The 70,795-nt window shown below is 31.8% G+C and overlaps 6 protein-coding genes and 1 long non-coding RNA gene across 13 annotated transcripts; 5 read left to right on the top strand and 2 right to left on the bottom strand.

Moving 5' to 3' along the window:
* The first annotated feature begins 74 nt into the window (after nucleotides 1–74).
* LOC105122278 (Peptidyl-tRNA hydrolase II (PTH2) family protein) lies at nucleotides 75–3,724 on the top strand. 5 transcript variants are annotated; one of them, XM_011021302.1, is made up of 9 exons: nucleotides 75–185; nucleotides 584–775; nucleotides 1,507–1,567; nucleotides 1,690–1,768; nucleotides 2,087–2,164; nucleotides 2,283–2,355; nucleotides 2,735–2,774; nucleotides 3,210–3,302; nucleotides 3,500–3,699. In XM_011021302.1, the coding sequence occupies exons 1-8, from the start codon at nucleotides 144–146 to the stop codon at nucleotides 3,257–3,259; spliced, it is 615 nt and encodes a 204-aa protein (XP_011019604.1). In that variant the 5' UTR covers nucleotides 75–143; the 3' UTR covers nucleotides 3,260–3,302; nucleotides 3,500–3,699. The 5 variants fall into 5 exon arrangements, with proteins under 5 accessions (XP_011019604.1, XP_011019602.1, XP_011019601.1 ...); XM_011021300.1 differs by lacking the exon at nucleotides 3,210–3,302 and having other exon boundaries at nucleotides 1,690–1,726; nucleotides 3,358–3,724; XM_011021299.1 differs by lacking the exon at nucleotides 3,210–3,302 and having other exon boundaries at nucleotides 3,358–3,724.
* A 2,378-nt stretch (nucleotides 3,725–6,102) lies between these two features.
* LOC105122277 (uncharacterized) lies at nucleotides 6,103–8,850 on the top strand. Of its 2 annotated transcripts, none has more exons than XM_011021296.1 (3): nucleotides 6,103–6,427; nucleotides 6,649–6,829; nucleotides 8,530–8,850. In XM_011021296.1, exons 1-2 carry the CDS (start codon nucleotides 6,297–6,299, stop codon nucleotides 6,797–6,799), a joined length of 282 nt encoding a protein of 93 aa, XP_011019598.1. In that variant the 5' UTR covers nucleotides 6,103–6,296; the 3' UTR covers nucleotides 6,800–6,829; nucleotides 8,530–8,850. The 2 variants fall into 2 exon arrangements, with proteins under 2 accessions (XP_011019598.1, XP_011019600.1); XM_011021298.1 differs by having other exon boundaries at nucleotides 6,106–6,427; nucleotides 6,649–6,767.
* Nucleotides 8,851–13,859: 5,009 nt separating this feature from the next.
* Nucleotides 13,860–15,506, bottom strand: LOC105122276 (GATA transcription factor 12). Its single transcript, XM_011021295.1, has 2 exons — nucleotides 14,872–15,506; nucleotides 13,860–14,731 (listed from the first exon to the last, which is right to left on the bottom strand). Exons 1-2 carry the CDS (start codon nucleotides 15,232–15,234, stop codon nucleotides 13,973–13,975), a joined length of 1,122 nt encoding a protein of 373 aa, XP_011019597.1. The 5' UTR covers nucleotides 15,235–15,506; the 3' UTR covers nucleotides 13,860–13,972.
* Nucleotides 15,507–23,846: 8,340 nt separating this feature from the next.
* LOC105122275 (Thioredoxin superfamily protein) lies at nucleotides 23,847–27,642 on the top strand. Its single transcript, XM_011021294.1, has 10 exons — nucleotides 23,847–24,203; nucleotides 24,321–24,365; nucleotides 24,481–24,537; nucleotides 25,110–25,179; nucleotides 25,526–25,567; nucleotides 25,702–25,775; nucleotides 26,407–26,477; nucleotides 26,630–26,715; nucleotides 26,813–26,922; nucleotides 27,342–27,642. The coding sequence occupies exons 1-10, from the start codon at nucleotides 24,075–24,077 to the stop codon at nucleotides 27,399–27,401; spliced, it is 744 nt and encodes a 247-aa protein (XP_011019596.1). The 5' UTR covers nucleotides 23,847–24,074; the 3' UTR covers nucleotides 27,402–27,642.
* A 256-nt stretch (nucleotides 27,643–27,898) lies between these two features.
* On the top strand, nucleotides 27,899–29,489 carry LOC105122274 (uncharacterized). Its single transcript, XR_841669.1, has 2 exons — nucleotides 27,899–28,935; nucleotides 29,055–29,489. It is a non-coding gene; the product is annotated as an uncharacterized LOC105122274 (long non-coding RNA).
* Nucleotides 29,490–43,097: 13,608 nt separating this feature from the next.
* HB-8 (homeobox-leucine zipper protein ATHB-8) lies at nucleotides 43,098–50,265 on the top strand. The gene is made up of 19 exons (XM_011021293.1): nucleotides 43,098–43,520; nucleotides 43,660–43,885; nucleotides 44,106–44,265; nucleotides 44,576–44,679; nucleotides 44,796–44,886; nucleotides 45,498–45,593; nucleotides 45,679–45,792; nucleotides 45,878–45,961; nucleotides 46,065–46,220; nucleotides 46,302–46,376; nucleotides 46,613–46,719; nucleotides 46,801–46,993; nucleotides 47,202–47,387; nucleotides 47,519–47,596; nucleotides 47,816–47,950; nucleotides 48,083–48,408; nucleotides 48,532–48,631; nucleotides 49,026–49,175; nucleotides 49,875–50,265. The coding sequence occupies exons 2-19, from the start codon at nucleotides 43,665–43,667 to the stop codon at nucleotides 50,019–50,021; spliced, it is 2,523 nt and encodes an 840-aa protein (XP_011019595.1). The 5' UTR covers nucleotides 43,098–43,520; nucleotides 43,660–43,664; the 3' UTR covers nucleotides 50,022–50,265.
* Nucleotides 50,266–64,234: 13,969 nt separating this feature from the next.
* On the bottom strand, nucleotides 64,235–68,745 carry LOC105122271 (Leucine-rich receptor-like protein kinase family protein). 2 transcript variants are annotated; one of them, XM_011021292.1, is made up of 4 exons: nucleotides 68,591–68,745; nucleotides 68,292–68,365; nucleotides 65,506–68,115; nucleotides 64,235–64,840 (listed from the first exon to the last, which is right to left on the bottom strand). In XM_011021292.1, exons 3-4 carry the CDS (start codon nucleotides 68,057–68,059, stop codon nucleotides 64,479–64,481), a joined length of 2,916 nt encoding a protein of 971 aa, XP_011019594.1. In that variant the 5' UTR covers nucleotides 68,060–68,115; nucleotides 68,292–68,365; nucleotides 68,591–68,745; the 3' UTR covers nucleotides 64,235–64,478. The 2 variants fall into 2 exon arrangements, with proteins under 2 accessions (XP_011019594.1, XP_011019593.1); XM_011021291.1 differs by having other exon boundaries at nucleotides 68,318–68,365.
* Nucleotides 68,746–70,795: the final 2,050 nt, after the last annotated feature.

Here is a 70,795-nt window from a genome sequence, read left to right as displayed (position 1 = left end):
TCTGGGCCCTTCAGGAGTGAACAGGTTTAAAACGACGTTGTTTAGTCTTATATAAAGTTTATTTTAGGTCTGTTTTATCTTCTTCACCTGGTTTTTTTACCTCTGCACAGCTCTCAATCTCTAGCTAGGAGAGTAGGCTAACCATGTGGGGTGTGTCGAAAAACCCATCTCAGCTTTCAAACAAGGTACTTGAAAACCTTTACCCTTCATAGTTTCCTTCCTTCATGTCTCCTCTTTTCAAATTCATGCTGGTTTAGTTTCAAATGCTTGAAAAGCTCATGTCTTTACGTTCTAAAGTTGTTTTCTTTGTAAGCTGAATTGTTCTCTTAGCTTTATCATCTGTAATTAATTATTTTTTTATAGAGCTAATACTCGTTTCTCTCAAATGGGTACCTTCTGCTTTCTTGAAAAAATCAAAATTTGGCTAAGTGATGGTACTACGCTCACTTAAGTGGAAGCTATTTTTATTTTTATTTTTATTTTTATTTTTTTGAGCAATAAACTAAATTCAATGGTGTATGATAGGATTTTTTTTTTTTAATCTTGGTTTGATTAATTGAATTTGCTAAATGTATATAATCAGAAGCAGGAAAAAGGAGGCTTAGCAGAGAGTTTTAGGCCAGAAAACTTCATTCCGGGCCTTATCATTGGTTTCATTTTTGGCTTGTTTTTGGATTTGTCAAACCCTTCAAAAAATCAAAAAAAGAAGAAGAATTTTTTGCCTGGAAAGTCCCAGCAGCAATGTCTGGAAGATGGTGACAAGGAGCTTAAAATGGTTTGTGTTAAAGTATCTATTGCTTTCTTTCAAGTATCTATTGGTTTCTCCACTGTATCTGTTAGCTTATCTAAATAATTAATGGATGAAATTCTACTGCAACAGATGGTGTTTTGGTTTAAAGTCAATGCCAAGGAAGGCATTTAGGTGGCTCTAGTTTGATTTCTTCAACATATTTAGGAAAATGTAGCTAATGTTGGCTGAATCTGATCGCCATTGCTATATGAATGTGGTTTTGAAAGCACTGGCGGCAACAATCACCATCAATGGTTGCATGCCTATTGACCTGGAAGTTGTGGAGTCAAAAGCCATTCAATTTGGTCAATCAAGCTCTTTGCAAATCGTTTTAATGTTTGTTTTTTTTTTTTGTTCCTGCCAATTAATTTGGTCACTTTAAAGCCATGGTCAAGAATTTGGGATATAAAAATTGATAGTGTTAAAAACAGACTACTTTATGTAGATAGCCTGAACCTGTTTCGAAATAGATTTAGATTGTTGTGAACCATAGCTTCAAGTCTCCAAATGTCAAGTGATAACCCAGATGCTTGTCTTTTTTGCCTACCATAATGGTGTCCACCGTCTAGTAGCTTACATTAATTTTTATCTATACCTGCATTTAGTGGGAGGATGCAATTGATCATATAACTAGTTCTGGTTTATGTATTCAGTTTTTTTTATTTGTTCTGGATGTCAAATAGTTATTTGATGAACTGTGGAATTGCTAATGGCAGGTTTTTGTAGTCAGACAAGACCTGAAGATGGGTGCTGGAAAAATTGCATCTCAGTGTGCACGTAAGACGCTTCAATTAAGATTCAGTTTATGAAGTTTTGACCTATGGCTTTAGAATTTCCTTTGCTCTTTCCTGCAAATTGCTTTATCATTTATCTGATTGAACTGGTTTGTGTACTTGCAGATGCAGCCACTGGCATGTATTCAGAGCTGATTTATAGGTATGCAGGTTGTGATAATGAGGATCTGTTTAACTCTAATACGTTGAGAGGTTTTTCATTTGTTCTTCCATGTGTATTCTATTATGCTGTTCTAGAGCACGTGAGCACTTCTTCACCAGAAGTAAAAAGATGAAGGCTTGAATGAACCATTTAAAGGACTTGAAGAGCTTCAATTAAAATAGATAATTAATTAGGCGTCATGCCCTTTCAATCCCAAAGGTCAACAAAAATATCTTTTACGAGTATATTATCATGAAATAACTGGTTTGTGATCGACTCTGGTTAATAGATGCCCTGCCATGTATTTTTATTAACTATCTGTTATTATTTGAAGTCACACTGTTTTTGTATGCTTTGCAGCCACCGGATTCTCTTGAGACAATGGGAGCAATCTGGACAGCCCAAAATAGTTGTTACATGCAAGAATCAACAAGAAATGTAAGTAGGCGAATTTATTTGAATAATGCAATTGTTTCAGAGTTGCCAAATGTTCATTTATTATGCTAAAAATCTCCTCGCTGTCTAACTCATGAAGCACCATTTCACTCCTCATCAGGAACAAGATAAGGGAAGCAGCTGAGAACATTGGCCTTCCAACTTTTGTTGTTGCTGATGCTGGACGAACACAGGTAAACTTATGCATGACATAATTTGTGATTAAGATTCATCTTAAAGTAGCCTGGATACAATTAATAATAGTGAAGAAGCAGCAAATAGAACTTACAATTAAGATTCATTTAGGTAAATTATAGCCTTTACTTATCAAGCTTTGAAGAAATTATACTTGAATTGACACAATTCAAGAACTTGATCTTGCAGCCACATGATTGTTTGATGTAATTTGAGAACAAAGAGCTTGGTTTCTAGTGGTAAACTTGGAAATATGTTTCAACTTCAGTGCATAGTGCTTGTCTCTCTAATATTTTGCAAACAAATTTAAGTCTGCAATTCGATTTTGATGAAGTTAACTTGCGTAATTTAACTTCCAAGATCCTTTGTTTTGCACAGGTTTCAGCTGGGTCGAAGACTGTTCTTGCTGTTGGACCTGGTATGATTTTCTTTTTGCTGCTAAACTTGTTTAGCTGTTACCTTTCTGTCACTTGGTATCGTCGATTTAGTACCTGCATTCTCAACTAATTAAGAGATTCAGATTCCATAATGTCTTATGTAAGATTTTAAAACAAATTTCTTTCCTTTCACTTGTTATCATAGATCGACTGCCTATATGCTCAAATAAATTGACAAAAAGGATTTCCAAAATGTCTTACAGAAGATTAGATTGTAAAACAAGACCTGTGATCAAGAACTCCCAATCTGAGTTGTTGCTCAATCATTTGACTTTTTTCTTCTTGGTTCTATGAACATCTACCAAAATATAGAAAGAATAGACATTCAAGTCACAAAATAGCTGACCCTACTTGTTTTGGGCAAAGCTGGTTCCACCCAACAAAATGACAGTAATTATGTTTTTATTCCTGAGCAGGGCCAAAAGAATCAGTTGATTCAGTTACAGGAAAACTGCGGCTCCTCTAATGTCATGGAAATAAAAGATTGCCTCTCTGGTCAAATCTCTGAGGTGACCTGACCCATTGTCTTTGCAACTAATTCTTTCTCATTTCATATTCTCGAAGGAGAGAATTTTTCCTCGTTGATTGCCTGTGGAAATGTTCAAGGTGGAATAGACCATGCTGCAAGCAGTTGCCTATTGAGATGTCTTTTTACAGCCTTTTTCAACGGGAGGAAAAATGCTTATACTTGAACATATTGTTCCAGAAGCAGGTGGTTTCTAGATCGACCGATTGTTTGCTGGGAGAAATTGAGGAATGGAAAGCTGATCTGTTATCTTTTTGTTTCCTTTGTATGTATATAAATGGTAGGTGTAAGCTTCATGGCCGACACTGTACTCCTAATCATTACAACTGATAACATTTGTCTTGGGCTACATAATAGAAGTAGTCTTTCCCCATTACCTAATAACCATATAATCCATAGTTACCAGGACTTAAACTTGCTTCATTGAAAGGAACTATCTATGCATATTATGCATGAATAGGAGCCAAAAGGGAAACAAATTAATATTAGCCAATTAAATTTCTACCTCCGGGACTTAAACAAATGAATATTAACCAGCAATGGTTCTGCCACCAGCAACTCTAAGATGCAATGCCGTTGAAGCTGACTTGATGTTTGTAAACAAAGTAGGTAAGGTGGCCGCAGTCCATTATTAGTGTTTATTTATTTTTGCAGTTAAAACTCTTTTTTTAAGTTGCTTTTCATTTGAAAATACATTAAATTGATATTTTTTAGGTGTGTTTTTATGATTTTAACATATTGATATTAAAAATAAAAATAAATCTAAAAGAATCACAACTTTAATCATTAACCATTTAATCTATTTATTGAATTATAGTTAATTAATTAAAGTTGTGATTTTTTTAGATTTATTTTTATTTTTAATATCAATATGTTAAAACCATATCAATATGTTAAACAAATGAATATTAACCATTGCTGGTGGCAATGGTTCTGCCACCAGCAACTCTAGGATGCAATGCCGTTGAAGCTGACTTGATGTTTGTAAACAAAGTGGTAAAGTGACTGCAGTCCATTATTAGTGTATATTTATTTTTGCAGTTAAAACTCTTTTTTTTAATTGCTTTTCATTAAAAAATACATTAAATTGATAATTTATAGGTTTTTTTTATATTTTAATATATTGATATTAAAAATAAAAATAAATCTAAAAATATCACAACTTTAATTATTAACCATTTAATCTATTTATTGAATTATATATATATATATATGATGTTTTTACACTATGCATATGACTCCATTTCAAAATCCGAAAATGCAGCACCATCCAAGAGGTTGGCAATGATTAACAGGGGAAAAAAACGGCACAATAACATGCTTTCTTCTAGCCTTTTTTTTTAAAAAAATATATAATGATAGCATGTTTAATTGTTTATTTTAAAACATGGATTAAATTTATCTTATTTTTATTTCATTTTGGAGTCCATGTTCCATTCTTTACCTGCACCAATTACTTAATAACTAAAATACGTGGGGGTGAATATTGTACAAGTGGTATTATTTAACCTCTCATGAAATATTGTGAATAACGCTATTTATTTTAATCTTTAAAATTTTATTTTGAACAATTTAATCTTGATTAAAGGCAAACTACTTTAAATTTTATAGGCAATGGTAAAATTAGAATAACAAAGATCAAAATTAAAAATGTGCCAAACATAGAAGGTATGCTAGAAGTTTTAAAAAAGATACACTTTGATCTTATAGCTTTAAAATAACATAAATTATATGATTTTAGTGCTTTAATTTTTTAAAATTTAATTTTAATATAAAAGTTCTTTTTTGTTATTTTTAATCTTTAGTCGAGAAAGGAGAGAGATGTCATTGGATTCCAGCAATAAAAAGAGATGTTATTGGATTGAAAAAAAATCGGTAACACCGATTTAAGCCACCAAAATAGCCGATATGCTCAATGATTTCATTTGATTAAAAAAGTTCATGTTATGGTTTTTTTATCTTTAAAATTTATGAAAAAACATATCTAAGCTCAATTTGGTTTTTGGTTCCAGGTTAATTTCAGTTTTTGGGATGGTTTTTTTATTTTTTTAGTTTGTTGATAGATTTATCATTGTTTTTAAGATGTTTTGGGTCAAATATAGGTTGAAAAACATATTTTTAAGTAAAAAAACATGAGCTCTAATTTTTTGACTACAACAATAGCCAAGATCCATGCAAATTAGATTAGACTAAGCGTTGTTTGATTTAAAAAAGAAAATTACCATTCTTCCTAATTGTAATTAAAAAAGAGCTCATTCACACGGGCCTTAATGAAATGAGCTAAACGGGTTAACTTGACTTGTTAGGTTTAAAAACCCCAAACTTTTTTTTTCTTCTCTTTTTTTCTTTTAAATTTTGTTTTTTTTATTTTTTTAAATAATGGTTTTTTTATATGGTTTTTCTCTCTAAATTTTTAACTTATGTTTCTATTTCTATTATTGTTTACTTAAATAAAAAAATATTTTAATAAAAAATTTAGCAAAACCAAGTAAATAAATATCTCAACTTATAAGATTAAATATCTTAATTTATATTTATCTCTTAATTTTTTTATTTGTTTAGTTATCATTTATATATCAAATATCTGGCAATAATCTAGTGTTTTTTGCTCCATTGGAAAGGAGATTGTTTTTGTTTTCTATTTTTTTTTTAATTTTGAGAATAAAAAGCAATTTCAAATTACTCTAAAATCACAATATTTTTTTATCAATTTGGATATAAATGATTTGTGGCAAAAGAAAAATGAGTGAAAGGGACCTGTTCATAAAAAAAAAAATCATTATTTTCCTTAAAAAAATCACAATATTTTTCTGTGAATGCTAAATATGTGAAACGACACGGTTCTCGCTCCTCAGACACAAACAAACTGATAAGAAAACTAAAACCCCACTTTGAACCCCAAAACTGAAATCCCCATTGAATTTCCAAAAACCCTAAACCCCACTCACAACATTTCATTTCTCTTGTCTTCAAAAAAATGGCGTCTCGCTGCAGGTCTCTCTCAAAACCAACTTTCTCTCTTCTCAAATCCACCACCAACAAACCCACCCTTCAACCCAAATCCACACCTTCTCTTCTCCCTGCACGCCCTTCTCTCACATTTTCGAGGTAAGCAATCCCTTTAAAAACACCTTTTCAATTTTGTTCAAGAAGTTCAAATCTTGACTATTATGCCTTGCAATTTAGTTCTTTTTCTCAAATGGATTTTCTTTAAATCAGAAAGATTTTAAACTGACTGTTGGGGATTGCAATTTAGGTTATTTTCTGAAATGGGCTCTCTTTAAATTTGAAAATTTCTTAAATTGTGACTGCTGGGTTCTGAATTTCAGGCCAGTTCCTCAATTGGGTGCTATTCAATCTCTGCTTCCATTTCACTCGGCTGTCTCTTCAGCTAGGCTCACGTCATGCCTCAGCATTGATTCAAGGAGCTCACGGTCGTTGTCTCAGGGTATGCTTTGCAGTGCGAACCCTGGAGTTTGATATTCTCCGAATGTTTTAGTTTTAGTTTCTGTAAGCAACTTTTTTACTCTACAATTAGTTCATGTCTCTATTTTGAATAGGGTTGCCTGGTTTTGTTTGTTTGTTTGTTTTATCTTATTTTCATTTCTTTTAAAATGTTATTTGGCTTCTGGATTTTGCTATTAACCATACCATTCCAAAGCGAAAAACTCAATAAATGCTGTTTCTCTAGTGTGTCAACTGGTAACTCTGTACAATTGGTTGTTTGTAGCTCATCAACCGAGTACATTTTGTGGAGGTTTTTTTTTTTTTTTGAATTGAGGTTTCCAATTTGATGCAGTAAATGTTGCCTCTTGCTGATCTCATGAACATTTGAAGATCAATTTTTTTTTTTCATAGCAAAGAAATTTCCCAACATATGTGGTAATTCTACGTGATACATTTTGTAATTATCATTTTTCCATGTCCTTGTAACTCTCCTTTCTTTCTGTGTTGTATATGTAAAGTCCTCGGACAGTGTAGATTTTTTATGCTTGTGATGTTGTGGTGTTAGAGGTATTCATTAGGCGCAACAATATAAGCAAGTTCACCAACAGTTCGAGGTATTTGTTGTGGGATAGGGCTGTTCCTTTAACCTCCCTGTGGAGCAAAGCATCCCTGCTGTTGTTGGTGTGAATAAGATTGCAATTTCAATTCCCTTTTCTACCTTTTCTTTCTTCTTGAGGACAATGTCTTATACCCTCCATGCTGTATCTATTTATGCTTCCCATGAATTATATTTCCTCTTTTGTCCCCTAAAAAAATTCCCCAAGGGTGTAGCCTGAAAGCATTCTCTAGTGTACTTTCCTGTCATTTTTTTTCCTAGTGAAAGGATTAAAGATTTCTTGGTGAAACATGAAAGTAAATAGCCATTTGGAATGTCAAGGCCAAAAAGGTTGACAGATTGTGCTTCTTTTCTGAGATAATTTCCTGTCATGTTTTTCTCTCAATGATTCTAGATAGGATTAATATTTTTTTTGTTATTTTTGGAGTTTAACTTTCCTTGGAAACTATGAAATGATTGCGAGTCTCCATGATTAGTGGCAGAGGCACAAGGAACCAGTAACTTTATATTAAGGTCAAAACAAACCATAGGTGTGGTACCTAGATTTTGAGCTATAAGTGTTCCAAGATTGCTTTACTAGTTGTTGCTATAAGAAGCTTTACATTTCTGTAAAATAGAAATATTGGCATTTTATTTTTAATTTGGAGAATCCAGCGTATTGAAGCTTTATCTAGCTCTCTTCATACACTATTTCAAGTATTTCGGTGAAGGTTCAAATTTGTGTTTTTTGTTAAAATAATCAGCACCACCACTGAGCCTTGAGGTTGATATTACACTTGTAATTCAAAATTTCCAACCCATGTGCATTCTTAGCGCAAATGGATTTGTTCGACTGTTCAGTCCATGTGTCTCTCTGGTAATTAGCTATTTCTTTGAGCTCATTGTTAATTATATGTTTACTATTTAGGTATGCTATTCTTCCCCTTTTCTAAAAAGTCTCGGTCAATGAAGGATATTATAATGTTGCACAGGTTTGAATTGTCCTGTCCTATGTAATGCAACTACCCCGCTCTTTCCATGTTTATTATGATGAATGACTGCATTATAGAATGTTTCTTTGTTAATTGTTGTATGTTGAATGAATTCCATGAGGTTGTTCAACTCACCAATTCTTTAATTAATATGTTTTCTTTGCCATTTTATTCAGAACTAGGTCTCAGCGTGCCTCGATAAGGATATGAGTTGCAAGAAGATAATAGCTGATGGATTGAAGTCATTGCTTCTTGTGGCTATTTCCTTTTCAATGTCTAAACATAATCTGAAAGGGTCATAGGTGCAAGATTTTGAAATTTTTGTTGGATTTCATGTATCTTCTCATGGATTGAAGCGCTAATTTGATACGGTTGTTACATTTAAGGAATAAAATTATCTTGCCATTTACTCTTGTGTCTTAATTTGCTCACTTCCTAATTGTTGATCGTTTTTTCACGAGCATTTCTAGTATTGACCATTTAAATTGTGATCTGTTTCATGCGCTCTTTTATATATATATATATATCCTCCTCTCTATTTGACGGCAAATTAGATGACCTTATTGAGTTCCGACTTCCAATGTCCAACCTGTTATTGTACTTGTTCTAGCTATCATGGCGAAGGGAAACCCATGCCCATACATGCATGAATAATCTGAAAATCATACAGTTACTTAGGTGAGTATGTCACTAGCAATCCTGCCAAGTTCTCAGAGATCCCCTATCCTTGTTAATACATTAAGCAACGTGAATTGCACGTGAGAAAGTGGGGAGGTTGATGAGATATTGTCCCATTGTCTCCCATTTCTTTGAAAATAGCCTTGGCCCTGCTGCTTATGTCTTCCTGATATTAAGACACTTGCATGTGGAGCTTTAGTTGGACCTTTCTCTTCTTCACGAAGTCCTTTGTATCTGCTCTTTCCTTTCCTGTTCACTCTCACATGCATGCTACAGAATCATACTTTTATGCGTGCTGCATAACCTTCGCATATGAGAGATTGTTATCCAAAGTTTTTCATCATAGCATAGAACTAAATTTCCAAATTCATTCGCATTCATAGTGAGGACTATTTATCTATCCACAGTTTCTACCTCTCATATGAGGAAACTCCATATCTGAATAATCTTCATTCAAGCATAGTTATTCCTTGACGAATGAATTCTGCTATGACTTGATGAGCACAAATGATGAAAAGCACTAAGGATACGTGATGTTTACACAAATTGGTGAGTTGTTGATTCACATGTTAGGGCAACTGAGGAAAACCATATCATGTTAAAAGGCATGCCAAGTCATTGTCAGAAATTGTTATACAAAGGAGACAGACCCTTTAACAATGAACATGAAAACAACCCCCATGCATGGTAGCCCATCTATTCAAAGGTTCTGATGTGGAACCTTTCTTGATTGTCATTTAAGAGTGTGAAGATGCTTTTCATTCCATTGAGTACCTTCGAAGACATTTGAAACTTATTTTTTTTCATTAACATAGTACATATCAAACACATCTAGCTAGCTAATAAATCAATCTTCTCAGCTTCTTTTAAGAGAATAATTGGAGTCTTAGCACAGCTATTAAATGGGTTTCTTCCCACATTATTACCCTATTGAATGATAAGTTTTTAGATAGCATTTTCCTTGTAGACATATAAATTCACTAAAAATAATAATAATTTGTAATTGGTATTGCGGTATAAAGTATTTTTTAAAAGTATTTTTTGTTTGTAAATGATTTAAAATATCTTTTTTTTTTTTTTTTTTTTTTAATATAAACACATTAAAACTATCAAAAAGCATTAAAAAAACATCAATTTATTGTTTTTTTAATGTAAAATATATTTTTTAAAAATATCTAAAAATAAAAACTACCATAATCCCACACACTACATTTATTTCTCAAACCAAACACGTTTTTGTCCGACAGTATTAACCAAACACAGCTTTAGCCTCCCATAACTGAGATATAACATGTAGGGAAAAAAAAAACTCATCTTAAGAGAAGTTTTATCCCACATCAGAAATTCAGAATCATCTGTGCATTTCTGGTTCTTTATTCAAATTTAATAGCATCATTACATTATGGCGACTAAATATATTCAAGAACGTAAATTAGAAATTTTGCAGCAAAACTCTGCTATGACAGACTTTTTACAGTATAATCATTTCTTTTCTCTCACCCGGATGGAATAAGAATCAGCATCCTCACATGAGAATGCTCAGAAGCCTTTACTAAAATACAACTTCATTCTTATTATTAAACAACAAGATTACCTGTGATGAACGGCGTTTATTCATTAAAGACATTACTAAACCTGCTCCACCTGCTAAATAATCATGCATTTGTTATCCATGAATCACCCTCCTCTGCAAAGTGCACGTGCTTTCTGTAAGGGAACATCTCATATTAAAACACCATGAAATAGGCTGTCCCTGCAGCGAAGTATACAAGCATCACAAAGCTTTATGTGTTGAGCCTTGGACCATCAATTTGCTTCAATGGAAGACAAGCATAGAAGTACTGGATTTGAAGACTGATAAACGCATGTAAATTGTACTTGATATGATCCGTTAAGTTTCTATTTATGTAATCAAATAAAATTCCAAGCTTTAACAGTCAAGGCTTCCTCTTACAACAATCTGTGTGTTTGGAAGGCAACCTAATAAAGATGGTAATTTATACATATAATTTGGCAGCTTTTAGAATAAAACTGGCTGTGAGGATGCACAGAGTGGTCTCTGTGTGTTTGGATTTGTGAAGGCATCATAAACTACTGACTACAGCATGTGAGCACCGCAAACATTGCTTCCCTTGAAACAGTAATATATTAGTCTTTTCCCAATTTTTATTTCGTTCTTTGGAAAACAAGACAAATTGTTCATTAAAAGAAGTAAACTAAAGTGGAAATGGTAGCTAGCGTAGTGAAATAATTAATTTTACTAATAGTTATCTGATCGAAGACAACATATCATCTTAGCAACAGCTCTATGGATCAGTGCTGCCTAGGATCGTGCATATAATACTGGAGCCTCATCAACTAATTAATTTCACTAACCCCTTAATATATACTCTTTTTTTCTCTGTATTTCTTGGCATCATTTGTAGCTTTATTCTTTTCATCACAATCTTCATTCACATGTACAATATTTGTTCTTGTGAATAGCATCCTGCACCAAAGCATACAGAAAACTCGAGGAATTCTCAGAAAAAAAGTTATTAGTTTGAACTTCTTTTTTTCCTTCTTGGAATAAGAATCCCTTTTTTCCTCCATAAACCAAATCTGACCCAGCTAAATATCAAACAAGTTAGTCGCTTGCACGTTCAGGATAATCCAGTGAACCATTAGAAAGACAGTTCAAACTCTGGATGTGGGGGCAAACCATGGCGGGCTCACCTCCAAAGAAGATGTGATAAAGTTAGCTTCTTCTAGCTAGGATTAAAAAAGTCAAACAAAATTTTGTAGTGCTAGAAAATGATGTTTTTGATGACGCTGCTAAATGAATGGGTCCTGAATGGTGCGTACTGGTGGTTTTAAATTTCTCGAAGTTCTAAGTTGTGGAAACTCATGCAAAAAAATATTAATAAATCGCCAACTGGATTTCAAGTTTCCAAAAACGGTGTGAAAAATCTGTTAACGAATCTGCCTTGCTTTCTAACATTCTCTGGAATTGGCTAATCCCCAACCCACTGGCTATACCGAGCAAGATTTTTCACTGAAATTCATGTTCAATACATTGGTAGTAATAATATTGAGAGGACATAACGGCTTAACACAAGAAATATGAGATTCAAAACCTGACTAGAACTGGGTTTTTTTAGTTAAATTATACTAGATATATATTGACTTAACAAAACCCAGTTAAATTGATTAAACCCTGTTGAATTATAAATCATGTCAACATCAAGAACTTTATTTTATTAAAAATAGTTAATTCAAGTTAACATTATGATCCGTGAATTAACTTTTTATCCTCGTAACTTAGATCCTATCTTAAATCAGTGATCGATAATTCTCACAACTGTCACAAATAGTCACTTGACGAATTTTACTTGATTTCATCCCAAGATTGCACAAACTCTAGCTACATTATTCATGCTTGCTTACATGCATATATCTCTTGATTCGCTCGTTTTTTTAAGAGACTCATTCTTTAATATACATATATATATAGTGGAAATATTAAAAAAAAAATAGGGTAATAAAAAAGGAGCACTAATATTGTGTTCAAAGTAAAAAGGCTAGCTTGGAGACCTACCACCTAGAGAGATGTTAAGATGTCAATAAAAAGTGAAAAGGTCAAATGATAACTCGAGTTGTCACATGGTTTGCAAGTTTTCTTAAACAGCACACAAATTTGAGTATCTTGAGTCCATTCAGCTTCAATCGCAAACCTTACCTTACCTCGCCCCACATCTCCACTCTTATTCGACGGGTTCATATGATAAAGTTGCACATACATGGTTGAAACATCTAGGCACGAGTTACTTTAATGGTGGTGGTGGTGGTGGTTGCGATGGTGGTTGCCCTTGTATCGTAAAACATGAAATGTCACGCCAGGTTGATCAGCAGAGAGGAGGAGCCTTTCCGAGAGTCAACATCTCTCTTGTCTTTGGGATGCTCACTTGCCCCATAGAGGAAGGAGATCTCAAAAGATGTATTTGTTCAAGAATTTCTTGCTTTAAAGGGTTGAAAAAATGAGGTAGCCATAGCTAGCTAGCTAGCAAGCTCTTAAACGACACGTTACCAACAAAGAGAACATCCATGTCAAGGAGGTCATAATCTCAGAAAAATTGTTCGAGAGAAGACGATCAATTGTTTCATATGACATGCCATTGTAACAACCTGATTTACCTTTCTTTAAGGGAACAATTAAGGATGTTCACGTTCACCACGCAATGTGGCACCATTTATGGTTGTCCATATCTTGAGTAATTAACTCAAAAAAAAAAAAAAACATTTGAATTCACGAACACTCCATTCTTTGATTGTTTGCTTTTACATACTCACTCTTTCTTCTTCTTTTGGAGGGCTAAAGGTTAATTATTCTGTCCTGACTTAGTGTAAGTGTGGTGATTAATTATCAATTGTAAGGAGCAAGTCAAAGCAAGAACACATTAATGACCAAATTGAATACCTTATAGTAGTAATCTTTTCTTCTTCTTTTTTAATTTTTTTCACGTGGAAGGAAAATTTGAGTCCAGGACTTATAATTTTTTAAAAAAAATAAAAAGGGGATGGTTGAGAAAAAAAGGGGTTTTATAGATGGAATAAGAATTGGATAATTAAAAATTATAACAGGAAATTCTCTTATGATGAATTGAAATTATAGCGATGGATAAAAGGGAAAAATCTAAGTAATGATTGAGTTTAATTCAAAAAGAAATTACTTGAATTATGGAAAAATTCAGTTCCCAAATTAAAGAGTTTTGTCAATTTTAGCAAAGAAAAGGAAAAACTCCAACAAAATATAATTAACTAAAGAAATTGAAGGGGAAAAAAAAAAGAGTTAGGGAAAATTAGCCCCTACCACATAAGAAAAAAATAACGAAATTCACTAATGAATTTCGCCACTAATTAAACTCTCAAGACCCCACCTGATCATAAACTGCACCCCTACTGCTAGATCATCTGCCTAAAATCGGGTCCCACATGTTGGTGAATCAAGTAATCGCCACCACCGTTGGATACATCAAACACCATATTCTGATGGTGATGAAGATATTGCTGGTGCTGGTGTTGCTGCTGAGCCCTTACCATCTCCTTCTGTCGCCTTAGCTCAAGCACCTTACGGTGCGAATTTGAGTGTTTCGTAAGCATAAACGTTGGGCTAGCTGCTGGCCGGTACTCAGGTACAAGCCGCCCCGATTTGTACCTTACACCACACGCATTGCAAAGCGTCTTAGGGCCCATGGGTCCAGTCCGCCACTGCGGCGTCTTATCCGTCGCACAATGCAGGCACTTGCGACCATCACCACCTTCAACATCACCGTCCCTTTTCTTCAGCCCCACCGCACCCTTAATTGTCTTTTTCCCAGAATTGGGATGTTGGGTCGAGCCAGGAATAATTTCAGGCTCGGATGATGAAGTCGTAGGCGAGAGTACGAGAAGCCGTGAGGCCCAATTGCCTGGAGCTGCCCGAGACCGTTTGCTCCGAGCCTTAGCTGGGACTGCCATTTCAGGATTGAACATTGTGTTGTTGTTACAAATATTGGAGACATTGCCATTGTTATTGTCATCAGTTTGGAATTGTCGAGTCTCGGATGATTCGTCAGGCCGAGCTTTCATGCCGGAAATAAGCTGAAGCCTTTGCAAGTCTTCGCTGGAAAAGGATTCCTCCACAAAATTCGACAGCCATTCTAGCTCCGCTAAATCATCATACTGAACATAAGAATAGAAACCATAATTAGCAAATTAATGGGATTCTTTTACCCTCCTCTTGCACAATTCCTTCAATAAAACAAAAGGGAAGAAGAAAAAAAGGAGAGTCAATGTCGTCATGCGTGAAAGTAAGGAATTACCGGCACACAAAGCTCGCTGCCAAGATGAACGTCATGATGAGAGAAATTATTGGTGTAGTGGGACCCAATATCGCCGTTAAAGCCTGAAGGCTCACAGCCCGAGAAAGAAGAGGAATTGCAGCTATCAACGAAAGTCACAGTGGAAGAGTCCGTGGAGTTGGTGGTGGGAGTGACGATATTGTTATTGCTAGGGTCAGTTACCATGGCATCCTCATCTTCATTGGAGAAGTCCAAAAGGTCTTCAACAATGAAATGATCACCACCACCAATGGGCTTATTAGAGTCCAGAGAATGGTGCTTTTCATTACTAGTGAATTGTGAGCTGCAAAACCCAGTTGTCCCATACAATTCCGGCGCTTCCATGGTCTAATATTCTGGCTCTTCCTTTGTCGTTTAAGACAGATTAAAGAGGGTCAAGAATTAAGGTTAAGAGCTAGAATGTTGTGGTTGTGTAAGGAAAATGGAAACGTTAATTTGTGCTGTGTAGAGAGACAGAGAGAGTTGTTGTTGTGGTGGTTTTTGATGAGAGAGAGAGGGTTTATTTGCGTTTGAAGGGGACAGCTAAAATGGAGGACTGAGGATTTTGACGAGGACAAAATCAAAGATTTTGGTTGCGGAGAAGGGGAGGAAAAAGTGAAAAATAAGTGGTAATAAAAAATTATAAAGAAAAGGACTTTAATTTAGTTAAAGGAAAATCTTCCATGAATTTACTTTAGTGTCCTTTTGCTTTTTGATACCTTTATTTCTAGTTAATTTACCAGTTGTCTCCCTTTTAATTTTGCAAATTAAACCCTATTCAAAGCATACAAAGTTTATAAACAAATCCATTATCGTATAGCTTATCAACGATTATTAATTATTTTAGCTTTATATAATATTTAAAGATTGATTTTGAGGATTGCTTAAATATTTATGATTGACATATTTTTAGAAATTCAGACAAATAATCATGCATGTAGAATCTAAATACATATTTGCATTTTTAAACAAGAAATACTCATAATTGAATTTTAAAATAAAAAAAAAACATATATAAATTGATTTATTAATTCATGGTGGAGAGAAAAAGTCAGTCGTAGCCATTGCGTAATATGATTATCGTTTAAAAAAAGTTAATATATTTTTTATTTTTTATTTTAAATTAATATTTTTTATATTTTAATATATTAATTTTAAAAATAATTTAAAAAAAATATTATTTTAATATATTTATAAATAAAAAATATTTTAAAAAATAACTAATACCACAATCAGCCATGATGCACCGTGGCTTGGAATACCAGCTAACTACTGCTATGGCACTCACTACGACAATTATGTCAAACACTTAAAAGGATATCACTGTAAAGTATTAAAAAGATAGATGGTGTAAACTGGTGTTTAAGCAATTAAATAATTATAATTAGAGTTATTGGGTGTTTCGGAGTGTGTAAATAATTATTTTTAATAATAATTTTTATTTAACAAAAAAAATTATTTTAAAAAAATTTATTTTTATATTAACATATAAAAATAATTTGATAACATAAAAAATTAAAATTTTCATAAAACATCATTGAAAATGCAATTCAAAAAAGCGTCTCAGTGCATGTCAGTGCATATTTAGTGTTGTGGTTAGTGTTGTGGTGTATAATATTTTTTAAAAGTATTTTTATTTAAAGATTTATAAAAAAAATTATTTTTATATTAATTTATTGAAATTATTTAAAAATATAAAAAAATTATTAATTTAATATTTTTTATAAGATAAATAAATTTTTAAAACAAACTAAAAAAATAGGTGAAAACTTACTGTCATTAATCAAGGGTTTCAAGTCCCACTGCTTAATAACTAATTAATAAGTTTGTTGAGTTTGTTTGAGAGTATAATTATAATTATTTTTTAAATAATTTTTTATATTAAAAAATATATATATTAAGAATTTTTTATTTTTAAAAAAATTATTTTAAATATTAATATATTAAAAATATATTAATTTAAAATAAATAAATAAAATTAATTTTTTTTAAAACGCTGAAACATAGAAATAAACAGGCAGCAGCATCCAAGTTTACCATTTTAAATTCAAACCCCGTCTCTAAGCACAGTGATTACAGCTAAACTTGATGAAGATGGGCGGTCATGATCTTCCCAACATGTATCCCTCTTTAGAAACCCTAGCCAAATCGGTATTCAAGCACTCGGAGAGTTTTCAATTCAACCTGTTCCTTTTTATATTTTTATATTATTTTTAATACGATGATATTAAAAATTAAAAAAATACTATTGTAATATATTTTAAAAAATAATTATAAACACATTTTCAATCACCCCTTACCTGAGTGCTAGGAACGAGTCTATAGCTAATAGACATGGGCTTGCATTATTAACGTTGTGATTTCATTTTGCACACGTTCTTAATTAATTTGTTACTTTGTTGTCTAAACATAACTAAAAAGGTTGCTATTTATTAGGAAGTTTCTAGAACAGAAAAAAGGTTAAATTGAGACCCATCGTTATGGTTGGATCATGTAAGATTTTGTCAAACGTAATTTGACCCCCTTTTCTTCCTCGGAAAAATACATGGATTTTCATGTCACATCACTTAATGTATTGGTGATATATTTAATATTCCTACTTTTTTTTTAAAGAAGAAATTATATATGTAATGAGTCAAGTTCTTGGAATTTTTTTAAAGAAAAATTCGTTAATTAATAAAAAGAAAAGACATATCTTTGATTTTTTTCTTGATAATGTAAAGTAAAATTCTTTCTTTTTATTTTTAATTATATATGAAATATTATATATGTAAAATTCGTAAAATTATATATGTAAAATTCGTTGATATAAAAAAAATTATCGGTGGCTTTTCTTTTGAGTATTCCTCTATTGATAATGTAAAGTTAAATTCTTTCTTTTTATTGTTCAGCTTCGTTAAACTAAATTATATTTTATATAGCTTTGAATTTATTAAATTTCAGTCTAGTCTAGTGAATTGTCTTAACTCCTAATACAATTATAGTATAATTCAAGCCTAGTACAAACTGGTTTAAAGGTTGATTCGGTTAAGTGAGATATAATCAAATCAATTCTAATAAATTCTTTTATTTTTATCAATAACTATATTATTTCATAAAAAAACTAAAATAATATCAATAATGGATTTACCCTATTTTAGATTATCAAACTCCTCCACTCGTTACAAAATCTGAATATAATTAAACGTCCTTCTTTTAATTTTATATCATTGGACAATTTTTTCGGGTTTCATTCATTAATTAATGAGATTTTGCCCGTGAAAGGTATATGGTTCGTGCATGAATTTATTTAAATATTTAATTTATTAACTTATTTTGTAATATTTAGATGAACTTGATTTTTAAACAGAAGAAATAAAATAAAAACCATGCTGCGGAAAGTTGAGGAAAGGCTAGGAAAGTTTTGTTAATTTTTAAAATAATTTTTATTTAAAAATATTTTTTTTATTTTTCAAAAAATATTTTTAATATTAACATATTAAAACAAATTTAAAAATTAATTTAAGATAAAAAATAAAAATAAAAATATTTTCCAAACTAATTCTGAGAAGAGAAAAAAGTGAAAGCAAAACACACTGACGAAGGCTGCTTCTGTACCACGTGGCAAACATCGAGGAGGGTGGGCAAGATAATAGTGGATGCCACCAATCCCAATAGGAGCTGCTTCTAACCATGGATAAGGTTTAGAGCTCCTTTTTAATGCTATATATGTTGAAATATTTTTATTTTTATTTTTATTTTTATTTTTTTACTTTTTTATGCTTGGATTTAAAGGAAAGCCTGAAAAAGAGAGAGAGAACCAGGGCCGTTGCTTGGCGTGGAGGGTTTCATGTATCAGAGATTTTTATTTTTATTTTTTCTTATTTACTTTCATCTTTAAATTTTTTTTTTAAAAAAGCTTGGGTGAAGTATATTGCTGTATTTTATAAGTATTTATTGCATGTATTGGGTCCAACGTACACGTGATAGAGGTAGAGGGAGGTGTCAGGAACCATGTGAGTGCTTGGCTCCTGTCAAAACTCAAAAGCCAAAACTGACGGTGGTCAATGCCACGTGTCGGTCATCCGCGGCATCTTCTCTTTGTTTCGATGGATGCTTCGACCATGCCCATGCATGGTTCTTTTAATAGTTTTACGGTAACGTGATTGCACGTGCCGGACGGTCACGTGAGTTGAGGGTAAGACACGTGTGTTGCTTCCTTCTTGTCACCTGTCACGTGGGAAGGGGGGTCTTTGTAATTTGATTTTCACTGGGATAATTTAAGCATGCATAATCATAATTATTTGAATGATAAAATTACATTCCTCCAATCATGTTTCTTGAAACCTAATATATACATTAGTGTTTAATTAATATTTCAAGACAAAAGAATTGAAAACAAAAAGGATATGTTTATTATAGTTTTTACATAAATTTACCCTAAAATTATTCTAAAACAAATTTATTTGATGTTCATATATATCTTTATTAATCCAATTAAATATGTTTTTTTTTCCTGCTTACCCCTCTTGCTACGAAACATTAACCAAATGCAAGCATTTATTTAAACTTTAATTAATTGGAAGAGCACTTCATGCAACAACGTGCATGTTTGTCTATATATATATATATATATATATATATATATAAAAGATTAAGAAGAAGAAAGTGGCATGAAGTTAAAATTCAAATCTTCCTATATAGATTATTTCAGTCCCTTGTGACTGCTAAGATCCTTACAAGGTCCATTTTCATGAAGCATGTAAGAAATTAATTAATTTAATCGAGTCCGAATTGTGGTTGTTGAATTACTATTTTTTTTCCTTTATATTTAATCAATATAATATATACGAACACATGCGCACGCACCATGTTATAAATATAGAGTGGCTAATCTAGGGAGATGCTCGGTTTAGTTGGACTTTATTCAAAACTATAAGCTGGCTATGATAAATAAAATCAATGTATTCAGTAGCTAGTTTGGCTCATCTACAGTGGTATATAATCTTTCTAATTAATTATTTTTTTGGAGCTAGAACTAGCTAGTAGGCTCGCTAAGTTTAAAACTAGCTATGCATCTAGCTCATTACTTTACAGTTGTACATCCGATGGAGTTACTCTTCCATTAATCTTATAATAAAATGTTTTACCTAGAGATAAAATCAGAATAAAAAATTCTTAATTTTAAACAACAGTTTTAAAAATCGACAAATTAATGAAAGGATGAAGTAAAGGGGAGGGACTAGAGAAATTACGGACCTAATTTGCTGTGCAAGCAAGGAACATATACATTTGAAATCTGTCAAGCCTCCATAGGCACAGTTGTGGTGGAGAGAGCCTAGGTAAAGGTGAAAATCTGAGAAAAGTTGTGTGATCACTTGCATTATTAATCGCAAATTCCCACCTTTCTAAAGTCTCGAAGTAAAGTGCCATGGCAGCTCGATGAGCACCACCATGAGGCCACAATCTTTATCAATACGTCACTTTCCCTAATACCAAGTAATAATTAACAATAATTAAACTTAGAGAATCTAATTTTTCTATCTGCAATACCCATAAAAAAGAATGATGGTTTCTTGTAGGATTTCTCTCTTTATCACGCAAGAAAGAAGAAGAGGGAATGGGCTAATTAAATTTCTACAACACCCTCCAGAAATTCATACTCCTCGTACAAAAAATGGTGGAAAGGAAATAGAATTATTTACAAAATTCCAAAAGAAATAATTATCATATTAACATTTCACATAATAAAATCATTACTTGTGGAAATTAACCTTATCCTTTGCAAACCAAAGGGTTTTTTTTTCTTTTTTTTCGGCATGCTGACTTGACTTTTCCAAATCGAAAATAAAACTTGCCATGAGAGTAATTTCAAATACAAGTGAAGTCATAAAATGTTGTATGCTAAGCTAATTCACAAACTTTTTTATCCATGGAAGCAACCTCAATTCTCCCTCTCCTCAAATGCCAATGTTGTATGCTAAGCTAATTCACAAACTTTTCTATCCATGGAAGCAACCTCATCAATTCTCCCTCTCCTCAAAAGCCAACAGTTCTATATGGGTTTGAACCATCTTTATCTAAGGCAGCCCGATTATTAATTATTATTAGTAATATAACCTCAAGGTTTATTTTTCATAATTAGCTGGGAAGAAATTCAAAACTGAAACTTCTTAAAACAGAGGCGATAACATGTTTTTCCTTTTATATCAGTTTTTAGAAGTATACTATTTTTAAATTATCTCTAAATATATTTATTTTATATCTTTTTAATTAAATCTATCTCATCTTTTTTATACCTTATTTTATATCTTGAAATACTAATCAAGCGCGATAATAATTAAATATTAATATTAATATTAAATAAGATTTCATATATATTAATAAACCATCCCTAATTTATATAAGTCATTTAAGGTCAAATGAATCTCTTAACAACCAAAGAACAATACGTGCTAAGAAATATAGAAAGAGGGAAGTTGATCACATGATGGTACCTTCTAGTTTTTTTTTTTTTTTTTGGTCCTTTCCTTCTAATCTCTCCTCCACGATGTTTTCCATAAGCCATGAACGAGCATTCGCATTAGGGCAGGAGCTTTTGAACCAAAAGTATGGTCAAATGTTGTGGGAGTAGGTCCGGGATAGCCCGACAGGCTTCTATTTCAAGCCCATGCGCTTTTCTTTTTTGCTTTTAGCGAGCCACAGTTTTATTGAAAGGAAAGGCACGGTGCCCCTATACCAACCCAGTAACCACATTTTCTAGATTATTGTAATTGATTTTGCAGCTCAATTGAATCAATTGTTCAGTTGCTTGCAAGCAGAATCGTTGAACCCTAGTAATCCATTGATTTCGAGAATGGTTTAAGTTGGATTTCATCTTAAATCAAGAAAGAGTTGAGCTAGTTAAACTTTATTGACTTAACAACTCGGCCCATAACCCTGTCACAACCCCGTAAAAAAACATGAGTGAGGCCTGGTTTAATTTTTTAAAATTAATTCAAAATAAAATTTTTTTTATTGGGATTAATGAGATTTACGTATTAAACTTGGAAATCAGGTCATTTATCTATATGGGTTTTATAATTATGCTTGGAAGCTGCAACACTGGAATATGAGCAGCCTAATGCCACCTCTACCTTTTCATCCTAACCTTCCTGTTTAATCGAATTCGAGGAAGAATAGATGCAGTTGGGCTTCAGTGGATGGATTTTGAGTTCAATGGGCTTTGGTAGGAGTAGGTCTACTGTTTCACTTTGGGCCCATTTAGCCATGTGGGCAAAAGAAATATTTTCAGACAACCAAAGTGGAGAGAAATTGAATCTAGAGGCAGGCATTCGATATTGAATATTTAATTATTATTTTTTGTTGGAAAGATAGAGATTAATTCATGTTTATGTATTGAATATTTGAATTAAGTAGCGTGTTCCTGTATTGAATTAATTTTATTTTAATACACATATTGAATTAATTGAATATTTCGGTACATGAGCACCTTTTTGTGTTTTTTAGTTGGAATGCTTCATGAAACAATTATATAATAGACATTTTTCCTAAACCAATTAAATATCATGTTATAAACTTTAATATAAGACGGATATTGGATATTTTTATTTACGTTAATATTGGGGGGGAAATGGTCATCAATCCTTATCAGGGTTCCTATAGAATTTTATAATAGTGTATTAGTTGAATTATGTGTCATTTAGATCCTTATCATTTTTCAATTAGGTCATTTTTTAATAAAATTATTAAATCACATATTATAGTGTTTTTTTTTTAAATTGAGAACAATCAAACAAATTAAATCACATATTATAGTGTTTTTTTTTAAAAAAAATTGAGAACAATCAAACATTTGAATTGGATGAATGAAGCATTTTGTAAGAGATTAGATTTGCTATTGTTAAGCTTGGATTGCATGGTTAACCTATTTGCAATAAAGCTCTTACTAAACTAAAACTTTATTATTTTAAAATTAAATATCCTACATTGTTATTATTTTAAAAAATTAACTTGCCACTTATTGTGCACCAAATCAAATTAGGCTAAACTAGATTTTTTAATTTCTTTTATAAAACAATATATTCTAGATTTTATAGAAATTAGAATTGACAATTTTCTTACCCCTACCCAATAATAACTTATATAATTAAAGCATTAAATTATCCCTATTTCTACCATTACTTTAGCTTATTTCTAGTTTATGAGCCTTATTCTACGGGTTGTATAAAAAAAAATTAAACTTAACAAAAAAATATTTGGACTATAAAAAATTATTGCTACCATTACTTTAGCTTATTTCTAGTTTACGAGCCTTACTCTACGGGTTGTATAAAAAAATTAAACTTAACAAAAAAATATTATCATTAACAGCTATTAATGCGGTTTGCCATGTTAATAAATGGAAATTAAAATCAATTGAATAAATTAAAGTTGAAATCTCAAAATTTAATTTTTTTTAGTTTATATTTAAAATTAAATTATATAAAAATTAATTAAATATAATTCAATCGGCTTAATCGCTTCAAAAATAACCCGTCCAACTAATAAAAAAATTAAAAAAAATGTCTCCTAATTAAAATTTTTTTTATCTAATTTGAGTTTAAAATTAAATTAAGTAAAAACTTTTTCAATATGATTCAATCAACTTAATCGATTTAAAATCAACTCGATTGATTAATAATAAAAATTTGAGGCTGAAATTGATAAAATAATTTTTTTTAATTCGGTTTTTTATTTAATTTAAATTTAAAATTTTAAAAAATATAAATTAAATTAATATCTGGTTAATTTTGACAATTAAAAAACAACCAAGAAAACCATTAAATTTTTTTATTTAATTGAGAAAAAAAAAGAAATTGAAATGAAAAGGAAAGGAAAATGAAAAAGAAAAAAAAATGAATTTTGATATAATTTTTTTTTTTGCAGTAAAGGAAGGAACAAGGTATAAATAGAAGAGTTAAAAACATAAAAACAAGCATTTATATTTTATAAAATGTAATAAAATTAACCCAGATTTTCACAACTCTCTAACAGCACAATAGCAGGTGAAGGTGGTGCTCCCAAGGACAATTAATCCTCTGCTTATCCTTGGATCTTCAATTAAATCCAATCACAGGCACCCTTCCTCTGTGTCACAATACAGTACAAGGGAGACAACAAAGCTTTTGATCTACTGATAGAAGAAATAGAATCGAAGAGTAGTGATGAATCCAAATCCGCTATCGGAGCCATATTACCTCCTCCATTTCCTCACTTTCTTCTCTTACCTCATCACTCGCACCTCCGCCACCTCTGTCCTCTCTCCTCACCTCATTCACCGCCTCTTTTATCGAGTACTCTACACCATCTCCCTACCCCTCTCCTATTAATTTTTTTTCTTTTTTTTAACTATATTGCAGCTTTTGGCTTAGTGAAATCAACTGTTTTTATTTATTTATTTGTGTGTGTAGGAGATTCAAGCGGTTTTGGCGTTTGCCTTGTTAGCCACCTATAAGGTAATCGAATGAAATTACTTCTCATTTTTATTATTATCAATATTTTTTATCAAGCAAAAAGATCTTGTGATTTGGTTGACTAAATTTTACGTTTTTTAATTTTGTGCAACAACAGATTGTGAGAGATGAAACATGGGAAGCTTTTATTTCCAATATGCTATTTTTCGCTAAGGTTATCTCTCCTCTTAGTCTGCAATTTTACCAACTTCGAGCTATGAAATTAACGTTTCTTTTTGTTGATTAGCAAACATGATTGCAATGGTACATGCTTATTCAATATGGGAAATCACACTTGTTAAATGCGCTTGTGTCGTTGGAATGTCGAGTTTTCATTGATAGTGCAAAGGGAATTTGCGCAGTTGCTAACCAGTTGAGAGTTGTTTTGATTGATGTCATTTTAAACGATGTGTGCTTGCCATATCGAAGTCTTGGTTGGGTTAGTTCTATAATGCCTTTTCTGAATTGCAATTGTCGCCCCATTCTGCAATTGTGACTGACTAGACTCTCTACCTGATGAAAATGCACCTATAATTTAGCTGCACTTGACTGAATATGGGTTGCATCCTGTCGAATACAACCAGATATGATAAAATTATGATAGTGATATCCAGCTTTGGAAAAGGCACGGCTTAGGCTGAGTCACTGTAGACTTGTACCATGTTATGGTCTGCGTTGTTTCTTGTCGCTCTCCTCTGGGTTACTTTCTCATTCTGTTCTGACTTGAATTACGTGCTATTTTTTCAGATTTTTCTTGTTGCCATTTCTTTGATAATGGATTACCATTTGGCTCTCTGGTACATGGTGGTGTTTTCAGGTTTGTTTCTTTTTCTATATTATGACATCTGTTAGGAGAGTTATACTGGAAATTAGAAGATGTGGGTTTATGAGTTATATTGTTATGGTAATATGATTTACTTTCTTATGTTTAAATGTCATGCTTTTGGCTTTCTAGTCCTACCAAGAAATGTTTTTCTAGAAACCTTAAAATTATATCCCTCTTGATTGCATTGCTTTCGTTTACTTCTTCCATGAAGATACTTGTTCAATCTTGGTAGAAAAGGATGCCAAAATTGAATATCTTACAACTAAATGTGTAGATATTGACTTCAATGATTTTGTGTTGCAAAAATAACTTTTCTTGTACTTTACTCATTTTGCAGTGATATATCTTGTAACACAACCACCTGCTTTTGAAGGACTAGGTATGGACTGAATTTTGATTGCCCTCATTGATCCCATGCATTTCATGGAGTACAGACAGGACGTGCTATGTTAGGATCTCAGACCGCTTTTCTGTTTTTCTTTTTTTTTTTCTTTTATCTGGTTTGATTTCCAGGCATGTCAAGTAAATTAACACCACTTCAGTTGGAGAGCTTGCTGACAGAAGGGAACACATCAAGATTCTGGTTGGTTAGTTCTCACACTTTTCTCAGAATTTTAATCTTAAAAAATGTCCAGTGTGTTGACTTCCTTCCGGGCAATATATGCAAATGTTTAGCATCTCACTTTTCATGAAAGTTTAACAAGTTGAGCATTGGAACGTGTGCATTATTTATGAATTGAAGTCATTGAGCATTAAAAGACATGCTCCTTGAACCAGTTTTAGTTGAGGGAGAACAATGCAGGATCTCATCTCATCCATGATGACTAATTTGTTGAATGAGCTGCAGCTCTATATTCTTCTGTGGATATTAAAACCACACCAGGGAGGCGGTAATCGGTTATAAATTACACATTTTAATGACTAAAGACATTCTGGCTTATGTTTGTTCTTGCCAACTTGACAGTTCACCAATGCACATCCCTTGATTACAACTTTCACCTTTTTGCTCTCCTTGACTTTCTATTGGCTGCGCTACTGGTTAACTTGCCTTAGATGAAGCTGATAAAGCTTTCCATGGAGATTAATATGTATCATTTCTCACAAATATTGAACTTGCCTATTTAAGACGTGTGCAAAACAATGATTTTTCCTGTAGCGATTTTGGTGATTTTCTGGATTCCTGCATTTTGGATTATGGGAAAACCTTGCTTCTGGCAGGTAGAATTCCGCGCTTTGTGCTCCTCTGCTTGCATACATGCTAGTCGGTGCTTTCCAGAGCTCTCAATTACGTAAGTTTCCCATATTCAGTTACCATTGTTGCTTGGATTTTTGGAGAGCAGAAGAGAAGTTTCCTTTGTTTTTCATTTTATCACTCATGTCATCTATCAATTGCGTGTGCATGCGTGCATGTCTGTTTCATGTTCTTGTGTTCCTATAACAGATACTCGAACAAGAACTTATCATTTGGAATAGTTGATCTTGGACTCTTCCCAAATGCTGCAGAAAAATTTGGAATATCTCTAAGTGGTAAATAATAGGGTTACAAGCCATCCTAGGTGATTTTTCCAATTCTTCTGTTGATTGTTCTTGAGTACCTAGTCTTGAAAGGGTGGCCTTGATGTAGGTGGCATGGACCAACTTCCTACGTATATTTTGTTTGAGAATGCAACTGAGGTTACACGCTTTCCAGAGTGGGATTATGAAGCAAAAGCTTCTCATCCTCCTGTAACTAAGGTATTCCTGTCAACTTAAATTTCTTAGTTTTCTTTTATGTTGAATTATTTTCTATTCTATTGGCAAGCATCCTTTCATCTATGTGAACAGAAGAGGCAATTGATAACACCAATATGGTTTTATCATTAACCTTGAGCCAGCCTTGTGAAAGAATACATTTAGTTAATTCTTGTAGATTGCTTTGGTTTTTCAACCTAGGATTAAGCATTTAATTTCAAATATCTTGTTGCATGAGTCTCATATGCTTGATGATAAGATGGATAAATCACATTAGTTTCTTGCTCTTACTAATAATTTTATATCATACATGGACTGACTTCGAGTGATGCTGCATATGTTGCTCATTGTGAATATATTTTGTGCACTGTGAATTGAATATCTAAGAATTTCTGTTCATTCCTGGGCTATCTACTTTGCAGAGAGTTCTTTCACGACATTTTGAACTTGATCGGCATCTTCTGGGATATGTAAAATCCTGAGCTATTTACTTGTCAATTTAGAAGCTCCAATTCGTCAGTCATTTCAGAATACATCAGGGGGGTAAAAATCATCTTGATCACTTTTCTGTTCCCTTTGACAAAGAAAATTGACCAGGAATGTGTAAAGCTGTCAATTTACACAATTTAACACTGTTTTTGCACCGTTCACTCTCTCTTGATATAGTCATTTAGCTCTACAAGAGGTTAATGAAGAAAGACTTTTAAAAGCATATTTTTAAAATCCAACCTAGAGCAAGATCCGGGTCATGATTGATTAGGAGGGTCATTTTTAAAAAAAAAAAATTGACCTGGAAAATTTACCAGGAATGTGTAAAGCTGTCAATTTACACAATTTAACATGGTTTTTGCACCGTTCACTCTCTCTCGATACAGTCATATAGCTCTTCAGGAGGTTAGTGAGGAAAGACTTTTAAAAGCATATTTTTAAAATCCAACCTATAACAAGGCCCGGGTCATGGCCGGAGGGTTAACCTTTTTTAAATGATCAAATGATGATGCTCTGATCAATTTTTTTTTTTTTATAAAACAAAATAAATCTGACAGTTTTTTACCAGATCAATCCTTCCTATCCAGACCCAAGCCAGGTTCTAAGTTAACTTGTTGGTCGGTTCTAAGTTAACTTATTAGTCAAACCGAGCCTTATAACTGTAGTTAAAAGTGAATGGGGCACAGGCTCATCATCATTTTGACATGTTTCCCATTCATTTGTCAACCCATCGCTGTATGAAAACATGGGTAAATGATTTTATCCATTCTCGCACATCATGGGCTATTTTTTAGGCTGAAGCGATAGATGTTCTTTCTGATTACCCATTATATGAAAGTCATGTAAAGAAGTAAAGGATCGTCTTGTCTTGCAAAGTAGCTTCGCATAAAAACACTCAACCTGCCATACATTGCAACAAGCTGACTTGTTGATCCTTGCCATCCTTCCTGGCGTTGTCGTTTCCAAAGGATGTTGAAGCCTGATCGTTAGAGCTTGCAAACCTAACTCGAAGATTCTGGTTTTAATCTTATCAGAATGGGAGTTGCGGTTTTTATCAAGATGTGACAAAGCTACCCAGCCCATTCAGTTGATCCTAAATACAAAACACTTCTTGCCCATTCGTCGAAGCCACCACTCGTCACGAAACAATTTCTGCAGAATGTCTTTTTTTTTCGATGGACAAGTTTTAAACCGTCAAAGCTATATCCTAATATTGAATTCTTGCCAAGTGTTTTGCATGATTAATGATCCGAATTCTTCCACTAAAGATCCAATATTTTGTAAGAAATTTGTGATGGGCCTCGATATGGTTTTTATTCTAAAGAGTAGTGAGTTTTCGTTGTGTTTAGCAGGCCCTCTGCCCGAAGCCACCAAGTAGGGCGTGATCATGGAGAGGTCTCTGGCAGGGCTGTGCTAGGTTTAGTGGATTGGGAAACTTGATTTATTGGGCTAATAAACAACTGTATCATTATCAACTCATGGAGCAAACCATTAGTGCACCTAACAAACCTCTCAACTAGGTCATGAGTGAGTTAACACACCGGGTTAATTTCAATTTAATTTAAAACCTGTCTTTGAATCAAATATTAAACAATTTATTTCTCATATGAACTTACCAGGGTTGCTCAGACGTTTTTGGTTTTCAGTGAGGCAACAAGAGCCACGGCGTGTGCTCACACCCATGACGAGGCGATTAAAGAGAACCGCCCGGCACAAAAGGGGCCCGCCAGAGGCTAAAATTAAATACACATGTTGGGAGAACCGAGATTTCCGTCGCAATAAAGTGGCGCCGCCGAATATTCTCCTCTAGAATTAAATATTTTTTCGAAGGACAGGAAAAGAAATTAGGATTTGAAGGTGACAGTACAGTCGCAAATCATTATCAACCAAGGATGGATGGGGTCCAGTCCTTCTCTATTTCCTCGCCGCGTTGTGGGCCCCCACCATTTCCTTGTCGGCCCACGCTCAGGCCGTCCCACTCACCCTCGCTTTTTTCCTCACTCCCCATTAACTTGTGCTTGGCGTGCCTTTTGTTTAAGGGCCAGCAGTCACCTTTGCCTTTGGAAGTGGAATTTTGAGGCTATAAAAAAGGGATAGAAAATGCCTGGGGGAGGGGCCATGCTTGCTCTTTTCTATGAACACTCCTGCTAGATTGGATTTTACTACTCCTTCCTTTGCCTTGGATGTGCAAGCCTCGCTCTTGGGACATTCGTTGTTGGTATAAAGAATGGAATATTTTTATATTATTTAAATCTCCAATGATGTGCCAAACAAGCACGTTCTCACATTCATCTACGGGTTTCTGATCATCAGTTCTTAGATTTAATAACTTAAACATAATATTATTCTCAAAATTTGCTGCTACTTTCCATTCATGTTCTCGTTCTTGTACATTACGTTACATTGTTGTAAACGTAGAATATAGGTGCGATAGGAATTATTTTTAAAAATATTTTTATATTAAAAAAATATTTTTATATTTTTATAATTTATTTTCAATATAGCATATCAATTTAAAAATATTTAAAAACATAATAAAAAGTTAAAAAAAAATTGAAATTCAGCTGTGATTATTTCATTTTAGCTCATTTACATGCTAAATCTGGTTTAAAGGTGGATACAATTTAAGTCATTCGTTATTGATTTAGTTTTTCTTTAAAACATTTAAAATGCTATTTTTAAAAAAATAAAAAGTAAATATATTTTGACTATATTCATCAAAATATAATTAACTTACTTAGATCAAGTTAAACCATAATAATTTTAAAGAGATCAAGTTAAACCATAATAATTTTTTTCTTTAAGATCCACGATAAAGGATCTGCTGAGTTCTATATTGATCTGCAATAATTTTTTCTTTTTTAAAAAAAAAAAAAAGTTGGTATGGATACTAGAAGATCAAGGCTGGCTTGGTAGTTAACAGGATTTGTCCCCACAATAGTTGAAAAAGTAAGGAGGTTGATAACGACTAAGATTTTCATAAAAATAAAATTAATGAATTTATTTTGGGACTGCATATTGGTTATAAAATAAAACATTATCTCACACCCGGGTAAGAAATAAGAAATTAAAAATTAAAAGAAAATATATTACAAACTCCTAGGTAAAAAATAAAAATAAAACATGGGAACAAACAAACACAAGATTTGTACAATCGGTATTACTTTTTTACCACTATCACTTTTGTTTACCTCTTTTCACAACAAATAGTAAAAGTGAGGAAAGGACAGGGGACAGAGCGACGTCGTGTCACAGCAAAGGAGGACTAGGGCTGAAAGAAAGTCCGTCACGTTGACGAAACACGAAGTCTTTTATTACAAGCAAGCGAGACACGCCGAAAGATGGCGACACGCGTTCTGTTTCTAGTGGTCCCCATTTCCACTCCTGGTGGTTTTGTGATACGCACTAGTGGTCCTTTTTTTTAAAATTTATTACCAATCTCACTTCATCATGACCAAATATTTTGGAGCTACCACATTTGCTCCTATCATTTCCTCAACTTAATTTATAGCCCATGCTTGAAGAAGGATCGAGGGTTTTTTTTTTTCATTAAAAATTAAAAATAAGAAATAAATTTTGGTGTATTTATTTATAGGTGATGTATGTGGACAAGTTAAATTGGCATGTGTATGCTGAAATTATTGGTATGTAGTTGCTTTGTTAGAATTTTTTGGGCTTGTATGTATCTATATGTAGAATATAATAGTAAGTCAAATATTCCAATGTCTAAATTACAAATGTAACGTAATGTTCAAATATCATGAGATTAGATTCAATGTTTCAAAATTTTACCATGTTTTTCTTTGTTTGAATACAGACAATTGGATTTTACAACAAGTAATTTGAAATTTTAAAATTTGTATTTTTTTTGGTATCTGTCATGGTGTGAAAAGAATAATAACTAGTGATATTTTATTATTTATTTTTTTTATTTTTGGATTTGAAAAAATTTATTTTTAGAAAATATACTTTATGGATCTAGATAAACGAGTAAAATTCTGGTTGTTTCAAACTCTTACAAGAAGCGTATGTCCTGACTCGAACTCGAAAACTACTATACAAATCTCAAATTTTTTATCATCGCACCATACTCATTTAAGACCATTATTTATTTATTGAATTCATGTTAAAGAAAAAGTAGGTATAAATAGTAAAGAGAAATTATATAAATATATTCTTATTATTTTTTTGAGTTATGAAGTTTATTTTTTTATTCTCTCCGTGTTTATCTATTTTTTCAAGATGAATTTAGAAAATAACCAACCGGTCACCACTAATTACTCCCTGAATACAATAAAATTCTCCTCCGTAATGCATGTTGTCCTGTCCACGTACTGGTCATTTGTTGAGCAGCTGGATTGCATTAACACGGACACAGCAATTCCAGGGGAAATCCATCAGTTTACATGGCAGATTTGGTGGAGAAACAAGAGAATTCAGAGTCTTGCACTGTTCTCTAAAGAAGAGAACAGTGCTCATGTTGAATGGATCATCACAACGAACAATATCAGGCAAGCAGTAAACTTTGGAGGAGTGCTAAAAATTGAATTCTTCATCGCAGGAGCATGCATTAAACGAGGTTCAAGAATCATGTGTATGGCAGCAAAAACATTATGGAAGTCAAATGTGATTGATGTTGAACGAATCCAAAGCAATCCTTAAATCACAGTTTAAACGGGTTAATGGCATTCTTGTTCATTGGAGGTGTCACATGTTATGGTTTGTATTATTTATTCAGTCCATTTTATTGTTAAATTATCATAGGATGGATAAATATTGTTTTCTACTTGTTTTAATTGCCGGAAATTATTAAAAAAACCTATATTTTATATATATTTCTTTAACTCTAGCTTCTCATATTTGATGATAATGAAAATTCAATTCATTTTTATAATTAAATAGTTTCAATATATTTTGAAGTTAGAAATTATTTCATTTATTTCCAGAACAATGGAAGTTCAATAAGTTATAAGAAATAGAAAATAAGAGGGAATAATCTTAAAATTTTAAGGATCCTGGAAGGGTCATATAAATTCACATAGATCATTTTAGAATTAATTTATTTTAAACTTGATTGGATATTATACATTGAACCATGTAAATATCTTTTTAATCATACTAAGACCAAGTAGATAAATACATGCATGTAGTTTTTTAATCTTTTTACATTTTATTAATATCAAATGTTACATAAAAATTTTAAAAAATACCCTTTTGATTTGATACTTTTTGAAATTATTTATGAAAATAGATTGAGTTTTCATTACCAGGAGTGAAAATTCTCAGCTCAAATTAAATATCAAAAGCTGATATTTTTCTTAAAGGGATTTTTTGTTCAATAATAACTGATAAATCAAACGGAGAGATCATATTGACTCAAATATTATTATTGATTAAATTGGCAATGCAAGCATGCTTTAATACGTCACAACTCTAACAATTTTGGAGGAAAAGTTGCCATTAAACCCAGTTTAAACAAATAAAAGCCCAAAAATTTAAATTAATTATACACAAATAAAATCTAATCAATAACTTGATCACGTATGTAAATACCACATGTGATTGTAATCTTACACGCCAGCAGATCATATCTACATAGTATATGATTATTTTCTAGGTGTTTGTATGGGTGTATTAATTTTTGTTTTTGAATATATTTTAAAACTATAATTTACTTTAAAAAATATTTTTATATATTAAAAAAAATCACCCTACACTACAATGCCAAACATACACTTTTTTAGCTACAAAATTTAAATATATAGCTTCAAGTGCATGCGATTTAAATTTTAACTTAAGAAATAATGAAAAAGAATCCAAAGAATTATTTTTGGAGAAAAAGTGAAAGATCTATAAAATAAAAATCCTATATTGAAAGGGAAAAAAGAAATGATACTCGCAGGAGTGAGGTGGCTGCTGGTGAGGAGCACGTTGTAAAGTTAAAGAGAGAGCCATCACGCGTGCGGGGGCCACACGTGTGGTCCACCACAACATAGATATGGTCTGCTGGCGTCAAGTACAGGCTACAGCCAACGTGGACATATGTCATAACTTCATAGGCTAACAGTACAAAAACTATACAGGTGATAGAGGCAACTAAAATCAGTCCCTGCTAATTTATAGGAATTACGTAATAGTCTCCAATCTTTAACAATTTTCAAATTTCTCTCCAGCCTATCTTTAACGAGCATAAATCAATAACAATCCACTTGCCAAGCTACATACTCCATATAGAAAAATAATTTTATTTTTTCATAATAAATCTTACTATGTGTGTCTCAAAAGAAATCAAAATTCTCATAGATTAGACCGGAAAAAATGAATTGTTGTTACATGTATAATATATGCTAAGATAAAAAAAAACCCGTTATAAGAGTATATTATAAAATAAAAATGACATTAAAATTAAAAATTCAATAAGAAAAAGACATAAAATCAATTAAAATAAAGGAAAAAAACCTTGGATTTTAAAATTTGAAAATAAAATTTTTATTTTTCTAAATAAGGATTCTTTTATATTATCCCGAGATGATAAACAATGTTTTGCATGTAAATCATACCAATTGAAGTTAGAATTTTAATTTCTTTTGGATTCAATGATATGCTTATTTTTAGATTGTTCTTTACAAATCATTTTTTTTTAATTGGATCGGGAATGGATATATCTATGAAAAAAATTTCTATATTTTTTTAATAATTAAAACATTTTAATTTTCTATCAACGAGCCATAACATAGGTAGGAGCGGAACCAAGTATATTTTACTGGGAGGCCAAAATTAATATAATAATATATAATATTAAAAAAATATTTATTTAAATTAAAAAAATAAAAACTTTTTTGAGGGACCGCTGCTTGCCCTCCCCTAATTCCGCCCCCGGACACAGGGGATGAATGTGTTACAACCTGGAAAGGTGAGGGAGAGACATGCAAAATATTGAAGGTTGTAGACTGATTTGTTAGTTTCAATATAGATTAGACACTAATTTTAAATCTATCTCAAATTGAAAATTAAAAAATTTCCAATATAACATATCTTCTCATGAATGGCACATATTTCCATGGTCCTAGCGGGACTGGCGGGGTATGTTCCCACTTTTACCGGCCCTCGCCCACGGTCACAGCCGTTGACATATTATTAATTGAAAATAAATAAATAAATAAATAGACACAAATTAACTTTCTTCCTTCCAGAGATAGACAATTGATGTTGTAGTTTGCTGTCCACCCTTATCTTTTAAACTCTAGATTATGACCGGTAAATATCTAATCCGGCCATTAACAACATTGTTTTAAAATTCGATCTAACCCTAATAATTGACTTGAAATTTATTGATTTAAAACTAGATTATTTTGATTTTTTTTCCTAATAATTGACTTGAAATTTATTGATTTTTTTAAAACTAGATTATTTTGATTTTTTAAAAAAAAGAATTTATTCAATCCAGATAAATCCAAGTCAATTTATCTGATAAATTCATGACACAGAACTTGCCGACGTCGGCGGCGCAAAATAAGAAAAAAATATAGAAGATTACTGGTTTAATTTGAGGGTAAACACGCGTATGCCTAGTCTTTTACTTTGAAAGGGAAAGAACTAATTTTCTAGTCCATCTTTGGATGCGGAACATTGAAGGATGAAAAATAACCCCACTACTCTTGGTCTGCCATTGCTAGGTTTTAAACCAATCAATTTGCTTTGTAGATAAAGTTTGATTTTCGTTTTTTTCAAGTTTGCCAAATTTGAGGTTGGTTTTTTGTAGTGGGATTGGAAGGGACGACCCTGGATTGACCTACTTGTATCATGGTAAATAGTATTGACTTGTTCAGATTTTAAAAAAGGAATGGCAAAAGAGAGAAAGGTGTTTTGCTTTACCAGGAAGCCAAGATGCGTTATGATTAGCTAGTCCAGTCATGCTAACGATGGTTTTGCCGACTTTTACTTAGAGATCTATATTCCTTGTAAAATCCTACCTTCTATGTCTTCGCTAGGCACTCAATAAACTTGGCTTCACCAAACGTCTGGCTATAGAATTTAACTTTACATGCTATTTGCCCTATAAACTTATAGCTCAAAATATTAAAGATCCCTCAACTTCTTGGACGATAGAAATAAGAAATCACCACCCCAGCAAGCTCAAAGACGAACCCTTTTAACTCGACTCAACTATTAACCTAGTAAATAGGTTATACTATTTTTCTAGATCCCACGATGTACAGGAGGTTCTGTTGTCTTGTCTGAAAATTGGATTAACTAGCAGCAAGGAAAACGGTCAACTTAACCAATCATGTTTAGGTCGTTTAGACCAGAATAGTTTGAAGTGAAATTGACATCTCGATCGATAATCAATACTATGGACCAGATACACAGAAATGGAGGACTTGAGAGATTGGCTTATTCATCAAGTTCTAGTCATGCTGTTATCTTTTGCTGACTGTCTATCCTTCAAGACTTGGAAAAAATCAAAAGTCGAATATTTAACCCAAAAATTCTAACATCTTATGCAGCACTCTTCCACCTCTTAAAGGGTCTTCTTCTTCTTTACAACCAATACTTCTGCACCATGCACTATTGCTATTCTACTTTCAGACGTACGGTTCATGTATACCGCCCTCTTCCTATTGTATTCTTCACATCCTTTGAATTCTGAAACTTATTTGCTTGGAAACAATAGTATTATTGGCCTGGGCATATACACATGTAATTCTCGTACTATTAGTACATCCAATCAACCTCAATATTGCATTCAACAGATTTCCAAGGATCTCAAATAACATGTAATTAATGAATCGACGAGCCTGAACTAATCTCTTAAATAGTCTAGATAAATAGATAGATCGATGTTGGAAGTGTGTTTCCAACATCATTCCAAGAGAAATTTAATCTAAACCATAGGCGGAGGAATGTAGAAGGCTGAGGTGGGCTGTAGCCTAGTTAGAAAAATAAATCAGTATTTAAAATTTTAATTTACACATGATAAATGCAATGTAGTAATTAATAAGTTCTAAATAAGAGCTCTAATGGGTTTAAATTATTTTTTTCTAAATGTATTCTCATAAAAAAAACTCCAAGTTAGCATTAATATTCTCATCTAATATTATTTAGAATTGTAAAATCATTCTTAATAAATAACCAAAACGCAGAACTTAGTAAAAATCTACTTAAAATATTGAATTTATTTATTTATTTATTTTATAAATAATCTATATTTTATCCAATAAATTGATAAGAATATCTTAATGAAAAAATAATAAAATTATATTCTTTCCTTTATCTTTAGTATTTTAAAAAATATAAATTTATTTTAGATTTTACTTACATAGACTAAAAGATTTTAGTCAATATATATTATGGTATTAAAAGAAAGATGTTATTAAATATATTAATCTTAATTTGATTAAAATTTAAAAAACTAACTAGTTTTCTCGTGATATTCATTAACTAAATCTTGTTAATATATTTATTAAAATTTAATTATTTTATACAGTAATTTATGAGCTTTTACAATAAATTCTCTTATAAAATATGAAAGATAAATATTAATCAGGAAGATAATTATTATTAGCAAATAACCTAAATAAGATACTAGTGAAATCCTAATTAATAAAATTGAATATTTTTCATTAAATTTAGATATATGAATAGTCTATCTTTTATTAGATAAAAAGAAAATAGTCTTCTTACAAAAGATGGAAAACTACTACTTGTGAAATTGAAAATTGATTTAATTATATTCCGGATTTTATTTTCTCCTTGCATATGTATAATCTATTTACATACAATATGAGATTGACATACCACATATAAATGTTTCGTATAAAAAAACTATAAGTCATTTATATCAATAACAAAAACCAGTGATAGTTTATCAACATTATTATTATGATATATTTAACTTAATAATAAAATTTTAGTATGAATAATTAAATTTTAGATTTAATGATGGGATAATAAAACTCCTTGTACTTAGCTATGCTTTAGAATCTACGAACAACTTAAAATCATTTAAAGTTGATGCTATTTGCAAGCTTGCTAAGAAATTTTATTATGAAGATTTTAATGAATAAGAAATATATTATTTGAGATCTCGAATAGAGCATTATTAAATTGATGTGATTCATCATAAGAACTTTTAGAATATCTCTATCATTTCTGAATTATGTCAAGGATTAATTAAAATAAATAACTCACAACACTATCATTTGATTGATAAGTTGATTTATCTTATTTTAATTTTGTTTATTTTCATTGCCACCATAAAACGAGTATTTTCAGTAATAAAACATGTTAAAATTGTGTTTCGTAATAAAATAAAAGATGAGTTTGTAGCATATTTTATAATAATTTACATTGAACGAGAGGTTGCTGAAAATATTGATTCAGATTCAATCATTAATAAATTTTATTCTACAAAATATGGAAGGGTGCAACTTCAATAGTGTAATTTATTTTTATTTTTTTAATTTTATATACTTTAAATTTAAATTTAAACTTTATTATTAACTTAAAAAATTTATATATATAAATTAATAATTGATTTTATAAAATAATTTTTATATATCTGTTTGAAAGCCCAGGATAGAAAAAAATCCTGGCTACGCCCTTGATCTAAACTAATACATAAATTAATTCTGTATTGTTCTTTGAAAAATATAATGGAGATGTCTCTATAATTGAAATAAATGCGAAAAGAAAGTCGAGGCAGCTTGGGTGCCATGCTGACATGCTGTTTGGATAAATGTATACAAGAGAGAATTGATGATGATGGTGATGGTGATGATGAGAGAGGAAAGGTGGTGATGGATGGCACTAGAAATGTCAAGGCAGCATGGAATAGCCCTCATTATTTTGTCCACGGAACCTAGCTATCCTGTTTATTCTTCAAGATTTCGAACCCATCTCTGCTGCCATCCCGAAACCCTAAATTTCATTTGTCGACTTAATTCTAGATATTATACTAGTTTCTAAGAAAGAAAAACTCTCTGCGGTGAAATTAGGTTTATATGAGGTGATTTAACGTGAATAATATCTCATTAATTTACTATTGGGAGGGTGGCATGGCCCCGCAAATTCATTAATTATTCATGCTAGCTCTCGTCAAGAGAATTGTGTATCTGCTTCCTAATCAGTTTGGAAAAATAGTTTTTTATTTTGTTTTATTCGAGGGTTAAGAAAGATAATATTGTTTTTAACGATGATTATCGCTAGAGAAATCACTTATTGTGTATCTATATATCTAATAAATTTGTTTATTCAACATGAAATTTTTCCTTCATCTGGAAAAAATAAATATCCAAAACATAAGCTATTTTTTTAATTTCATTCAATGCTCAATGGTTTTTACTTGTTATTATATTGTTAAAACCTTTTATTTTCAATTGTTTTGAAGGGGGTATTTTATAATTGTTTAAGACTATATTCAAATTCTGTACTAACTATAAATGAAAAGACAATGCAGTTTTATTGTACTCTTTATCACAAAATATTATTTATTAGAGTAATGTTTTTATTTTTTAAAATTTTATTATTTAGTATTAGATATGTTTTTTAATGAGTTATTATATTTTTATGATACAAATTATAGGTTAGACGTGTTAACATAGTTAACTCGAGTGTCTTTTTAATAAACTTTTTTTTCTTTTAATTTCATTGTTTTATATTAAATTGATTGAAAATTAAACTTTATAGTTATTTTATTTACTATTTTGGCCTCATAACCAGGGGGTAATACTTAATAGGTTGACCCACGTTTTCCAATATGAATGAAAAATACATAGATTCAAGACTAAAAATGTCATTATTTAATTGACTGAATCAACTAGTGCATCCCAAAAACATAAAAAGATCCCTCTTGGTTGAAATAAACATAAATATCTGATAAGTTCACCAAGCGACCTAGAGCATACATATAAATCAATGTGATTGAAGAAAGATAACAGCAAAGTTACATATCTAAGAAGAAGAAAAGTAAGATTTTGAATGTTTTATTTTACTTATGGACAAAATAACAAAATTCTAATTGGATCGGTGGATCATTTTTCAGTCATTCATTGAATGATAAATCACTACAAGTGACGGAGATACACGATTTAAATAACGGAAGATCCAATATTTAAAAATTGTATCGAAAATTACTGGAAAGGTGGAAACAAGTCCAGATATAATTTGATCATTATGAGCAAATCCAAAATCCTTGTAGAAAGAGCTAATCATTAGTTCCCAACCGTGGGGTGAATGGAATCCTATACATAAGTCGGTTAATAAAAGAATAGAAAGGGCTTTTATCGTGTCGCTTAAGTTATATATGAATTCTTGAACCCAAGAATTCAGAATAAAAAGTTCTTCATTAACTAAAAAAGAATAACCACTTAGAATAACGAAACAGATTATATTTGTCGAGAAGTGCAAAATCGTATCTATACGATCTGCGTTGTGCATCTTGATCAATTGGATCGTTTCTTTGTGGATTCCGATACGAAACTTTTGTAGATGTGTTTCGGGGTATTCCTTTATCATTTCGTCCAACAGGAAGAGTTCCTCAAATTCTATTAATTTTTCTAGAATACTCTTTTCTTGAATATCATTTAAAAAAGTTTCGGATTTACTAGTATTCCACCAATTAATAATCCAAGATCCCAGACTTTTATTAAATGAAAAAGAGACCCACCAGGGCAAAAATACTATAGACGTAAGATATAGAAGGGGAATGAATGCTTTTTTTTCCATTTTTTCGTCTGTGAATTTTTAATGAATCCGCTTCATTCGTCAACTCTATACGATCTAATATTTCTATCAAGCATAAGTTCTATTCTAATATTAGATATTAGAATTTAGAATAGAAAGCTTCGAACCCGCGAATTTATTCCCTCTTTTTTATTTGTGAGTCAGTGGTTAGTCCTTGAATTTTGTGAATTTACATACGCATAAAAAAAAGTTTGCGGACAAAAAAAAGTTCCGTTTTCGAATTTTTCTGTTTTCCGTATATATTCCGTATATATAATATACGTCTTCTTTGGTTCATCAGTATTATGAATAAATTTAAGTTAAGTTATGTTATAGAAAAAAAAAATTTGAAGGGGGTATTTTATAATTTTTTAAGACTATATTCAAATTCTGAACTAACTATAAATAAAAAGACAATGCAGTTTTATTGTACTCTTTATCACAAAATATTATTTATTAGAGTAATGTTTTTATTTTTTAAAATTTTATTATTTAGTATTAGATATGTTTTTTAATGAGTTATTATATTTTTATGATACAAATTATAGGTTAGACGTGTTAACATAGTTAACTCGAGTGTCTTTTTAATAAACTTTTTTTTCTTTTAATTTCATTGTTTTATATTAAATTGATTGAAAATTAAATTTTATAGTTTATTTTATTTATTATTTTGGCCTCATGACTAGGAGATAATACTTAATAGGTTGACCCGAGTTTTTTTTTGTTTTTTTAATTAATTTTTTTAATTTGATTGTTTAATATTGGATCAATTGATAATTGAGTTTTATAATTTATTTTAAATTTATTTATGTAAAGATATCTTGATCTCGCTATTAATATTGCGAGTTTTGGTATGTCTAATCTAGTTAAATTAGATCATTTTTTTATTTTCTTTCTAAAAGATTATTTAGTCTCATGACTCATGTCATAAATTATTCAATATTGAATTTGATTTTTACTGGGTTATCTACATTTCATTACTCAAGTCATTGGTTTGACTAATTAACTTAACTTGATTAACTCAATTTTATTTTATTTTCTTTTTATTCAAATTTTTTCCCTAATTTTTATCATTTAACATTGTGTTTGATCTGAAATTAATTTTTATGATCTATTTTGGTGTGCTTTTTATTATGTTTTCTTGGTCTCATGGCTCAAGAATAGTGTTTGAGGCGTTAACCTGAGTTGACTTGACTTATTTTTTATTTTATTTTTTCATTAAAATTTATACAAATTTCATCGTTCAACATTAGATCTGACAAGGATGATTGATAATTGAGCCTTGTAATTTATGAAGTTATATTAGTCTTATGATTAAAGTTGTGAATTTGACAAATTAACCCATGTTAAATCAAGTTATATTTTTTATTTTTTTATATGAGGTTATCTTAGTCTGATAACTAAAATCATAAATTTGACAAATTGACTTGAGTAATTTTTTATGTTTTTTTAATTGAGTTTCTTTTAAATCTCTTCGTTCAACATTAGGTTGATTGAGGATTGAAATTTTTAATTTGTTTCAACTTATTTTCTACAAGGATTGAAGATTGTATTGATTGGGAATTAAACTTTATAATTTATTTTAATTTTCTTTCTGCGAGGTTATGATAGTCTCATAACTTAAGCCATGGATCTAACATATTAATCCGAGTTGATTTGAGTCAATCTAATATGTTGTTATCTTAATATTAAAAAAGATATCATCTTGAATTTTTTTAGTCAAATTATGTTTTTATTGGTTGTACAGGTTGCTTTTAAACTCGCAAAGTCAACCGGGTTACATCAAATAGATTCTCACAAGATTAATTTTTTTTCACTAAAAATAAAAATAACAATATCTTAATATTGTTTTTGTGTTAAAAAACCTGATCCGACTCTCAACATAACACAAGTCAATAATCTAATAAAAACATTAGCAATATATGAAATAAACATGTATTTTTTGGTCAAATCTCATGTTTAAATTGCTTGTCCGTTACTGTCTAGTTAAAAGAAATAAATTACATTTTCACCAAAAAAAAAGTAGTTAGCTCATTAGTTTAAAGAAAATCATATTCCTAGTTATGTAATAATGCAATGTTTATTTCACTCTTATTCAAAAGCTCTAATACTTGTAAAGTTTAAATGTTCAGAATTAAAATACAGTAATAATAAAAGGACTAACACACTCCTAAGAAAATTATATTTCCGATTACATCTTTTTGTTACCCATATAAATACAGGAAGAATCACCACAGGACTCCCATAATTGAATTGATACAAATAATAAACAATTAATGGTTGGTTTTATCATCAAACAAATTTATCATCACCGCTAATTTCATCCATTCATCCATTTCTATGGATGTGTATGTGGGTGTTTATATATATATATATATGTATATTTATTTATTTTAAGTGATTGTAGAAATTCCTTCTTAAGATTGGATCAAGTTCCTAAAAAGAAAAGCAAGGACTGAAAATTAAAAGACAGAAACAAAGCTATTACAGCAGACAAAAGAGGAGGCATTTTCATCCGCCAAGATGATCAAGTACTCTGTAAACCACACGCGCTACTAGCAAGCGTATAGATTCATTTCCCACGCCTCCAAGGCTCCACCTCCACCTCCACCTCCGGGGAGAGAGAGGGGGGGAGGTGAGGTGGCAGGGTTAAAGTGGAAAGAGAGTGGGAAACAAAAGCAAAGCACAGCACAGCAAAGCAGCACCAAAAGCAACAGCGGACGAGCTGCTGCACCAAACACCAAAACCATGAACAGCAACAGAGCTACATTAACATCAACTTAAATCATAGAAAAATATAAAAGAATCAGCCAGAGGGAGGGATAAAATTGATATGATGTGACATGATGATAGGATATGCTAATACATGTATGTGAAAACAAAACCAAAAACCAAAAAACATGCTCTGATATTCTGTCTGGTATTTAGGGTTTTTTTTTTTTTCTTCCTTTTCTTTTTACCTTTATCGCCCTTCACCCCCACCCTCTCTTCCTCAATCCCAATATTCCTCGCCCCATTCCCCCTCTCCCTTTTCACTTTTACTAAAACATTACAAAAAACCAAAACACTTCTCTCTCTTAACTCTCCATCTTCTCATCTTCTAGACCTTTCACTCAGCACTCTAAAATACTTTCTTTCTCCACTATACACATCAAGAAAGAAAAACGAGAGAGAGGAGAGGAAGAGACTTGTTCATTTTCAAGGAGAGAGATAAATCCTTCTTATTACATACTTAACGCCCTGCTTTCAAGAACTCAAAGCTGTCTTGTTCGTGTTCCTGTTCTGTTCCCGTTCCTGTTTGTTTTGAAACATGAACCTTAAGCTCCTCCTAGTTTTCGGCCTTTAAGCCACCATCTCTAATCCGATCTGCTCCAGGGTTTCGACAAACGGTAATTCTTTCGTTCAGTAACCTCCACATGGATGTATCTATGAGAGGAAGCTCGGGGAATATTTCTTTTCTTACTATTTTCTTTCTTGATTTCTTGAATTAGTGAATTTATCTATTTATATATATATATATTTTTGTAGAAGGGATGATGGCTGTAAGCTCGACGTGTAAGGATGGGAGTACCAAGATAACAATGGACAATGGAAAGTACGTAAGGTACACACCAGAACAAGTGGAAGCACTAGAAAGGCTTTACCATGAATGTCCTAAGCCAAGCTCTATGCGTCGCCAACAGTTGATTAGGGAATGCCCTATTCTATCTCACATCGAGCCTAAACAAATCAAAGTTTGGTTCCAAAATCGAAGGTATTTAAGACACAAACCTTTGTCACGGATGATATAATTCTACCTTTTCTTTTAAGAAAGGAAACCAAAGTTTAGATCTTTAAAGCTCAAGATTTAGCTTATATTTTGGTTTGCAATTCTATAAAACTTGTTTCTTTTTTGGTGGGTTAGTTTGAAGAATTTTGGAAGTTTTGGGCTTGCGTGATTGTGTGACCGTGTTTGCTGTGTTTAATTTGTACAGATGTAGAGAGAAGCAGAGAAAAGAGGCATCGCGGCTTCAAGCTGTGAATAGGAAATTAACAGCAATGAATAAGCTGTTAATGGAGGAGAATGATAGGCTGCAAAAGCAGGTGTCACAGCTGGTATATGAGAATAGTTACTTCCGCCAACAGACACAAAATGTAAAGATCTCTTCTTTTTCATATTTTGACTTGCTTATATTACGAGGGAAATTTGGATAAAAATGAAATTCATAGCCAATATGATTCTTGTCAGGCTACGGAATTGCTTGTTCATGTAAAATTTATTGCTGTTAGGCCAACAATTATTTTACAATTTCTTTTCATTCCCTTAAATTTTGATTGTTGGCCAATTAAAGTAGATTACATTGAGTTTTTGAGGTAACTAGTTGTATGCTAATTTTTTCATAAGAAAAAAAATTTCGTGTTGATTTCTTTTAGGTGGTTTTTGCGTTAATTTTTTGTTTTGCAGGCTACAAACCTTGCCACCACAGACACAAGTTGTGAATCAGTGGTGACCAGTGGTCAGCACCATTTGACTCCTCAGCATCCACCAAGGGATGCCAGCCCTGCAGGGTTAGTGGAATATTTGCAGCTTGTTCATGTTGGGTTATTTTCTGGCCTCGATTTCTACAATTCCTTTGTTGTATTCTACAAAGCGGCTTAAGAGGTTGTGTTTGTATGTTTTCTAGACTTTTGTCCATTGCGGAGGAGAATTTAGCACAGTTTCTTTCGAAGGCCACAGGAACTGCCGTCGAGTGGGTCCAAATGCCTGGGATGAAGGTTACTACTCACTTCGACATCATTATTTACTTCGTTAATCCTATCCTATTATCTTTGTCGTTATTTGGATAAATTAATAGTGCTATAATCTTGCTAAACTTCTAAGCAACATCTCAATCACATCGATCTCATAAATACCTGGGACACTCCAAATTTTTTACATGCCAACATGTCCCCCCTTTTCCCGTTAACATGCTTCTCTTCTCTCGAAGAAAGTAAGAGACTATTGTTTGCTTTATTGTATTCTCATTTATAATCTAATTTAGGAAATCAATGAGGTTTCGAAGCAATCTGACAACTGGTTGCATAAAATATTTCACGCCTTCCTGTTAAAATAATAATTACAATTACAGTACGTTGATAAGGTAAATTGATAAAGCAACAAGGCAGGAATCAACTTTCCTTTCTTTTGAAGCATTATCAAGACAGTATGAATTTGTCTCCTGGCTCATGAGATTATTCTCCATCTTGATATTTCTAGTCCCATGCTATCATGTTGCTTGGTTCTGAAAACAGCAGAACTTTTCCATAACATTTTTTTTTAATGTGCTAGTACAAATGCACTGATAATTTCTTCTTGTTTTCTTCTTTTTTTCTTTATATCTGAACAGCCTGGTCCGGATTCCATTGGAATCGTTGCTATTTCTCATGGATGCACTGGTGTGGCAGCACGTGCATGCGGCCTTGTGGGGCTAGAACCTACGAGAGTATGTCCTTCCTCTGCTTGGTATAAAAAGCACACGATTCTTGGTTGTGATTTAGTGAAGAGTTGATTAGTTCTGTCTTGTGCAGGTTGCTGAAATCCTTAAAGATCGGCCATCATGGTTTCGTGATTGCCGAGCTGTGGATGTTGTCAATGCATTGTCCACCGGAAATGGTGGAACTATTGAATTGCTTTATATGCAGGTAAGAAATCGTTGTTTCACTCCAGTTATTTCTGGCTTACTACTTTTATTGTATCTTCTCAATAATGAGCTTTGTTTTGGTTCAGCTCTATGCGCCTACAACTTTGGCACCAGCTCGTGACTTCTGGTTACTGCGCTACACATCTGTTCTGGAGGATGGTAGTCTTGTGGTATGTGGCACTGTGCACAATTTTTCTTTTTCAAGTCTTTCTGTCTGTCTGTCTCTCTCTCTCTCTCAAGTATGGTGCAAATTTTTACTGTCCTGCTTATTAGGTCTGTGAGAGATCTCTTAACAATACCCAAAATGGTCCAAGCATGCCACCTACACAGCATTTTGTGAGAGCAGAAATGCTGCCTAGCGGGTATCTTATTAGACCTTGTGAAGGAGGTGGATCAATTATTCATGTAGTTGATCATATGGATTTAGAGGTATGTAAATCTTGTCAGATGTATTATTTATGAGTGTATTCGTTCCCTTGCTGTTCGAATTAAACCATTTCTTTCATGCAGCCTTGGAGTGTACCTGAAGTGTTGCGCCCGCTTTATGAGTCATCAACGTTGCTTGCTCAGAAGACAACAATGGCGGTAAGACTGTTTTGTATTCAGGATCTTGCCAGTTATGTTCTTATATTGCACTTCTCAATGAGAAACATATTTTGCTATGATTCTAGCTTGGTGGTTTCTATGCACGGACGGATAGTGTAATTTTGATGGATATCAGCTGTACCTTAAGCCAAGTTTTAATGAATAAGATTGAGGAAGGAATGGAAGGGAGACTATAAATTTCTCGAGCTCTGATATAACCATGGCATTTTATGCAGGCTTTACGCCATTTGAGGCAGGTTTCTCAAGAAGTTTCTCAGCCAAATGTCACTGGTTGGGGAGGAAGACCTGCAGCTTTGCGTGCATTAAGTCAGAGACTGAGCAAGTATGTAGCTCCTATTCTTTGGACAAAGCTTCTCATTAGCGCCATTGATACACGAGCTATCTAACAGATCCTATTTTACAGGGGCTTTAATGAAGCTGTTAATGGATTTGCTGATGAGGGATGGTCTCTGTTGGAAAGTGATGGCATTGATGATGTAACAGTTCTTGTAAACTCATCTCCTGCCAAAATGATGGGTGTAAATTTTTCTTATGCCAATGGATTTCCATCTATGAGCAATGCAGTGCTTTGTGCGAAAGCATCCATGTTATTACAGGTAAGTTTTGTACTTGTGGTCAGTGTTATACTATTATACATATTAGACTGCTAGATGTATAAAGCATCAGCATGTAATTCCAAGGAGTTGCTACTTTGTGAGCTAAAACTTCCTTTATGGTCCATAATTTTATTACTTTATATCAGAACGTTCCTAGAAGAAAATTACTAGCAATTCAAGGAAGTGATTTTCTTCCATTTTCGTGTAGAATGTACCTCCAGCAATACTTCTCAGATTCTTGCGTGAACATCGATCAGAATGGGCAGACAGTGGTATTGATGCTTATGCAGCCGCGGCTGTTAAAGCTGGTCCTTGTAGCTTGCCAATGTCTCGAGCTGGAAATTTTGGGGGTCAAGTTATCCTCCCCTTGGCTCACACAATTGAGCATGAAGAGGCAAGTAGTTCAGTGTTGGTATTTTGTTTCAATTTTCTCTTGTTTGGCTTCCATCCTCTAACAAAAATCTTTGCAATTTGCTGTTTTTTAATGCCATTACATAATTGAAGAATACTGTTTGTCCATTGCAGTTCATGGAGGTCATTAAGCTAGAAAACATGGGCTATCGGGAGGACATGCTCATGCCCAGTGATGTTTTCCTGTTACAAGTAAATATCACTTCCATGTTGATTAATTACCTTCATCGTGGACCCCAGATATTTCACATTGTTTTTATTTAACTAATATTACTTTTCTTAAGTACAATCTTTGTCAACTTGTTACTGCATCCATTATTGGAATGGTTCCGTTACCATTTGTTTTTATACAACAATTAGCACTTAAATTCCTTTCTGATTCTAATGTTCCTGGTTACTCTATTTCTTCAGCTCTGTAGTGGAGTAGACGAGAATGCTGTTGGCACCTGTGCTGAACTCATCTTTGCCCCAATTGATGCCTCTTTTTCTGATGATGCTCCTATTATTCCTTCTGGTTTCCGTATCATTCCTCTTGATTCTGGGTTGGTGAGTATTCATATAATACAAGTGAAAATGATGTCATGCTTTCTGTTAGGTTATGAGAATTTTTGTTAATGTATTAAAAAATATTGCTTGATGTTAGCTCTTAGTTAATTTTTTCCCATTAATGTGATGCAGGATGCCTCCAGTCCAAACCGCACACTTGACCTTGCATCTGCTCTTGAGGTTGGGCCTGCTGGAAATAGAGCATCAGGTGATCTTTCAGGCCGTAGTGGGTGCACAAAGTCAGTGATGACAATAGCATTCCAATTTGCATTTGAGATGCACCTTCAAGAAAATGTGGCATCCATGGCTCGGCAGTATGTTCGTAGTATTATAGCTTCTGTTCAGCGGGTAGCATTAGCACTCTCTCCTTCTCATTTTGGCTCTCATGCTGGTTTTCGGCCACCACCCGGTACCCCTGAAGCGCACACACTAGCTCGTTGGATCTGCGAAAGCTACAGGTGTGACTCTTCAATCTTTTTATCATGGATCCATGTCTACTTGTCCTAAAAACTTAGATACATTTACTTTATCTGTTTTCTTTTCTAATGATTTAGCCTGAAACTTTCTGATATTCTTTGCAGGTGCTATCTAGGTGTGGAACTGCTAAAAAGTGAAGGAAGTGAATCTATTCTTAAAACACTCTGGCATCACTCAGATGCACTTATGTGCTGCTCTTTGAAGGTATTTTATTGCCATAAATGAAATTTAATTATCTGATTCACAGTCTATTTGAAGATATTCTCTAATAGTGGGGCACTGATATTTCATTGATGTTGCATCATAGTCTGACAAGAGAACGTTATTGAAACAATATGCATGGTTCTACTCATACACCATCCTTTATTGTCTTAAAAATGAAGAGATGCTTTACTGCCCCATTCTATGAACTACTAAAATTTTCACTTCTCATCAGCCTATTGCATATGTGTTTGGTTGCAGATTTGAACTTTAGTGTCTCCATCTGAATCAATAATTGATGTATTTGCTAACCAAGGAACTTTTTCCTTCTTCCTTTCTGCATTACTGAACATAGATGTGCGTTATTTTAAATATTGTAACTTATTGCTCTATGCAGGCTCTGCCAGTTTTTACATTTGCAAATCAAGCAGGACTTGACATGCTTGAGACAACTTTGGTTGCACTTCAAGACATCACTTTGGAAAAGATATTTGATGATAATGGAAGGAAAACATTGTACTCAGAGTTCCCGCAAATAATGCAGCAGGTATGATAACTACTAGAACGTACATATGGAAAATTTTTATGAAAAAATAACGTAAAATAATGAAGGATAGTCTAAACAGGAACTGGGGCTTCAAAAAGCTTTTAGGTGCCTAGCATTTCCTTAGCTTCAAACCTTCATATGTTCTCACAATCTCAATGTCAATGGCACCAGTAAGAATATTTGATGGACCTTGGTGATGAGTAACTTGTGTGACCAAATGTAAATGTCACGGAAACAATTGAAAATCTTTTTCCTCAACCTTTATGAACTTATGGAATCGATGATATTAAAGAACTAATACATTTACCCTTGAAAATGTAACACACTGCCTTTAAAGCATAGTAAGAAAATTAACTGTCTTTTTGGAGCAGCACATATGGTCATAATTCCATGTATCACATGGTAAAGTTTTGGCCGATTTAACATGCACATCCACTAACCCTACCTCTTGATGGGCTTACCGTAGCCTTGCACAAACTAAAAATGTCGAATTTAACCAAATCCTCCCACTGGCTGCCATTGAAAGTCTCTTTTAATTTAGAGTTCATCTTGTGTGCTCTCAAAGTTGGTAATACAACCTATCAGCTAATAATCGTGGTCTTGCCAGGTTGATTAGCTAAAAGAAAAGTAAACGTTAGCTTTCCTTCATTTTATCATTACAGTAATGGTTGTTAATTTACTACAAATTATTGCTGGCAGGGTTTTATGTGCCTTCAAGGTGGTATCTGCCTGTCAAGTATGGGTAGGCCCGTCTCCTATGAAAGAGCTGTGGCATGGAAGGTATTGAATGAAGAAGAGAGCGCTCACTGCATTTGCTTCATGTTTATCAACTGGTCTTTTGTGTGACACTTTGGCCAGAACATAACTCCAGAAACAAAACAAATTAGATCAATCCTTACACTGTCTTTTCTAAAATTGGTTCAGATGCTTTGCAGTGCCTTGATACTGTAATGATCATGATACAACAATGGCATTTGGGGCCCCGTTTTTTGCTGCCCTTATCTTTCTTTGGCCCCATTTTCTGTTGCAATTCTCTTTGTACTCTGCTTTATACTTTATTTATGAATGTCTAAGCTTATCTCTCTCCAAACATGGCTTCCTGTCTGCACTTCTTTTAGTGTTAACGAAAGTCACATCACTGCTTAAATGCTCATATGCCTAAAATCCTTTCGGAGCGTCTTTTTATGAGAGACACTGCTTGGTTCAAATGTGGACTCCCATTACAGAATATCCTTTTTCTTTACCCTCCTATTGCTCCATGTTAAGCTTTGTTTCATTTCTCTTGTCTGCTCGGACATGGTTGCTATCAGCTCCGTTGGGTGCTCCTCATTTTTCCATTGAGCCACCAATCTTGATTGAATCTTTCGCTTTTCTTTTCTCAAGTGGCCCCCCTCAAATCCCTTTCCTGTTAGAAGTTGGGACCCAATATGTCATTAGTGTTAATGATGCCAATAATACAGTCTCACTAGACGGTGTCTTGTTCTTTATGTCCCCGTCTGATTGAAGATCAGTATAAAATGTGAAGGGACCAAGAGTCGTCAGTCTGCAAGCCTATTTTCTTAACCATGAGCATTCACTACTCAGATAATCAATCTTCTCGCTCAATTCTAATATTAATAGAAGTTGAGGTACCGCTTCTGAAAATGCTTAACCCTCTGGCAAGTGGCTTGCTTCCCATGATATCATTCGAGGTCAGGTCCTATGAAAGGCTGCGAGAAGAATTTTCTCGCGGATTCTATACTGCAGACCACCTGTTTAAGACTTCATTAAGAAAGGACTTGATTTTAATACAAGAAGGATCTTCTGCCACAAGCATTGTTTCCAGCAAGCAACACATGAAAAGAGCTATGTTTCAAAAGTAATCACAACAGTAGAAAACCCTAGACAGAGATGTCAATGTTGTCCCTTACCTGTGCCTATGATATAAAGCTCCGTGCTACCACTTATGAGCCCTGAACTTGGTCACATGAACACTGGAATTGATTTTGAGAGGCTGAAAAGAAATAGAGAGAGAGAGATTACAGCAAGAAACATGATTATATTTCACATGCAGATAGACAAATCCTCATGATAATGACCAATATTCTCACATATACCAACAACACTCTCACTAGAATAAAAGACAAAAGTGCTTGCTTTGAAGCATAGAAATGTCATTTCAATATCAATAATTTCTTATATAATAAAGTTATTGAAGAAGATAATATACCGTAAGCGACAAGTATTTTCAATCAAGCATCAATCAAGAGCATATAACTAATGCTTCATAACATGTGCAATAAGTTAAATAACTATTAAGTAGCAAGTCCTATCCCAACATATTAAATGGATCCTTCCTTCTGTCCAAATTGACCTTTTATTTTTTCTTTTAGGTGGGAGGCTCACCTTGTAGTGCATTTGGAGGACAGCAAGGGTCATACGCACCCAATCCATAATTTTTACTCTTGGAACACAATTGATGGCATGGAATTTCAAGGGGTTTTGCTCGAATATCCCACTCCATTAATAAGAATATCTCCTATGGATAGTTAAAAATAAAAAATTAATATTTTAATTTTTTTATTTGTTTTGCACACTTCAAAAAAAAAGTTAAACAAAATACTAAAATATCTTTTCTCTCTCACAAATGTTATTCCTACCTATCTAGAGCCAAAACCAACAAAGTAAAATCACTAAAAAAATATATCAATTAAATATAGTCATGTGAAAAAAAAAATAACATCAAACATATTAAGAAATAATATAACACTTGTTTTTTCTACTCTACTTCAATATAAATGACTCTTTAAATGGTTTTTTTTTTATTGGAATAAATATAATAAAAAAACCTATATATATATACTATTCAAAATGCTATTTTATCTATTTAATTTTTAAAAATAATATTTTTCATTGGAGATACTCTAAGAATATCAAATATTCGACATCCTTTCAAATCATGTTAAATCAGTTTTTTTTTCATGGTTTAACGATAATTTCCATGTTAGTTTTTTTTTCTTTTTCTTGACCTAATAGTTAAAAATAATAATATTTTTTTCTTGATTTTTCAGATTTAAACTTTCCTAGATGTATTTGACTAATATTAGAGATGCGTTCTTAAGATTATCCAAGGAGGAAAACTGGTCTCAATTCACATATAAATTAGCTCAATAATGTCCTTCATTGTAAGAACAAATAGAATAAAAAACACATCTTCTTTCCTGTATACGAGTGCAGAAAACCCCTAGCCCTCCTAGTCTTAGCTTACTCAAGAACGACATTTGACATCATGTCACATGCACTTATTGATTAGCTTTCTTCGCAACATGACTCAGTTGAGTCTCTAATGAAACAAGCTTGTCCACATTATCGCTAAGTCCCAATCAAGCTTTATGGCAGATGATGTTGAGAGAGGTTTTTCAAGTTGTAGCCTTCTCCCTAGACCACTTATTTTCTTAATAGAGTACGTGTCCGCCATTGATTCCAAAATGTTGCGTTCGAGCTTGAATCATGCCAGCACGTTTTAGTTCAATCTGTTGAAAGGCTCTCTCAACTATAGCAAAACTCCATTCTAATTTCGATTTCAATCAAAATCCACTTGAAAATGTCAGAATCCCACTTCACTTCCTGTGATATAATTAAGACAAAACCATGTGAAAGTGATTTCCATTTCGCCTCCTTTATGTTATCTAATCTAGTGGTTTGTTTTATTTTCAACCCTAGGCTTCTTTTTGGTATCATGTCGGCTACATTTTTTTTTATATTTATATTTTTTTTTATTATAAATTTTAAAAATAATTTAAATTATATCTTATAATATTATTTAATAATTTAAAATTTAAATTAAAATAATTTTTTAATATGATATCAGAATCTTATGGTTAAATAATTACAAATTTAAATCTTAACATATCTCTTTTTTTTAATTAAAAGTAATTAATTATACAAGATAGTATGAGTCTGTATAAATTTTAAATTTAAATAGTTTTTTTAAAAAAAATAAATTAAAAAATAATAAATTTTATTTTAAAATCTTATCCAATAATTTAAAAAATTTTAAATTAGCAGCAATGTAATCATCACTCTACCTATCCTACATATATATCATCATTAGAAGAAAATACCATATATATTTGGAGCATGCATTAGATTAACAATATCAAGAGTAAATTGAAGAATGATGCTAAATACCCAAAGACATTCATTGAATACATAGCTTTTCAGTAAACACAGGAAAACGTTGTAAATAACAGAAGAATAATGGCATTTTTTTTCTTCTAGTCCATTAGGAGTGTTGTTGGGCTTAGTATCCATAAAAACTTTTGATTGAATTTATACCTTTAATACAATACTAACATTATAATATATTTATCAATATTAATAACTTTAATCCCACTAGTAATTAAAAAAAATATTAATATTGGTAGAATTCTTAAAAAGAAAATTATTAATTACTAAAAAATATAGATGTTGCATCTCACAATCAGGAAACTAGCATGAGTAGTTAGTAAGATACGGGAGTCATACTATCACGATGGATTAAATTGGCTACTGCTACAAAGATAAAGGGCTACTCAATTTGACCTCCCCTTATAATGAAGCACTTTTTAACCTCAAATATTTGAATCTGTGAACTCTTGCAAGTGCAAGGAGCTCACCAGACAAATGTTGTCTAAAACTTGTTGAATAATTATAATTTTATTATTTATGAACCATATGAAATCTTAAATGACATAAATAAGCTAATTAAATTACTCCTATATTATATATTACTATACTGATACTTTAATTTAAACATTAAAACTTTTAAAAGACTTAAAATAAGTTAATGAAAAAACATAAAATTTTAAAATTTCATAATAATAATAATAATAATTAAATTACATCAAATGTATATTTTTTCTATGTTATTTGTTGTTTGGTTGTCGTACATTATTTTTATTTTTTTAAACAATAAAAGTGCAAAGCATGTGATAGGTAACTAATCCTATACAAAAACACTAAATTGTTGTTTAGAGTTTTATTTTGTGCTTTGACAAACAAAAAAACTTGATTGGAGGATGATTTTTAGTGATGGATTAATGTGTTTTATTTTTATTTGGATTTTCATTTTAAAAGAACTAAAAGAAGGGTGATAACTCAATTTTCTTAAATCAATTAAATACTAAACCCAAATATATATAGATTTGATGAGTTATCAAAGTTATTATTCTTTAATTTAATTAAACATTGAGCTCAAATATATAAAGGTCTAGTGAGCCACTAGATCCAGTATTCATGGTTATAATTAAATATTGAATCCAAATATTTATGAGCTGCTAAATTCAATATTATTGGGCTCAATATGTACTGAGCCCAAGTATATACATATTTGGCGAACTGCTAAACCTAATGATCTTATACTTAGCCAATTATTAAGTTTAAGTATTTATGAATCTAGTAAGCTGCTAGACTTGACATGTATATGGCTACCGAGATACTAAACCCAACAACTTTAAGTTCAAATAAATACTAAGCCTAATTATATATAACTTTAGGAATCTTATTAGTTTTCATGTTGGATCACGAAATTTTGACAAGTTAAAGATATTTTTTATCTAATAAATCAAATATATTTTATCTCTTTGATACATGAAAGATGTTTAATCCTATTAGAGAAATATGACTTTTTAATCTTCATTTCCATCAAAGGTTAATAATTATGTGCTATAAAGACTCATTAAATTCTTAAAAAAAACAGATTTATAATCTCAATTTTGAACTGTATATTTATTTTTAAAATTTATCTCTAAAATATAATTATTATTTTTCTTGAAAAGATATTTAAATATTAAAGAATTTCTAAATTCATTAAAGATAATTTTTTACTTATCACTGATCACCTTGACTTACAAATCACTAGGTACTAGAAATCTTAGATAAAAAAATGAGTTATAGTTAGAATTAAAAATTAATCAATTATCCAACATCAATGTCTTGTTTTTAAATTACTTTGATTATTTAGGAACTCATAATTAAGTTATTTAATTATTTATCATCTTTTCTGCATAAATACGACTCTACAAACTATAATCAATGATTAAGTAGCCAGGAGACTAGCGTTAATTAGCAGCTAGCAGGAAAATGAAGTCGTATTACCATGATAGATTCAATTGGCCACTGCTACTAATACTATGGAGAGTATTATAATTTGTGATCAAGTGCAAGCGTAAAGAGCCAACTAAAATTTGACTAGAGATCTATTGGTTAATTATTATTTTTTTATATATCACATAAAATCCTAAATGATATAAAATAAGCTATTAAATCACTCATAAATTATATAATAATATATTGATATTTTATTAAAACTTGACTTGGGATGGGATAGCAAGTGGCTAGATTAACCTCTTAGGACATGCTAGGTTTAGTATTTGTTTGGTATTTTTTTACTATTATTTAATTATTTAATTTTAATTTTTTTATTATTTTAAAATTATTTTGATTGGATGATATCAAAAATACATTTTAAAAAATAAAAAAAATATTATTTTAATGTATTTTTATAAAAAAAATATTTTAAAATATAATCTCTAGTATGCTTCTAAACATGCCTTAATAATACTTTATTAATGGTTAACGTAAAAAATAAAAATCAAAAATAAAAATTTTCATATGCTTGAACCCAGAAACAAAACAATGCACGCGCGGGTTATTCAGGAAGACATTATCAGTTGAGAAGGACCTGGGCCAGGGCCCTCTTGGAAGCCCTTTTTAGAAATCGAGGGAGAGGTTGGATTTGACTGTTGACCATGCACTCCAATCTATGTGGCATGCTGTCTATGGGATAGTATAAAGTTTGAGACAAAATCTTTGCTTTAAGACATCTTGAATTTTATGACTGAGTATATTCAGACAGATGATCCAGACATTTTAATTGAAATATCATGAATCCTACTTTCTGCTTGTGGCCTCAGCTGTCCATAGACAATTCCTTAAAGAGAGTTCATACTTCATCATAAATGTATAAACTCCTTTGTTAATTACTGCACTGATTGATTTTGAATTTATTGACTTTGAATTTAGATTAATCTATGTATATCTAAACTAATTCTATAAACTTTAAAGTTAATTATACAAGTTTTTAATAATTTTAAAATTTATAAAACTCAAATAAATTCACAACTTGATTTAGCTGCTTAAATTATTTGATTGTTGAAGTTATGAACATCAACAAGGAAGCTTTTAGGACGTGACGCCTCTAAAATTCAAGCCAGTCACCTGGCTTAATGAATTTTTTAAATCTCATGACATTCATCCCTAACCCAACATAAAACTCCTTGCTCCGACGACCGGCTGATTCAAATTCCCAATCCATAAATATGGTTATGTGAATGTCGACCTGCAACAAATATCAACCCACAATGTAAATCCTCCACCCTAAAAAAGCACTATAATTGCCATGTTAAGTGGGTGTTCTTGTGCTATCCGATGGGACACACGTGTATTTAATTATTAATATTATAATATGAAGAGAATTCAAAAAACAAAACCCATTGTCTTGAACCAAAGAAACATTCAATAAAAATGTTTGACATGAACACCTTTTAACCCGTTGAATCAAAGAGCAAATCTTGCATCCAAAAAAAAAAAAAATTGCCAGAAAAGGAGCTTTTTCAGTAGAAAGAAGGAAGTTAAAGGGGCTTTTTTCATGGTCTCCAAGGACTATAATTGATATCTTGAGGCTTTTAAGATAAAAACACTTCCAATATCATATCCATGCCAGCAAACCTTAGCTGGTCTGCTCCTTGTAATGTCAGCTAGTTTAAATTTATATGTTTAGACTGATCTTTAGAGGTGGAATCTTCTAACCATATAAGCTCCCCATGAATTCTGATCGAGCAAAAGAGAAAAGGGTTCCATGTCAAGCAATACCATCATTGCTTAGAGAGAGAAGAAGAAAAGAAAAACCTTAGGCATCATCATTGTAACATAGAAGCAAAAAGCAGGTCACAAGAAAGCTCGCGGGCAGGGCATGCTGGAAAAAGTCCATTTAGACATTCTTTTCCTTTTGACCATATGCATTTATTAATGTTTAATTAGATGAAAAAAAAAAGAAAAAGAAAAAAGAAAGAGATACGTGTTAAATTAAATTAAGTTAGTGCTCTTACAATTATCCTCCTCTTTCATTTCCTCCGGATATGAACTTAGAAATAAATCCCAAGGGGTAACATATATAGCAATTGAAACTTGATAGTTTAAACATGGAGGTGTCTGATTCAAATCGAATGTATGGGGATATTAAAGAATATGGAAATCTTCACCAAATCTTGACATGGATGAATGGGAGTTCAAGAAAGGAAAGGACAGCTACATTATTTTTCCGTGCAATCAAATTCCAATCTCCCCACTAATTTGTTTTTAAGAAAGAAGAAAACCATTTATTTCAAAACGACAAGGACATAAAGTTGATGAATCAAACCCACTACATTTATGTTTTGATCATATGATGCATGGTGCAATTGTAAGATCAGTTTAAGTTGATATCTATAGAATTTAATATATAGTTGATTCTAGGTTAATCTCAAAGTTTTAAAGTGTCATCTTTTTTACAATCTGATTCTTAAAGTGTCAAGTGGCTAGAATTTTAAAATCTTAATTTATTAGAAATTTAGTAATTGATTCCAAGCAATCTAGTCTTGTGATGGATAGGCCATCTCACTAGCAATGTGTTTTAGGGATTGTCAAGTGATTTGTTCCTTAAAAGCTTAATTTGTTGGGTTGTTATGTTTCTGGAGGCTTTGATACAATACAAAAACTTAATAGTTAATTCTAAGGGTTTTTTTTTTAAAAAAGATTTAAATCTTGTGGTGAATGATACATTTCTAATACTGTATATTAATTTTTATTCTTATATTTTTTCATAATTTCTCTAACAATTTTCAAAGAAAAGATATGATAAAGATGGAAGCACAATAAAACAACAAGAAGTATATAAAAACAAAAAAAAAGAAGATAAAAATAGGGTTAAAACACAAAAATTTTAAAATATTAATACGATCAAGTTTATCTTTCCTGAAGATTTACAATACCTTTAAATAAGTTAGAAAACTAATATATATTGGGTAATGTAATCAAAATCCTAAAACATATAGGAAAATAACTTAAAATTTAAAATAAAAAATTTCAAGTCTAATTTAGAGAAATTCATGTAGCAGATGAACTATAAAAAATAATCTTTATAAAACTAAACATTGGAAACCTCTCGTAGAAAATTAAACTTGATGAAATAGTTGGATAAAACATTATAATTTTTTTAATCATAATATTACTTTACAATAAATTTAAAACCAACTTTCTTACTAATCCAACCATATCTTAATAATTTATAAAAATATTTTTTTAGATCATCTACATAATACATTTAAAATAAACTTTCATATAACTGCTTATAACCCCAATTATCTTTAATATTGGCTACACTAAGATCAATATTGACTTTGAGTAGCTTTTTTATATTTCTAAAAAAATAAACTAAAGTCTTTAATCTTGTTATAGGTAAATAGGCTAATGAATACCATTTTATGATGGCTAAATAATCTTAATTCATACTCTAACCAATACTATTTAATTTTATAGTTTTAGAAATGAAACTTTTTTCATCAATGAGGAATACAAATTTACCACTAAAAGGTCTTGATCACAATTAAGTTTTTATTTATTTATTAAAAGATCAAGAATATAAAGTAAAGATTTATTACTCGTTAATGTGAAGTCTATTGGGTTCTTGAATATCATATATGTAATGAAAACAATAAAACAAAATTATTTGAAAGTCACTAGGATCTTATTTAATAGATTTAGAGTTGTTAGGAATTTATTATTTAAAAATTAGATCTTTTTTGGCTTTGAATAATTCTTTAAAAGTTAGGTTATCACAAATCATAAACTATTCAATTGTTCGGCATTCAATGATAATTCATACAAATCACCAATAATATATCTTCTAAATTTTTATTTAGGAGAGAGATATTACTATGTGTAGAGTGTTATTTTTTTATTATATGATTAACGTAAATTTTCTGTTTAACAAACAACCACACAGAAATATAAGGCATAACTTACTATTTATAAATTTTTTTGAAAAACATTATAAATTGATAAAATATCAATTTACCCCTTGAATAATATCCATATATTAATTCAGAACAATTTAAAAAATTAACTTAATCAATACCATCATTGATTATTCTAGATCTAGAAATATAGGCTATGTATTAATTATATTCTAGTTCTTAATTTCTGAAATATATTTTAATGAAATTATACTTAATTAAATCATCCTAGTTTAATTTAAGACTAATGGTTTTTGATGTGTATGACCCATTAAGTATGTAATATGTTGATCCAAATATAAATATAAATTATAATTATAATTACATAGAATTAAATAATTTAAATAATTTAATTTATTATTAATTAAATAATTAATTAATTTATATTTAAAGATCAGATACATCATCTAGTAACGTGTTAGAATCTCTCAAATATTAAAAAAATTATTAATGATTTGACTTAATTTTTTAATAACCAGTTTCTCAATGTGATTAATATTCTTTATTTTAGATTCATAAATCAAATTATATTAGATTCATTAATCTAATATTATATGAATATTAAAAAGAAATTAAATATTTATTAATAATAAATATATAATTACATGAAAATAATAATATCACCTATTGCTTACATAACATATTAAACTAGCAAAGCCATCACTGCATGAGATGAAACTTTCTTCGTGATCTAAAAAGGTAAAGTCTCCAGGAAGGAAGAAATGCAATGATTCACTTTGGTTACTCCGATTGAGATATGTAGTTGTAATTGCAATCACCAAGCCTGCATCGGTAGTGTTCATATCTTAATTAGAAACACAAGGACACAATGATAATGTAAAATCAAGGAATAATCTATACATAGAATAGAATGTGAATGCATTATTAGCTGGCATCTAAGCCAATTGATGATTAAAAAACAAATTAAGAAAAGAAAAGCACACATATTTTTATAATCATAAAATTAATTCCCACCAAACAGTACTCAACGGCTATAAATTATTTTTGCATCATTTTAGCGGGTCTTCAAGTTCCTCTCAAGGGAGAGTAACACTTGAAATGTTCTACAAGACCATCTCCCATTTTGGCCATGCTATTGTCTGTCAAGAGACGGCAGAAGTCTTGAAATGTGAGGCCAAAAGAATAAAGGCAGTTTCTTTTCTACCTCCCTAAACCTTTCCCCCCCTCATATGCAGCTTTATGATTGTAGCTTTGTGCTTGTGTAGCAGTTGTTGTTCCTTTTTCAGTTCAATGGGACAGACAATATAATTAAACCACCAGGATTTTTAGAGAGCCTGTTTATGTTTATGTTTATTTTTAATGTGCAAAAATATTTTTCGAAAAAGTATTTTTTAATATTTTTTATCATTTCAATAAGTTAATATTCAACATAAATTTTTAAAAATAAAAAAATAGTATTTCAATATATATTTTTTAAAATTAATAATTCAAAACAATCATTATTCTAATTCCAATCATCTCTTAGTACAGTGGTCCCTTGCTGCATGAGTGTTCCTGTTGGCTAGCTGTTTGACCTAGCTCTCTGATCAGGACAATTCACTTCCCACGTTCTTTTCTTCTTGACTGGTGTATAGTAAGTACTACTATGGAAATTAAATGAATAATATTTGTTCCTGGCGTGCTGTATGTGAGGGAAAATTAAAAAGCCAAAACATGTGCTATTGTTTGGATACTTGCCTAGGAATGAGTTCAAAGTGAAGCACAAAGAAATCAATCTTCTGAACATGTTTCATGAACGCAGAGAAGTACTGGGTTTTCCCAGAAAAGTTCCCTGATTTTGTTTAGCAAAAAAAGCTTCCTTTTTTATTCACCCTTGTCTTGGGTGTTGCTGGATGAGTTGGCCTTAAGAGTTTATTTTATACATTAAATAACATTAATAGTTATCGTTTTGGACTTTTGATTGTTAATTCCTCTCAAGATGTTGACCAATCATTTTAATTTTAAATTTTAAATTATTAAATGAGTTTTTTAAAATAATTTTATAATATTCTTTATCACATATTAATTATATCCACAGTTAATGGTGTGAGAGGCCGACTAATCAACGACGGTGATTTTAGTTAAGTGATCAATCTATGGAAAATAAGAAATAAATTGGAAAAATTTAAAATCAAATTTTAACATTCTTTTTTTTGGAAAAAAAATTAATGAAAAGATAAAGATAAGAAAAGATGGCAGAGAGAGCTGAAGCTTTTGGATGATGGAGAGTTTTTATATCCTTAGAATTAATATGATAGGTACATCTTATACAATCCAAATCGTTGATTTCTTGAAATGAATATGTTAAAATTCTAAACACAATATAAAATTATTCTTATATACTTCTAAATTTTTAAAATAAAAATGATTTTTTAACATGTATAATAATTTAAAATTTAAAATTAAAAAAATGAGTTTAAAAAAATCAATAATTCACTATAGCCTAAACTTATTGTATTGTGAACTAGAACAATTAACTTGTTATCAGCAGAAATATTTTTTTTTTTAAACTCATTTATTATTATCAAATTGATTGATATTGATAAACCAGTGTTTTAATATTTTTATAAATAATGAAGTAATTAGATTATCCTTACAAGCAATCGTTTTTTTTTTAAAATGGGTATCTAAAGACTTTTTTGTATTTTTTTAAAAACATTTAAATAATTAAATTACCCTTAAAATCAAAACTTCTTTAACTTGCATCCATAAGCTTTTAATCTGTTTTTTTAATTCCTGTTATTATCAAGTCCATTAAAGGATGATTTAATAAATTAATAGATACAAATATTATTTAAAGTGGTTGATTTGTGTGTTATATGCACGGGTAATTCATGTGCTTTTTAGATGGCACATATTGTGTTACCCAATGGCCAAACTCTGATTTCCAGGGCGTAATCATCATGGTGACCGCTTGATTCCTGGATGATAAGTGAAGTCAGCAAACCTTTGGTTTGTGATAGTAGTTTTTTTTTTTAATATTTTTTTTAATTTATTATTTAATATTAAATTAGTTAAGAAAAGAGAATTTTAATCGAGCTTAAGTATAGGATTTAACAGGTTGAGAGTTTGAAGATAAACCAAGATCTAGAAAATTTGTATGAGTTTGTTTGGTTTTTTCTGTTCTTCTTAATGTTTATATATTTTTTTTTATTTTTATTATTCAATATTTATTCAATTGAAAAGTAATTAGTATGTTATTTTTTATTTTTTTTCTATAAAATTTTTAACTGATTCTAAAAATAACCTAGATTATTTCAAGTCCTTTTATTTGTTGTTAAATTTAGATTTTTTTAAAGAAATATTTTTGTAAATTAAATTAAATTAATTAATTAAATATAAACATAAAATTATAATTTTATAATATTTTATTTAGTTTATTTCGGATTAATGCAATGATAGCCCAGCCTCTTCTAGTGTCTTCATGTAGTATTTCATAGTAATGCTAGAACCATGATGTCTATAATGTAGAGAGGACAAGTTTTTAAAGTGTTTTTTTCTTCTCATCTCAATTATATTATTGACAATTTGTTTTTTTATAATTGATTATTTTTATTTTTATTTTATATTTTTTATTATATTATTAAATTAACAAAGTTTATTGAATTCACTCAATTTAATAATTTATGTTTTATATTTTTTATTTAAAAATACTAATTAAAATAGCATGAATATCTTTTAAGAAAAATCTGACCTGCCGGTGGTCTATCGTGGTAGTATAGATTGCAAAAAATCAAAATAAAAAGAGAAAAGCCAAGGAAGAATATTGATGTAAAGTCCAAAACTAGATGCTACTTTCTAGTTTGAAGGACAAAAAGGACGCGGACAAACAGGAAAAACAAAAAACAGAGACCCCATAGTGGAAGCCACACCCTCCCCCTCTACATGTAACTTGCTCTCTTTCTTTCTCACAAGTACTATTAAAGGTCACTTGTAAATGGAAGCTCGCGCCGGGGGATAGTTTCGGAAGTTGCTCTACAATCCTTTCCACCCACCCACTTGCCATCCAACCAGAAACAAGAGTTTTCCAGTGGGATATCCACTTACTTGGTACTGTAAGATATAGCAAGCATGGATTATTATTCCCACTGAGACTTTCTGGATGTCTAGGTCATGCGTATCGTCCTAGTGTCGAAGAAGATATTCCTTGCAACTACGAATACTTAAATTATAATCAAGAAACTCCCCATTTGCAGATTTGTTTTCTCTGATTTGTAGATGTGTTCTTCTTTCTCTCCCCCTTTTAAGCTGAATATTCAGAAGAATTTTAAATAGGCCTGCATATCCAAGTAGGACGCCTTCTGGAAAAAGGCTGGATATTGTCGGGCATCTCTATATATTGCTAGATATTGTGGAGATTAACTTTGTTAATCCGTTTTTAAATTTAATTTTAATATATATGTGTGTGTGTGTCCTTGTGACTATCTTGGATTCAACTATTACAGTAGGAGATAAGGAGCACTGTAGTTAGATGCAAGTATCATCACCATCTGCGATTCAATCAACCATCACTACAATAATGCAAGTTACTGTATGTTATTTTCAGTCTCAAGAAAACAAGTGTTGGACTAGGATAAATAAATCAAGTACAAGAAATTCTCATCAGAAACTCAGTTTAAATTAACATTTTTAGTTTTTTTTCCCACTCTCTTGTAACTGTACTAGCAATTCTTTATGGAGTGACATCATATTGTTATTGGAGAATTTCCCTTGGCTGATCTCATTCTTTTTTATATAAACTATATATTAGTCCCTGTAGTTTGGTATGTTTCACTTCAATCCTTATCTCATGCACTAGTTTTCTTCGTTTAAAATTCTGTCCACCAAATTATTTACTTGTCCTGTTTCTTTTTTGGTCATCAATGTTATCACATCCTCGGGAACTGGTTATCGGTGCTGCATTGGCATTGGAGGGTCGAGTCCTAATCATTAGTCATAAAGGATTTCATGCCATGATGTTGAAGGTGAATAGAGAAAGGAAGATAATTGACATGGAAGGAATACACTTTATTAGTTGCCCTAGGCAAGAAAATAAAACGACCCTTTCTTTATAGAGAGGTTATAATTCATGGCATTGACTATCTACATTTTTACACTCTCAGTAGTACTAGCATGTAATGTCAAACATACGTACCATCAAACAAAACATATGAGTAACAATCATATTAGAAATCCCAAAAAGAAGAAGAAAGAAACCTGAGCAAAAATTAATCAGGAGATAATTAAAATACTAAAAAAGGGAAGAAAACTTTAGGCCTAGTACACAAGAACTTGTCCTTGAAGCAGACTCTAGGGTTTTGGATACTTCATTTGCACATGGTCGTGCTGTGGGCTCAGTAGCTGTGCATTGTAGAGCCAAATTCATCGTTTCGATCAACTCATTCTGATTAATAGATGCATTCCCACTTATCATTGGATCAATCCACATATCTAGATGACAATCCGAGTAGCAATACCGCGCCCACTCGACGATGCTCTCGTGCCCGCCAAATTCAGCATCTCCCGGGCCTTTTCCGGTCAATAATTCGATAAGGATGAGGCCAAATCCATACATGTCACTCTTCTCAGTGATGTCCTTGGTTTCTCTGGTTTCTGCAATAGAGAAGCAATAGAACCGCATCTTAAGTTTATGATGTACGTGCATGAACATAAAGCAAGACCATTTGCTTACGTTCAATGGATTACACAAACTTCATACTGTAAAGGGTCTTTATATATGGTTTTGCAGGCATAAAACATAGACATGGAAATTGATTATATAAGTTATTTTTTTTTCTATTGAAGATAATCATATAAATTATTTATAATTTAAACGTTTAAATATATAACTTTAACTTAAAATTGAATTTTCTTAGTGTTGTCAGGCTCTAGAATTGCTAGCATTTATCATACTAATTAGCAAGCCTAAACGTGCCCCGCAATGTTCATAAAACAATCCAATTAGTCTGATGGGTTATGGGTAGTTTAGGTTTAAAAACTAGTAAACTAATGCTAATAATTTTGTTTTGCTTCAGGACACTAATAATTTAAGGTTGACGCATGAATGTTCTGTACATAAAATCTTTTTAGCATGCCAAGGCATAATTGGACTTTTATTTAATCAAATTCCTAGAACTACTAGATTCTTATTGGTCAACAAAAGCTAAATAGAAAAAGAAATAAAACCTACTGTATTCTGACAAATACTCTTTTTTTCCTAATGTTTGTATGACCATGCTAGCTTAAGATAGTAGCAAGGAGTAAAATAGGCCAGTTACCTGGGGCGACATAGGCTGAAGAAATGAAGCACTTGGTGGTTTCGATGCAAAGCAGGCTGGGAAGGCTTACTATGAGACGAGGCTCATCTTTTCCATCGATGATAATTTTCTCCGGTGACATGTAACCAGCAAGAACACTCGGCAAACAGTAACAATGCAGGAACCGGAGAGCTTTTACGATCCCGATTGCAATTTTTCGCCGTCGTTCCCAACTTAGGTTCAGAAGTACTTCACTCAAACTTTTTCCTTCGATGTACTCATATATTACATATGCAACCTTATTGGACTGACATAATCCAAATAAGTTGACAATGTTTGGATGCTGGAGCTTGCCAAGTTCAGAAATTTCGGACAGCGGAATTGAGTTCACATCGTTCATTTTCTTTACGATGAATTCCATGTCGTTTGTGAGGGACTTTCCTTTGTATGAAGCTCCTTTCTTGCCTCTAGAAATCAAATTTTCTTCTTTCATGGACAATAAAATATCATCAATTGCTATTGATTTTGATACCTTAGAATTGAAGAATTGCAACTCCCATGTCCCGTCTTCGTTTTCGACTCTTTTTAGCTCCAAATTCCTTTGCCCTCGGATGAAAACAAATCCAAAAGCAACAAGAGCAAGCAGCACTAGAGCACCAAGACTACATGCAACATAAAACCACCACATAGGACTCTTGACCCTTCTGCATGGAGGCAAGCCGCTAGTCTTATCACCGTCACAAAGATCATTACCGGCAATAGCACTTGCATTTATGGCAAGAAATGCTCCTGTAGAGGGTAAACTACCATGAAAATGATTGTGAGAGATGTTTACTTGAACAAGCGATTCTACTCTTCCCAAATTGGCAGGTATTTTGCCGGATAATTCATTGTGTGACAAATCAAGCATTCCAAGAACTGGCATTTCAGAGAAACCAGCAGGGATTTGGCCACTGAGCTTGTTGTGACTAAGGTCTAGACTCACAAGCTTTCCGCATGAAGACAGCTCGTCTGGGATTTCACCAGAGAGCTTGTTTTTGCTTAGCCTCAGCTGCATTAGCTCTGACAAGCTGCCAAACTTACGTGGAATAGCACCCGAGAACTGATTTTGAGACAGGTCTAAATTCTCAAGATTTTCGCTGCCGAATGAGTCTGGCAAGCCCCCCAAAAAACTGTTTCTTGCCAAACTCAGCATTTGAAGTGAAGGCATCTCCCATTTTCTAGAGTCAATCCTGCCTGAAAGATTGTTGGAAGAGATATCCAAGAAGTACACAAGTGGAAGTTTGGTGAATTCTGATGATAATTCACCAGACAAGCTGTTATCTTGGAGACGTACACGCCTCAAGCTTTTGCAAGTACTCAAACTCTTTGGGATTTCATCTTCAAGTGAATTGGAGAAGAGAATGAGCTTAAAGAGATTTCCAGAACTGCACAGGCCTTCTGGTATTTTTCCAGTGAGAGAATTGCTGGAAAGGTCTAGTACAGTGAGATTGTTTCGCTTTCCAAGATCTTTTGGAATCTCACCAGACAACTTGTTAGACCAAAGTTGAAGGATTTGAAGACGAGGCAAGGAGCTTAAAGCAACAGGGATTTTCCCTGTGAAGTTGTTGGAGAATAGATGAAGAATCTCCAAATTTTTCAACTTAATTATGAGTTCTGGGATCTCACCGGATAGAGAATTATCACTAAGATCAAGTGAAATCAGCTTCGTGAGACCGAAAATGGACTTAGGAATCGGACCAGCAAGCTTGTTTTGGTAGAGAAAGAGGTACTGAAGATTACTGAGGTTTCCTAGAGATGATGGGATTTGTCCAGTGAGATTGTTGTAGACAAGATCAAGATGATTCAAAGAAGTTAACTGGCCTAGTTCTATTGGAATTTCACCAGAAAGATTGTTGTAGCCCAAGTAAATCCACTTCAAGCTTCTCATTTGGCCTAATTCACTTGGAATTTGGCCAGCTAATTGGTTAGAAGCCAAAGTCAAGACTTGCAAACTCGTCAAGTTTGTTACCGAGAGAGGAATTTTGCCCACCAAAACATTGCCACCAAGATCAAGAAATTTAAGACTCGAAAAGGAACCTATTTCTTGAGGAATTTTCCCGGACAGCATATTATTTGATAGATCCAATGTTTCCAGGAGAAATTTTGAGCCATTTGGTATTGGGCCTGTGAAATTATTGTTGCTAAGATTGAGGAACCTAAGTGAGGAGCTAGAGAATACATCATCAGGAAGTTTACCAGAAAGCTGATTGCTTGAGAGATCAATAGTTTGAATATATGGCAACTGAAAGATTGAAGAGGAAATCTTGCCAGAGATGTTTTTCCCTGAGAGCTCAATCACAGTAATGCGAGAGGAGGTGGTGCAAGTGATACCTTGCCACTTGCAAAATGTGGCAGAGAGGTTCCAGTTTGAGAGATACTTCAAAGGGTCATTTAGGGAAGATTTGAAAGACAAGAGAAGCTCAAGTTCCTGATTGTCAGCATGCAACATGCGAGAATTCAAGACCAAGAACCAGAACATGAACAGCATTGAACATGCTTGAGGCCCTTTTGCGGCTGCCATTGATGATAACATCTCTCCCCCTTTCTCCAAAAAAAGGTGTTTGTCTTAGTCCCTCGGATCTGAAGAAGCTGTTAAAATTTCAAGAAAAGCACATATCAACACAACTTTCAATACGGAATTGTTTTTCTTGAAAGTGCTTACCATAAACGAACATGAAATAAATGCATGCCTGTGTATTTATCATAACTAAGTACAGAAACAGAAACGAAAAAACAACACAAAATAGAATCAGAAGAATTCTCACTAAAAACAAGAAGAGCATGAACTCACTGTTGTTGCATGTATTTATTATGGTTGAACCAACTCCACTCCTAGACCCTGTGCCAAATTACAGCCAGGAAAAATCAGGTGACAACATATTATATAATAAAAAGAAAACCATACTCTGCCAAACCACCCCCCCAAAAAAAAGAAAAAAATACAACGGGAAGTAATCTGAAGATGTACTATGCAAAAACATGTGTTATAACAACCTTTTTAGCATGATACAAGCAAGAGAATTCAACATAGAAATGAACTTAGGTAAGATGTATAGTAACGTACCAAAATATCATCATTAGAGGACAGTAAAATTCAAAGGATTAGCAATGATTTGATCAAAACAAACTTGGATTGAAAGAAAAGGAAAGGGAATAGTATTGAAGGAGGTTAATAAGAACTGCAATTATAATGAGGAGCACAGAGAGTGAGAGAAAGGAGAAGATTTTGAGTGTATAAATAGGGGAAATCGGTAAAACAATGAATTATGGGTTATAATTACAAAAATGCACCTTGACTTTATTTGAAGAGTGTTTGAACACGAAAGGTTGAAAGAGAAACAGGGACAGATGTTGGAAAAGCTTCTAATTTTGTCGGATATTACCAAAATGCTCTTTTGACTGATGACTTGCGATTGTGACAATGATCTCTGCAACCGTTGAAAAGTTTGAAAGTTTCATGGGACATGGAGATTTTGCCTCTGATTTTCTACTTATTTACTATAATGAGACTTTTTTTTTTTTTGTAATAGCTAATTTGATTACAGCAGTCATGATGTATAGCCATAATTGCTATTAACATCATTATAATGGAAATGTAAACAAGATTTGTGGTGAAAGTAAAACAATACTTTGCAGACATGTCAAATGGGTGATTAGATATACATATAGACAGACACCAGTCTCACATTTTCTTTAGTTGGGCAGGCAGATCATCCATTCGCATGCATGGAAGACTTAGTTACAAGCACAAAAGGGGTAACTTCACCCCATCCTTAAATTTTTTGACAAGGTTTATAGTTTTTTATAATAACAGAGTAAGAATATTATTAATATTTAACTAGTACCATTAAGAAAATAAATAGTAAATTGACTTAAAAAACATACAATGTATAAAAAATATTAATCTTGATTATTAAACCATTTCAACACATAATTTGAATATCCAGCTACATCAATACTTGTATAAGTAAAATCATGAAATTCTAACCATTTAGGTGGTGGTCAAGTGGTAAGAATTTGGGATCAAGGGGTTTGCTCCCTCTGTGGTCTCAGGTTCGAGTCCTTGGTTGCTCATATGATTGCCACTGGAGGTTTACATGGTCGTCAACTTCAGGACCTGTGAGATTAGTCGTGGTGCGTGCAAGCTGGCCCGGACACCCACGTTAATCTAAAAAAAAAAAAAATCCTGAAATTCTCTCTAACTACCACACTGTGCTTTCAACTATGAAAAGGTTTATTTGTTTTATTAATTCAATTTTGTTGTTCTTCGTTATAAATATTTATCTTCAGTATCTGTGAAACTTATTTGTTTGTCCTTGACATGCGGCTATATAATGGTATTTTGCAGTAATTGTGTTTAAAATTAATTATCATTTAAATGTACTATATTTTTGTGATTATTTATATTCAGTTTTTTATTAAATTATTTTGTGTAAATTAATTATTACTCATTAAAGAAATACTATTATTGTGTAATAGTATCTAATAAAGTAGTGTTTTCTCTTTATTCTTGTTATTTATGGATCTTATCTCTGGTCTTTGTCTATACTTGAACTGGTGCGAAGACGTATCGCTAGAAATTTATTGGTAGATGTGCCAGGATTATAAGTCAAAAAATGAGTAAAAAAAAGTTGGATAGAAGATATGTTAGTATATATTTTTAGGGAGGGGATCGGCACAAATGCATGACTACTATGAACTATTAAAAATTTAAGCACAAATTAGAAGATTTTAGAACTTCCAAGGTGCCAAAGCGCTAGAAAATAAAATATGTAGCTTTGCGGTAATCATTTTGTAGCCTAGAGATGATAATATAGAGATCAAATCTATTTACAAACTAAGCTAAATATCCAAGGATAATCTAAGCATGACATAAAGATAACAGTAGATTTTAGTATATATAAAAAGTAATAAACCAACGCAACAAGTTATTTCCCATAAACTAAACTAGAAAATTATTTCCCATAAACTAAACTAGAAAATCCCACACATACACTCTATAATGTTTAATATAAACTGATTTGAATTACAAGGGAAAAAAAACTCGAATTGAACTTTATTAGTGAAAAGGGATTCAGAATTTTTTATTTACACTTTTGTTTTGTGTATATATTTTGCTCACTTCCTTTATTTTTTATGAACAATGCTTTCATATATGCTTTTAAACACTTTCTATCTAACATGTATATCATTATCTCAATGGTAGACATGTCTTTGCAGTAAAACACTTCAATTATTATTAAAAAAAAAAATGTTCCTTGAATGCCTA

The sequence above is a fragment of the Populus euphratica genome, unplaced genomic scaffold (assembly GCF_000495115.2).
Source record: "Populus euphratica unplaced genomic scaffold, PopEup_1.0 scaffold19.1, whole genome shotgun sequence".
NCBI lineage: Eukaryota > Viridiplantae > Streptophyta > Magnoliopsida > Malpighiales > Salicaceae > Populus > Populus euphratica.
Note: the sequence above shows the minus strand (reverse complement) of the source record. Positions and strands in the feature narration are given on the sequence as shown.

Excerpts from the sequence above, each read along its gene's own strand:
- LOC105122278 (XM_011021299.1), top strand. The coding sequence starts at position 144 with ATGTGGGGTGTGTCGAAAAACCCATCTCAGCTTTCAAACAAG. Across the intron at positions 186-583 it reads CATCTCAGCTTTCAAACAAG|AAGCAGGAAAAAGGAGGCTT; the intron begins GTACTTGAAAAC and ends GTATATAATCAG. Across the intron at positions 776-1,506 it reads GTGACAAGGAGCTTAAAATG|GTTTTTGTAGTCAGACAAGA; the intron begins GTTTGTGTTAAA and ends TGCTAATGGCAG.
- HB-8 (XM_011021293.1), top strand. The coding sequence starts at position 43,665 with ATGATGGCTGTAAGCTCGACGTGTAAGGATGGGAGTACCAAGATAACA. Across the intron at positions 43,886-44,105 it reads GTTTGGTTCCAAAATCGAAG|ATGTAGAGAGAAGCAGAGAA; the intron begins GTATTTAAGACA and ends TAATTTGTACAG. Across the intron at positions 47,388-47,518 it reads ACACAATTGAGCATGAAGAG|TTCATGGAGGTCATTAAGCT; the intron begins GCAAGTAGTTCA and ends TGTCCATTGCAG.
- LOC105122275 (XM_011021294.1), top strand. The coding sequence starts at position 24,075 with ATGAATCCAAATCCGCTATCGGAGCCATATTACCTCCTCCATTTCCTC. Across the intron at positions 25,180-25,525 it reads GTACATGGTGGTGTTTTCAG|TGATATATCTTGTAACACAA; the intron begins GTTTGTTTCTTT and ends CTCATTTTGCAG. Across the intron at positions 26,478-26,629 it reads TTTCCAGAGCTCTCAATTAC|ATACTCGAACAAGAACTTAT; the intron begins GTAAGTTTCCCA and ends TTCCTATAACAG.
- LOC105122276 (XM_011021295.1), bottom strand. The coding sequence starts at position 15,234 with ATGGAAGCGCCGGAATTGTATGGGACAACTGGGTTTTGCAGCTCACAA. Across the intron at positions 14,732-14,871 it reads GCAGCGAGCTTTGTGTGCCG|TATGATGATTTAGCGGAGCT; the intron begins GTAATTCCTTAC and ends TCTTATGTTCAG.
- LOC105122277 (XM_011021296.1), top strand. The coding sequence starts at position 6,297 with ATGGCGTCTCGCTGCAGGTCTCTCTCAAAACCAACTTTCTCTCTTCTC. Across the intron at positions 6,428-6,648 it reads CCTTCTCTCACATTTTCGAG|GCCAGTTCCTCAATTGGGTG; the intron begins GTAAGCAATCCC and ends TCTGAATTTCAG.
- LOC105122271 (XM_011021292.1), bottom strand. The coding sequence starts at position 68,059 with ATGTTATCATCAATGGCAGCCGCAAAAGGGCCTCAAGCATGTTCAATG. Across the intron at positions 64,841-65,505 it reads TTCAGCCTATGTCGCCCCAG|AAACCAGAGAAACCAAGGAC; the intron begins GTAACTGGCCTA and ends TCTCTATTGCAG.